A 72,089-nucleotide genomic window follows, 5' to 3' on the forward strand; every position below is an offset into this window, starting at 1 on the left:
CGTAGGATGTTAGTTGTTTATCCCTTTGCTCTTCAGCCCTCGCCCATCGTCGGCTCCCGACCTGCACGACCCGCTCCGGGGCCTCCCCTCCCGCTGCCGCGACCACGACCTCCTTCTGCCTGAGCATCCAGGCTTGCCTATTGCCAGTGGGCTACCAAGCACGACACGGGGCGGCCGCGGAGCCCTTCGACGCCAGCTCCAGCCCCTGTTTGCCTCAGGGAACCGGAAAGCTTTGTTTCAGCTCGGGCCAGACCCGGCCCGGGGCCGATCCCAGGCCGCTCTGGCCCCGGAGGGCGATGCCGGCCGGCGGGCAGAGCGGTGCCGGGTGCGCCGCGGGCGAGGGGCCGTCCCGCAGGCGCCGCAGGCCGCCCGCTCCCCGCGGCTGGCCCCGGCCCCTCGGCCCCCCGCCGCCACCGCGGGGGCGGACCCAGGCCCAGCCCAGCGCGGGGGCCGGGTCGCCGCCGCCGCCGCCGCCGCCGCCGCCGCCCCCTGGCGGAGCCGCCCGCCGCGCCGCGCCGCGCCGCGCCGGGCCGCGCCGGCAGCCGCCGGAGCTGGAACTGGTGCCGGTGTCGGCGCCGCTGCCGCGGCCGCGCCCGCCGCTGCTGGGGGAGGCGGCGCCCGCGCCGCGCCCCCGCGCCCCGCCCGCCCCCGGCAGCAGCAGCGGCGGCGGCGGCAGCGGCAGCCTCAGCACCTCCGCCAGCTCCGCCGGCAGCTCCAGCGGCAGCACCATGGACCTCTCCTTCATGGCCGCGCAGGTAGGGCGCGCCGACGGGACGGGGCGGGGCGGCGCGTCCCCTCTTCTCGTTTTCCGCTCGCGTCCTCCCCGCTCCGAAGTTGCGGCGGCCGACCCGGGCGGCGCCGCGGCGTGGGGAGGGGGCGAGGGCGGAAGGAAGAGGAGAGCCGAGGGAAAGCCGACCCGCTGGAACGGGCGGCGAGGCGGCGGCGGGAGGAGTTGCCGGGCGCGGGTCGGGGCGCAGCACCTGTTGGCGCCGGGCCCCGGGGCGCCAGCCCGGCCGCCGCCCGCTCGCCCCGGCCGCCGCCCGCTCGCCCCGGCTTGCCCGGCTGGCTGTCCGTGCTGCGGTCGCACCGCCTGCGGGCCGGGGGGGGGCCCGCGGGAGGCGACGGCTCCCCTTCCCGCGAAGGCGGGCTGTGAATCGGAGTCGGAGATGTGCTTTTTCGGGTCTTCTCCTCCCCTCCGTACCGCGTGTGTACGCGCAGCTGTGTTTTTGTGAAGTGCGTCTTTGCGCACGGAATCTGGCTCGGCGTAGATGGAAGTACTCTTCCGTTTGCGCGAGCGAATTGTTTAAATTGCAGCCAAGTTCTGGATCTCAGCTCGAGGCATGATCGCGGGTGTCGGTGTTCGGGGTGCTGATGCTGAATGTACTGAGACGTACGGAATGGCTATAAGCCACCCAAAGCCAAAAATCGTCTTGGTGAATCCCGGTGAATTAGGTTTTTAAACAGTCAAACAGTGCTGTGCTTCAGGAAAAAAGTCACGCTTACTGAACATCCACTTCATATTTTCCAGGATAATTTCTTCTATTCCTGCAGATACCTAACTGTATGTATGTAATTGGGTTTTTTCAAGAATGATTTGGATCCGTGTCTGAGCTTTTGCCAGAAAATGTCACCCACTGCTTAGAGGTGGAGTTAAGGGCCAGGGAGGCCCTTCCACACTGTTGCTGCCTGAGCACCGACTTCAGCTGGAGGTGGTTGGTGGAAACCAAGTCTGACCCTTGCTGCATTGTTCTGTTTCATTAATGCAATGGCTGTTTTGTCGTGTTCCCTTCCTAAAGGCTGCCTGTGAGGGGGGGTCAGGCTCTGCCTTTCCAAAGGTGGCAGTGGGATGTCCAAGAATCTCTTCCATTTGGAGGTATTTCTAAGAAGAATTTTTTTTTAAGGAAAACCACAATGGGGAGGAGGAGAGCATCATTTCTACCCATTTGAGGTCTTCCTGGGAACTGGAGTATTCAAAGGAAATTTTGTATGTGTCAAATCATTTTCCTACAGTCCTCAGCACAATCACTGAGCTCCCTGTGACCATCTTTTGCTCCCTAAGCACTGGGCTGAAGTGGGATGCCCCTGTTGCACAGAAGCAGAGATGCAGTTGGTGTGTGCTGAAGCTGGGACTAGTGCTGCCCTTTCCCCTTCTATGCTCTCCCTTATTCTTGCTGTCCCATATTCCACATATCTTCCACCCTAATTCTGTGCACTGGCAGAGTCACTAAGATGGGTGCTTTAGTCCTTTCAGAAAAGTTCCCTGTGCAAATATGTCTTACACTTACTAAGGTTACTAATGCAACAATTGACAGTGAATTACGTGCTTTTCTTCCTGATCCTCTGGGGTTGGTTTATCATTTTCCTTTGTCACAACAAGTGCCAAGGAGTAATTTTTTTCAGTGTTATTTTGGTGAATTTGGGGAATCCGACTTCCTCGGGCAGCATCTTTTTAAGGAAGACAAGTATGTATGTTAAAACCCCGCAGCAGGGAAAGCTACCTGTGGAGTGAGGTTCGCCCTTGCCGACATGGGTGCAGAACTGCTGTCCCTGAGGCAGAAGAGGTAGAAGCCTTCACCGCGTTTCGTCCCCCCGTCCCTCTCTGGACACCATTCAGCAGCATGGGGATAGGGACAAGCTGCAAGAAGACTGGGGTGCAGTTACACACGATCCTTCCTGTGGCCCAGTGCGCCTCGGGAAGAAAGGATGGACTACCTTGGAGCTGTGTCTGCCAGGAAGCCCTTTGGGTGGTGAGGGGAAGGCGGGAGGCACAGTCGGGGCTCCTGGGTGTCTCTCCCAGCAGGGGCAAGGGGCTCACTGGGTCTGCACAGCACCTGTGTCACGGGGAACACGGGGGAGTCCTCCGGGGGGTATTTGTGTAATTAACCTTTTATGAGCTGTAGGAGAGGATTTCTTGGGCTCCTCTTCTACTGAAGGAACTGAATCCAGTTGTTAGGTCACTGTGTACAGCAGATGCTACGCTTACCTCTGTTAGTCCCCTGTCACAGGCGTTTTGTACCTTTCTATCTGAACCAGGCAACCCTTTCCATTCCTGTCACCACAGTGGCATTTAAGCCCCAGAGTGTCACTTCTGTAATTTAGGTATTGCTTTCTTTTCCCTGCTGTACCTTTTTGGCTTTTTTTTTGAATCATCTCTGTGGCATCTCTAGTGGTGTGGTCCATTGAGATGTCTTTCAATAAGGGATATCTGAGAACAGAAGAGAATTATTGACCTGCATTCCCTGCTCATAACTGCTTTTAAAGATGCTCTGCTATCACTCTCATTAACATCCTCGTGACCTACAACGGAGATTGCATTTTACCTGATGAATACCCGGTACATTAATACTTTATATGAAAATAGGTAATGCCTAAACTGAGATGCTTGATGGCATAAAAGCAATGGTTACCTCTCAAGTTAATTTAGTTTCTACAGGGTACTGTAGACTATTTATGTTCCTATAAGTTGTTTTTGTGTATTATTCTTACCACAACTTTGCACCACGCATTGTGGACCGAAGTTGGCTTTGCTCGATGTCTTGTGAGACACCGCAGGTGATCTGTACCTTAGAGCCTCTCTGACGCACACACAGAGACAGAAGGTGTGTGCAAGTTACATTAACACTTTCCACCTCAGTAATACTATAGTGTATTATGGTGGCTTAGAATCTGGCCTCCTCTAAAGTGCACAAGGTGAAAGTGTAAGGCCAGGTAATGCAATAGTTAACAGTGTCTTTGAAGCAGTGTTTTGGTGCCTTTGCTAAAATGTTCAGTGGGTGAGAGTCTGCACACCTGGATAACTGTATTGACACCTGAATATGAGGAACCCTACTTTCTAGAAGCATTGGGTATACAAAACTATACGAGTAAACTGCAGCTTTCATATTCACCACCTCCCCTCCTTTTTAAGATGTCTATGAGATGGTTTGTGCCTTGGAGGCCCTGAAGCCGTTTCACGTGCCAGCAGAAAGATAAATGAAACGCCCCTTTGAATGATATATTTGATGCTATAGAAAGGAGAACAGGAGACTGTCAGGTAGTAATGCTAACAAATCTGTGCAGTGTAGATGCAGCATGAGCATTTAGATGCCCAGCTTAAGCAACCACATCTGAACATCTCAGCTGTAGTACATCGATAGCTATGTTATGAAGAACAGCTTTTGACCATAACAATTAAATCCGTTGTTAAAGTAAACCTTTTTGCATCTGTGTGTTTGTCAGTAGTCAGTCGTGCAGGCTTGGGTGTCCGCTGTTCTGCGGGTGCTCTAATTGATTTTGGTTAAGGTCAGTTTTGCTAATAAGCATTACTTGCACCTAGTCAAAGCCAATTAGCTAGTACCTTTTTTCATTTTAAATCCATATTTTAATTATAGTAATCCTGTACACCTCAAGATGCTATGCCAAAGATGTTCAGCCACTGCTGAGCTGTATGACTGGCTCATTTGTGTGTGTTGTTCAGCGATTTCAGAGTGCTCTTGTAGTCTAGGTAACCTCAGAAATAGCCTCTTATAGCTAGAGACTTTTGCTTCCAGTGTAAAAGCCTGGGTTTGGGGGGTGTGGAGCACTGGGTCCAAGCTAAGAGCACGCGGTGCTTTTCAGCAGGGGTCAGGGGTTTGCAGTCAGCCAGCCAGTGGTGAGCTGCCCCCCTCCCCTCCTCTGACACACTAAAATTAATATCCGTTTAACAACCAGCTAAAGCGTTTCTGATGGAAAAAACTGTAACAATGAAAATTGCATCTGGATTAATGGGAGCAGGGTTGAAACGTGTATTCAACTTGAAAAAATAGAGGCGCATAGTGGGGAAAAACTGGAAGCTAGAGAAGAAAAAAATGATGTCATGGTCTTCAGTATGATACAAATCGATATGAACTGAACAGCACTTGCAGTCAATAATGCCAGTTATGTGTTTTTCAAGATTTATGTTTGCAATTTAACTTTTCCTTAAGTGATTTCTGTAATTTTTGTTTCATATTGAAAATGAGGAATGGATTTCTTTAATTTGCAATATTTTTATGGTCGGGTATATCTCCATACAGTAAAAATACTATTTTAATTGTCAGATAAATGATCTTTTCTTCTTTTACATATAGAACAGGGAAATGCTAGTTAAGAACCTTGGGACCATGGCCATTTCCATGGATTTTTTTTGGTCTCAGTCATATATAGTTTATGTATGAATTATCTGTTGATTCTCCATGTTCAAAAGCTCTTTGTAAACAACTTCTGAGGATTTGAAATACAGTAAGTTGAATTCTTTGTGTTTAGTTTCAATGATTAAAAGTTGTATTTTTGTAATCTTAAGTTTCTATTGTAGTGCTGAGGATTTTTTTTTTAATTAAAAACCCCCCATGACATGCTTCAGGAGCTAGAGAAACGAATGAACAAGATTGGTACAGAAAGTAAAACCATTTAAATAATAAAGATGATTTAAATTTCATTGGTTTTGTGTTCTGTATTACTCTTCCGGGATTTCAGGTCTGATCAGTGATCGTTCAGGTTACTTTGAGCCTTTCATCGCATTGGCAGTAGTAGTTCAGGTCACTTTCCTCAAAGGACGATGGCGGTCTTTGGTGTACCTTGAAAAAAACCCTATAGCTACCTGTAACTGTGTCAGAATAACAAGTCCAAGGCTGCCACGCCTCCACATGAAACATATGTTATTGAGCTATGTAACTTCTGGAAAGCACTGGAATACACAGAGTAAACTGAGTTCATTTAGGACATGTTCAACTTAATACTCATATTTTCGAGAAGACACAGACTGCCCGTGTCTATGCTGCAAAGCTGGTGTGGGCACAAAGGGTGTGCTTGGCATTTTTGGACACCCAGCCACCTTAACAGAGATGCTGCAGTTCCAGAAGTCCCAGACATAGGTGCAGTATCCTTTAATTCCTTTCTAATGAGATTTCTGCATGCTAGAAGATGCACAATTAGGATCCGCTGTACTCTGTTGTATCAGCACAGAGGAGCCAGAGTGCACGATAATCCTGCTTCTGTTTTCCCAGTTTTTGTTTATGTATTCTCCATCTCAGGGGTCAAGAGGGATTCAAAGCCTTTATTAGCTGTATGCTCTTTCTGCAGCAAGCTAATCTGAAGGTATTAGAAACAAGAGGGTTTAGATTTTTGGTTTTGGTAGGTTATTCCCACCAGTTTAAAACAGAATCCAGACTACTTGCTCAATGTGAGCTTGTGTCTGTGCCTGTGTGTACCATATATGTGCCGAGAAAGCTGAATTCACTGCCTGCCTCCAGAGAGAGACAGACTTTTTGGTCATGTTTGTACTTGGAGAATCTATGCATGATAGTGCTGAATGGGGTGGCTGTTTGGAAGCTCTGACATTGCTGGTAAGCTTACAACTGATTTGTTCTACATTTTTTCTTTAAAATTGTGATTGCCAAAAAATAAGCTCTAAAACAAACCACATGGAGAATCAAGATTTAAAGATGCATGAACCTCTCCTTGTCGAAAGCTGCCTTGATTATAATCTAAGACCTAAGACAAAACCTTTTTGATCCATCACATCCAACATTAATAATGTTAGCGAGGAGGATGTAGCCATTCTCTTACATGACCATTTCAGTGCTCACTTACGTACAGCATAACAGGGCACTGTCCATTATTCCACCAGCTTAGCTTTCTTCCAAAGGTTGAAAGTCATTTTCTCCAGCATTCTTTGATTCCTTCAGAACTTCTTGACCTATAATAATTAGAATCAAAGCGTCAGGAAGCTGAAAGAGCATATCTGAATTTAACTGAGGATGTCTCAGATGCTCAAAGTTCAGGATTAAATCCTGATGCCTCGCTGTGGTATGGCACAGCCACAGGGACCAGCTGCATAATCCAGATGTTGCCAAAATCCTGTTCTGTGTGCAGAAATCAGTGGTGTCCTCATCCAGGATGTTGCCAGCAGTTGAGGTGAGAATCATTTTCTGGAGAAGTCTTTCTGCTAGCTGCTTGGCGCAACTGCATTAGATTTTTATTAGGGAGGGGAACACAAGGAATCCCTGCACTTTTCTTACCACTGCAGTAACACTGAGGGCCGCATTTCCAAGTCTTGTATGGCAGAAATTTCTGTTCCAGCAAAGCTTTTGAAAATTCTGCAGAGATTTGGGCATACTGGTTTTATAAAGTGTTGTTACTGCACTTTGGAGGAGGCTGTTGTTCCAGGACTGTGTTTGTAATTGCTGTCAAAGATGCTAAAAGCAGTGATTCCAATCCAGCAAAACACTTCAAGCACTTACTGCATTTGGAGCACATGTATATTGTTGCAGTAACATCAGCAGGACTGTCCACTTGCTTAAAATGAAATATCTCAAAGCCTGGCACAGTTGGGGTGAGAATGCTTTGCAATTCATAGGAAAATGTCCTGGAAGAGCAAGAGGAAACCTACATTGGTCAGATTATTAATCCAGGGAAGGCTGAGACTATGTGTTTTGGAGTGACTGTATTTCCATCAATTAATAGGATCACCAGTTTCTCATAGGAGCTGCTGGATGTTAGAAGAGGAGGATGTGGTAGGAGGGGGGTGGTAGGGAAGGGAGAGTAGGATGTGGCTCATGTGATGCATGTGTTTGTGAAGTCTAGTTATGTGCACCCTTGCACAGGGAAGGTTAGAAGATAGTGGAAATAATTCTTTGTGTCTCATGCTGATTAACTGTGAGACTAATTCTGTGAAGTGCCTTTTTTTTTTTTTTTTTTTTTACTCAATTACGTGATTTTCAGCAGATATAGGCTAAAGAGTTCACAAAGGGACCAGATCACACGTATTTCCATCTTTGTTGAATGTGGAAGGGAGGTTTTTAAGATCACTGCAAATGGACACATTCACATGCTTTACAAAGATAAAGTGGGAGCCTTTCACAACACAGTTGATGGTAGCAACAGCTGTGGTCCTGTTGTACACAGAAAATAGCTACAAATGGAAGGTAAGAGGAATGAAGACTGAAGCAGCACTATATTCATGCCAAACATCTTACTCATTCAGGTGCCTGGTATTTCTTTAGCAGTAAGAGCCCAGGACTGTTGTATACTGAGCAGAAATGGTCTTGGCAGAGTAGATGAGAACTGAGTTGCTGGGTAGCAACTGGATAGCCCAATGGTACTGGGTTGTTTGGGGCTTTTTTAAAGCTTGTTGTTGCCTAATCTGAGCTGATTTTCTCAATTCGTCGATGAGTTGTAAACATGGAGGTGGAGGTCCTGGTTTAAGTTTTGTTTGAAGTGGGATGGATGCTGTCCATTAGGAAGCTAGTTTCACCACTTTCCTAACCTTATTCCCATACCGGGCAAAAGCCAAAAAACTCCAAATGATTCGAAGGGTTGCATGGGACTTAGTAAAGCAGCATGGTGCTTTGGTGACTGTTGGTACACCATCAAATTAAATCCTTGATCAAAGAAAACATTAGAGCATTCAAATGAAGTGCAGTGATGTGGAAAGAAGAAAGTTAGAACAGCAACCCAAGTAAATTCAGCAGTGACCAGCTCTGTTAGCTTGCTACGTCTGTCTGCTGGGACTTACTTTCCTTGAAGGTATTTTCTGTCATGAACTGCACTGTCTGCCTACGCCAGTGAGGTCTGTTGGAGTCCTCTGTCTGTTGTTTTGGCAGGCTTCTTGGTTTGATGAGTGTAGTATCCTAAACGGGATTAATGTTAACCCCTTCACTGTTGACAGGGGGGATGATTTTAAAGGTGTCTTTTGAAATAGTGATGGCTCTCTGTTGTGGTTTTAAGCAATTTTTTCCAGCAGATACATGCTCAAGTGTGAAAGGAAGGTCCTTCAAAATTGGTTGTAACCTGATGATAGTCATGTCACCCATCAGTGGCTTGATCTACTTTTTGTGGATACATTAGGAGTCGCTCCATTTCCATGGAGTAACAGCAGGATAAACGCAGTGGATGCTTTTGGCAGACATGATCCTGACATTGCATATGCAAGTTGTTAGCACTTTGGAACAAAAAGGGTCAAAGTTAAGTGTGTGAACAGCTTGCCATCTATTTTGAAGGTGCTGAGCGGCCAGGGTGTGCTCTCCTGTCCTCTCTGGTGCTGCAGTGAACTATACCTGTCCCTCCATTGAGCACTGAATAGGAGAAAAACCCACGGCCAGCTGCGACGCCAGGACCAGGAGCGCTGGCCACTTGCTGAGTGTACGCTCTGCAGTTTCGGAAGGATTACAGGGAGCAGGGGCAACACAGGGTGGAAGAGCTCTCCCTGCAAATATGACCATGTGGTGTGTACGTGACAGCCAGAACTGATGCCGTTAGCGGTAGTCGCTACCCACCCTTTCTCTCGCTGGCTCGCACACCCACACAATGCTTTCAGGTCTGTCTCACAGCACTGGCTGTTTGAAGTGACACGTAGTCTTCGGCTGAATCTTCAGTCTTTCTGTTCTGAAAGCTGAATTCCACACTCCTTGTAGCTGCCAGAACCAAAACCTGCCAAGCAGCAGCTAATTAGAAAACGTTAATGTTAACAGTCGCCTCAGAAAAGCTCAGCACCTCCTTGCAGCAAGCTGTTGCATAGAGGGCCAATTTCTTTTGTTTTGCAAAGAGATTATCTCCAGTTTGGAAATGTTTTAAAAAATAATTAAAAAGAAAGCTTTTAACCTCAGCTGGTTGTGTTTGTTGTAATTTTGCTTGTAAGCCTTTCAAATGTTAGGAAAAGGGGAACAGTCTAGGAGTGAGCCATGCATGGCTGAGACAAAACCAAACTTCCATCGACTTCCAATGTGGCTTTTTTTTTTCCTGCCAAAACAACCGGATGAGCATTTGCAAGATGTGGGAAGGTGTGCTGGGTTCTGCGACTGATAAAAGCTACCAGCCCCACAGAGTCGCTACATGGAAGGAGAAAGGACAACCACGTTGCTTCAGCTGATGCATGTTGAGGTGTATGTTCAGAGAGAAAAAGTAACAGTCAAACTGATGAGGAAGCAAAAGTATTAAAGGTAAAGTTTTAAAGGACTTCTGAAAGTGCAGCTGAACCCAAGGACTTGGAGCAGCTGATCACACTTAAATTCTCTCAGCCCCCAATTAAGTGTATGCTTAAAGTGTGTGAGTAATCCTCTGAACCAAACCTCTGTTTAAATGAATTCTATCATTAAGTGCCTTGATAGTCTGCAATAAGTGACAAAGCCTTTTGAGGTATCCTAATTCCTTTTCTTTAAAAGTGAGCTCCACTTGAAACAAGTTGGGTTACTGCTTTTGTCTTTCTGCCTTATGCTCCTTGATGCACCATGTAAGTTTTTATGGACTTTTTTCAGTGGTTGTCTCCCCCCAGCTTTTCTCTTGTATGCATGTATAAACTGTTTCCCTTCCAACTCAGGCATGATGTCCTTTTTGGGTATCTTCTTTCTACGTCTCTTGTATCCTTCATCCTTACCTTTTGTAAACTATTTCAGCAGCTATTATTGCACCAGCTCAAGTCCAAATAATACAGAGATTTAAGCTTAGATCTGGAAGAAGGGGGGCAAAGTGCAAACGTTTCTTCTGTTTGGGGACAGGAGATGCAGGTGGAACAGAGCAGCAAACTAAAATGCTACAGTCGCTGAAGGTGTAAGCGGCACAGCAGAAACTTTCAGTTGTCTTACTAAAGACAGAAGCATGTTAGTATGTCTGCATAGTCTTTACTGGGCTGCAGGTTAGTGAAAATTGAGTGGTGCTAGATGTAGAATCTAAACCCCCAGGACTGGAAATGTCACCCTCTCTGCCCAGTTTCGTGTTTTGGTTGTTCTCCAGCTGGAGCAGAGCAGTTTACAACCTCAATCTGAAAGTTCTGCATTCTCTTGTCTAGATGAGGAGCCCAGCAGTCACTTGGGAGAAAAATATTGAAAATGCATTCACAAACACTCCTCTCTCTTTGTCTGTCCCACGATATTCCTCCCCCCCACCCCGCCCCGAGATCTGGAGGAAAACTGTGTCGAATACGTGGTTATTAACGTTAAGGCGTGGCAAATGGTTGTTGTCCTGTAATAGGATCCAGGCTGTGAAATGGTTCATTCCGTGTTGGTCTCTGAGCCATCTGATTGAGCATGCTGTGAAACTGTGCAGATGGGTAAGGCGGTGAAATCCTGCACTAATTTGTTGTCAGGGTGGCAGATGTTTTATTCTCCTGGTGTGTTCTCTGGCATTTCTCACGGACATGAAACAGAAGCAGAAGAAATTGAATTGCTGTGCTCGCTCTCCCTTGTTCTCCAAGGTAGTTTTGCAACTCGTTTCTCCTGTAATCCTATGAAGTGTGAGAAGAGGTATGTACCTCCTGACTTCTCTTACAACTGTGCTTTATGCTTGCACAGGTAACCTTCTTTACTCATTCAGCTGTAGTTTTCAGCATGGGTGGTTTTCATGGTACATCTCTTGCTTATCGCTTTTGTCTACTTAATACCCTTAATGGTGCTTTAAAGATGAGCATTTGGATGAGTAAATAAACAATCCTGCCTCGAAAATATTTGTCTCCTGACCTCTGGTCTGGGCAATACATAACTGGCAGAAAAGGAGGGTATGGAGAAGGCAGAAGACAACATGCTGATGTGAGCTGCTGTCTAGGCTGCCATGATAGCAAGCCCTTGCTGTTCCTTAAAGCCTTTGGGTGCCAGCGTATGCCACAGGGAATGCTAAGGAAGTGAAGGGAAATGGGAGACAGCTAGCAAAGGTAGTTTTGGCCAAACTCTGTCTTCCTTGAGCATGCAGCATGGTATCATTTGAATTGATGTAGTGAATGCTGGCCAGCTCACTGTTTCTAGAACTGCAAAGCCAACAGTTATTAAAAGTCTTAAATTCGGCTCTAGAAGAGGATAAATGGAATTAGGAGGGTGTCTTCTGAAATAAAAGTTGGTCTTGTCTTGCCACCTGATCTTTGCCATTAGAAAACTAACCATATAGTTTATGCTATAAGCTTAGCCTTGCCTAAGCGAGAGTATAAATTCATTGATACAAACAGATTCAATAATTTTTTAGTGTTAGCTTTTCTAAATAAAAAAAAAAGTATTCTGTACCTTGTACAGCACATAGGCTATGAGGGTAATTCAGCTGGACTCTACCACATCCATGGTATCTTTTTTTTTTTTTACAGAAATATGTAACATTTAGGGTATGGGTGCATCTCCATACTTATTCTAGAGATCTCTGGAACCCTGCAGTATAAGCAGTGGCTGGGCGTATACTGTCAATTTGGGTGAGACGTGACCGAGACATCGCACCCAAGCACTGGGATTGTCTGTGGTGCCTGCACTCTGTCCTGCAGGACTGTGGTGTGACCAGGCAGGAGAGGACTGTAGCTGCAAGCTGCTGCGTGTCCAGGCTGGGCCAGCATGGGCGTGCGTGCTTGGGGTGGCAACCAAAGACAGCATGGCTGTGTCTGTCACCTATGGGTGGCTCCAGGCTACTGCTGTATTTCAGTGTTGTTGTCCAACTGCTACATCCAGCAGTGACTTACCACTTACTCAGTTCAACTTCTAATGTGATCTTCATTCTCGTAAACTTCAAAACTACTTATGAATAGTGTAAAGTTTCACCTGCAAATAAAGGATACAGAGAGGGAGGCAGGAATTCCCTGTGATGCCATGGAGGAGATAAGGGTCTTGGTGAGAATTGACTCCCAGTTTGGCGCTTCCCCAGTGGGGAAGGTTAAACTGGCCATGAGTTGCAGAGGCAAATCAGCAAATCCTTCTTACGCTGTGTGTGCGCAGTCAGGTGGCCCAGTGGGTAATATTCGCAGCATCCCTTGAGTTCTTCTGGATATTGATGAAGGGTTTTTTACAGCTTTAAGCTTACAGCCTTGTCTTTTGGTACTGGATTCATTACTATCAAGCTCTAAGATTTTATTTTATTTTCTTAACTATGAGGTCATTTCCTTCAAAATGAATCTAGCAGGTGATCTTATTGAAGTTTGGAAAACTAGGACTGTCAGACTCTGTACCAGGTGGCAGAGTAGGGTGTGCTCTTCTCCAAAAATGAGCAGCATCTCTCTGAGTGCTGATTTTGACAGAAACCCCAGTGTTGGTTTAAGAGTGATACAACTCATGTATAACTCTTTGCCTGAGGATCTTACTATGCTCCTGTCATTCCTAGTGGCCATCTCGTTCCTGCCTGTCTCGCAGGGGGAGCAGAGCAGTGACAACAGAGGAGATGCTGGAGCTGTCACACCTATTTACAGCTTCTCAGTCACTTGAGGTGAGAATAAACAAACACAGTATTCATGCAGTTGCATGGTTAGCAATTTATTTTTAAAATCAGTCACTTGAAAAATATCAAGGCACAAGGAAAACAGCTCTGTCGGCACTTTCTGTGTGGTCTGCGACCTAGTGCTTGACCGGAGGGATTCCCTCTGTTTCTGTAAATTTAATATAAGAGTTAAGGTAAAGGTCACATCCTTACCCAGTGAAAGCATACGTTTCTCCTCTGAGTAAAGTTGTACTGAGATGGGATGTGGCTCTCTAAATGCAGGAACATACTAATTCTTGTCTGCTGCTGCCATTTTATTCCCTGATTTTATTACCTGCTCTGCAGCGATGAGTAATTATCTTGCATGCAAGCGAGTGATATTTACTGTAAAAAAAAGGCTGAGTGAATTCACAGTTGGGCAAATGTTTAAAAAAATAACAATTAGAGATAGCTTTCCTGTTTTGTTTGAAAACACTGGGGGGGGGGGGGGGGATTGAAAATATAAACATTTTCTCTTAGCTAGCCAAGAAACAAATGCTTGAGATCATATCTTCCAGCATTGCATCCCCAGAAATGTGGGCATGAAAGTGATTGTATTTAGTCACTAAATCTTTAATAAAGTCAAATGATAGCTGGCAGTAGACCATTTGTAAACAAAGCAGTAAGTCAGGAAAGTTGACAGGATTAAAATCTGTGGTCTGTTTTTGGGGCTGAAGTGGGACAATCCCAGACAAACAGAAGGAGGATGAGCCCCTAATAACCCACACAGACACAGTATTTGGGGACATGGGTGTTGCATTCTGATTGTCCTTCTATCTCTGCTTTCCTGCTCCTTCAAAGCTACAGAGGGGACTGCACAGAACAAGCATCTCGTGGCTGGAGCTGTAGATGTCTTGGAGATGAGAGCAATCATCCCTTGAGTGTAGCAGATTGGTTACACGGTCAGATCATTGGTAATCAGCCCCTTAGCAGCTGGCTCTTGGAGATGTACTCCAGTACAGTGGCTGCTGCAAAGGCTGTGGTTGGTGTTCCTAACTGGGACTTACTGGTCCCTTAGGATCTCACCTATTGGTCTGTTTCTGAAGTATGTAGGAAACGGTGTGATTGTGTGTACTTACAAACTTAACATGGACAATGTTTTCAGGGACATGACCTCAGAGCTGTAATGAAATGTCTCATGCTTCTTTGCTCTCATTTTGGGAGGCTTCATCTCTGCTGCTGCCACCTTGCTTTAACATGCTGATTAATGCCTAATTCCCGAGTGACAGCAGCACGTGGTAGTGCTCGAATATCTCTGCCACCATTTGACCCTCTATTGTCATGGCTCTGTGTGGTGGTACTGTTCCTTTCCTGCCCGCCTCATCAGCTAGTACCAAATAAGTTGGGTGTTTGTCACTTAGAACTGCTAAGGGATGTATTTATTCAGTAATGTGTCCCATGTAGGATCCTGTGCATGGATGTGGTACTTCCTGTTGTCATTCCCAGTGGTTCATCAATAGCAAGCTCTGCATTTCCCTGGAGGTACCAGATTGTAGCTTCCAACACACAGCATGTTTGGGCTTTTGCTTCTCCCACTCACATTCTACCTCCTGTTTTTCTAAATAATCATAAAGCAGACTTGCTTTTGTGAGTCCAGGCATTGCTGGAACCAGTGCTTCAAGCAGCACAACTCCCATTCATCTTTTGAGTGTGCTACCATTTTTGCTGTAGGAGCATTTATTTCGTATGCAATCTGGGCTACATTTATTTTTGTAGGTCCAAATTCAACTGTGGGCTGTGCTGCCCAAACCCAGCACTGGATTTCTGTTGTGGGAACCATCAGTAAAACCCTGAATCCTCCCGAATGGGATTTTATTAATTTTTTTAATCTATTTCACAGAAGCCACTAGATAGCCTCCAAATCTGTTCTTTGGAAAATGTGACAAATCTGCAAAGAGACAGGTTGATGGGAACAATTGCTGTTAAAAGGCAGGAGGCAAAACGGGGCATATGTGCGTTCACATCACGTAAACCCGATGCCTACCAGTGGGCGCCTGTACACGCTTTCCCTGCCCAGGCAAGCCTGGCAGCGACAGGATGCTGCCTGACCTTATTGCCACGTAAGGACAGGGTTGGCCCTGGCTGTGTTGCCGGAGTGGAGCAGCAGACAGCTCCCCATTTGTGTGTCCCAGGCAGAGCGGTGGCCCCTGAGCCCTGAGGAGCATGTGTGGAAGGAAGAAAGCTGCTAACAGTGGTGGTAAATCCTGTTAGTCCTTCAGTTTCGATGCTCTTGCCTCAGCAGCAACACAAAGGAGCTCTCAAGTCAGTGAAGCCGACAGAAAAGAGTAATTGCTTTGTGGATATCCTTCTTTGCGCAAGCTTTCTTTCGCCAAAGCAGTCTGAGTTCACGTGCTTCTTCGTTCACTTGTCAGGCAGTTCTCATGAGCACCCAAGTCAGCCCTGTGATTGGGAAAGGGCAGCCTGCTTGCAACTGTTCTCAACTGTCTGCTGGTATTCCCCTCCCCTTCTATCAGTGCGGCATTTTGTTTTTATCTCAGTTACAAAATCTCATGCTATTGCATATGCATGTGCTTTCAGATCTGGATTTCAAAAGCATGCATTTAGGTCCAGTTTTCATGCTTTGATACGTTACAAGGACTCCATTTGCATAGTCCATTTCAGGTTGTTAGTCTATGTTTAGATTTTCCACCCTGTCAGTGAAATTACAATTGTCCTTATACATGTATGTCAAGGTGGGCTAAAGATTCCCCCCCCCCCCCCCCCCCCTTTCCAGGCCTTCTCTGATCAAATGATAACTGTTTGTAGCTGTTCTGCACCTCCCCACTCCATCTTTTAAATCAAGTCCTCTCAGCAGCAAGTTCAGGTTAACCAGTAAGAGTTTCTAGCTGGCCGGGTGAAAGCTGAGGTCGTCTGGCATGTTTTCAACGAATGCATAAGTCCTAAGGACCGAAATTGCATGTCTGTGCTGGCTTCATGTCTTTGGAGAGGGTAGAAAAAGCTCACATGTGGGATACAAATGAAGGTGTCTAAAAAGATGTGGTTATTGCCTTGAACTGAAGTCAGTACCTCTATGTTGTGTGTCAGATATGCTTGGAGTGGTTTGGGTCCAGTTAGCATTGGTCTGGTTTAGATTAATTTCTTTTCACTCTCAGTATCTTTATGGCAAAAAGAGGCAGATTTAATTCATCTGAAACCATGATGCAAAATAGCAGTTCATTTTTTATTAAAATTACATTTAATCTTGCTGGTAGCTTGTTTTTCTTCATACCTTTTTCACTTGACAGAACAAGATGGCCAGCAGATATAAAGGCTATCACCTGCAAGAAACTTTCTTAAATGTGCCTTTCATGCTTATTCATTTCTGAGCTCTGAAGACTAGTGCATCGGTGTTGTGTAAGTCAAGCATTTACATTTATACTATGATATAATGCAGCATCATTATGGTCATAAACCTGCTTTGACATGAGAAGTATCCTTTCCTTATCTTATTCAGCACTTTGTGTAAAAACGTTTGATTTTTCACTGAGATGTTGTTAATAGCAACCGAAACATTTATCTTGGTAACATCATGTCTCTTAATCAACAAAAGATCACAGTAACCTTTAGAGAAAGTAGAGTACATCAATATCCCTATAATTCACTCCACCAATGTCAGACTTTCCATGCATAAAATCTTGTTTGCATTTCTGAAAAGGAAAGAAATATGTCATCCTTTAAATTACAGGCTTTAATGAAGGCCTACAATTAAAATAATATGGATCAGATAATATTTTAAGGCTGTCAGCTCATACTTGGTTCGTCTTGTTCTGTCTCTAGATGCCCAAGTACAGTTGGCAGATGCCGATGCTGCATTATCTTGCTTTTTCTAATGTCATAACTAGAGATCAACGGGTCAGCTGTGCACTTTTCAGCCCCAGAATGCCAGGCAGCCTTTGACCAAAATCATTCATGGTCTAAGTGATTGAGATGGATCAAAGGCAGGAGAACAGGTATTAAGTAGAGGAATTGGAAAGATAAGAGGGGAAATAGAGCCGGATGAAAAAAATGAGGGAAAATAGAAGTATAATGAGAGCAGAGAAGGAGAGATGAGCGTGAGATGGGAGAAAGGATGCAAGATGAAATGTGACTGAATGCAGATAATAGAATCATAGAATATCTCAAGTTGGAAGGGACCCATAATGATCATTGAGTCCAATACCCTGCTCCTTGCAGGACTATCTAAAACATATGACTAAAAGCATTGTCCAGATCCTCATTGAACTCTGACAGGCTTGGTGCCGTGACTACTTCCCTGGGGAGCCTGTTCCAGTGACTGACCACCCTCTCAGTGAAGAACCTTTTCCTAATGTCCAATCTGACCTTCCCTGATGCAGCTTCATTCCATTTTCTCATGTTCTGTTGCTGGTCACCAGACGGAGAAACCAAGCGCCAAGACAGAGGAGATCAGCACTGTCCCCTCTGCTCCCCCCCGCCCCGGAGGAAGTCGTAGTCTGCCAAGAGGTCACCCCTCAGCCTTCTCTTCTCTAAACTGAACAAACCAAGTGACCTCAGCTGTTCCTTGTAAGTCTTGCCCTTGAGACCTTTCACCATCTTGGTCATCCTCCTCTGGACATACTCCAGAGGAGTTTGTATACATATATAGTTTGATGTCCTTCTTGTATTGAGGTGCTCAAAACTGCACACAGTTTTTGCTCTGGTTCCTCAGTTTGATGTGTTTCAGCACACCCAACCTGAATAACTTGGGGGATATTAGCTATGTTTGCTGGTCTTCAGTGCTTGATTGTAAGGCTGTTTGCTCTGGCACAACTCTTTTGGGGAACGGCTGTTTTCTTTTTCCTCTAGCTTAACCCTGAGAGAAGACGATGGTGCAAAGAATTGATGTGAGGCAATTACCTTTTGTAATAAGGGCATTTCCCCTGCCATAGCCCAATCATGGTCTTTTCTGAAAAGAAGAATAAGCATGCCCTTGTATTTTAGCCTCTTGTTGAAAAGTGTTCAACATCAGCCTTTAGATGATCTGAAGAAAAAAAATCTGTAGTTATACAGAGTTATTCTCCTAACAGACGTAGGAGAACAGCTTGCTAGACTTTCAGTTTGTTTAGTGTTATGAAGCCACTGGTTCATTAGGGCTGGTGATACAAGCTATAGATGAGAATGATTAAAAATTAACATCAGAATATCGCTAGTCTATTACAGAGCAAGACAGATTTGGAGTTAGAGGTGAGCTGAACACTGGTAATCCTTCAGAGAGTCATCAGCTGGTCTTGTGCTGGACACTGAACAAGTACAGAAAACCCTGAAGAGCTTACAATCAAAACAGACAAGATAAGGAAAGAATGAACTTAACATATGAATCAGAGGGAAGGATTAAGGTCCCTAAAGAAAATTAGTTCCACTTTTCCTTTTTTCCTGCTTCATTTTGCAAATAATCAGATTTGCAACACAGATCTTGTTGTGACACACACAAATCCTAACTGTCTGTTTTTGCTGCTGTCCTCTGCATGTGAGCAGATTCTTGCTCAAAGCCCATCTCATTTGCAGTCTTTACAGGCCAAGATCAATTGGCAGCTGGCGCTTGGTTCCAAGTAATAGATGAGGATTTTTTTGATACAAGATGTACTGTAGTTTTCATTGAAAGGTGCCAGTTCATTCTGAAGGCAGATGTGACCCAATGATATTTCCTCAGTAATGAGTCATACACTCTAATGCTTTCTAGAGATTTTTTTCTCTCTCTTTTTTTTTTTTCCTTCTATCAGGTCGGCAAGACTGGGATGAATTGGTAATGCTCCTTTTTTTTTTTCTTATGGTACAACTGTAAGGAGCTTGAAACACAAAGGATGGGTAGTGGTCAGATTTACAGGGAGTGTGGGTATCTATAGACAAGGGGTACTGGTGGGATTTTCAAAGCAGCTTTTCTGCAGCTCCTCAAAGAGCAAGCACTTTCTCTTTGGGGAAACGCAAGTGGTGCCTGTGTAGCGGGATTATAGAGGGAAATGGGTCCTAATGGAAGGAGAGAAGTGGGAGCTTACTCTTCTGCTATGGCTTGGTTGTTCACTAGTCTGCCCCTTCTGTCTCTGGGGCTGGCATGCAAAATCCAGGCTCTGCTTTCACCTTGGAGATGGTGGCACTGGTTTTGTTGTATCAGTGCTGGGGGTAATTTAGGAGGAAAAATGCTGCTGTGGGCAGAGCTGCAATACACAGACAGGATCCCTGCTTGGTATTTGAAGAACATGTTTAACGTCAGTGACCCTTATGTGTATGTGGGAATTGGCGTGTTAGTCCCTCTTTTCACACTGAGGCTCTGTCCACCCACAGAATTGAAGGAGAGGGACAAAAGTTTTTGCTTCTGTTTCCTCTTCCTTCTCTATTTAAACTGTAAGAGCAAGAAGCTGCTCTTGATAAAATTGGATGAAACAAGATTCCTGACAGCAGTGCTGCATAACTCCTGACTTGAGCTCCATTTTGATGTGTTCTCATCTTAGCTGGGAAGATCCAAGCTTGAGAAACATGGCCTTGGACTGGGGAATGAGTATATTCATTTCCCATCTCATTCTTTGTAGAACTTGCAACAGAACGTTGAAGTTGACCAAGGCCCACTGTAAAATCTTACAGGGCTTGTATCTGAAGTAATTAGAAAGACTCTCTTAAATTTCTGGGGAGGGGGTTTACTCTGGGTCAATGTGAAGTACACAAGGCATATAGGACTTCCCAACAGATTGCCTTCCCCTGCACATGTTTGTGATGTACCTCTTCTTTCTCACCCCCTCCGTATCTGTGTCTGTCTTCTCGTATCACTACCTCCTGTTATCCTTTCAGCAGCATGTGATGATCCAGAAACCCAGACCAGAGAGTGAAGAGGAACAGCACACTGTAGCTTCCCAAGCCACAGGCAGGAGGGCCATTGCTTTTACATGCAGAGGCTGTAACAGGCACCAGCACAGTCTGACAATTATTCCTCTTCCTGAAACGGCGTGGCATAATCTGGTTCTTATCTCCATCACAGTATGTGAATATCCCTGTTGGATGAAGCAGGGTGTTGGATTTTGTGAATATTCTTTAGTTGTGTCTTCTCAGTTTTGCCTGCAAGCATATAAACCCTGCAGCCCTCTGAAATCAGTGACATGATTGTGTATGACAGTCATTAGTGGGTGAAACAGAAATCTGTCTGTGAGCATCTGTTTTGAGGGAGCCAAATATAATTAAAGTTTAACCATGCTGCATTTGCTCTTTTATTTACTTGGACCCAGTCCCCCTTCTTAGGGGTAACGGTCACAATTCTTGGCCTTCTGAGGAGTTTGACTTGCTGCTTCTTGTTGTTGTACACGTGTTTTATCTAAGTGTGTTCTGTATCACAGGCTGGGTCAAACAGGTATGTTCAGAGATTCACTTCAGGATAATGAAACTCTACCAACCTCAATGTCTTCAAGATTTTCCCATGGGGAATCCTTTCTGATTTCAGGTTGTTCTGAATGGGCAGGCACTACACTGCTGTGTTAGCTAACATAGATCAGGTGAAAAAATGACAGGTGTGATTTTTTTTTTTTTGCTTATAATTTCCCCAAACTTATAGTATATTATTGCAGTAAATGTCAATATAAAACTAATGCAAAGAGGAGAACTGGATTCAATGAATTCACTCCTTTGATTTTCTCATGCATAGAGCAGACATGGATATGCCATGCATAGGTAAAGGATATCTGACAGCAGTTGGTCGCTTACACTGTATTGACTCTTGGTATGAAGAGCCACTGATAATTCTGATAACTAGTTATAGTTATAAATTAATTACACTGCAGTTGAAATGCCTAGGCAAGACCGGGACCTCACTGTGGCAGGCTTTGTGTAAATTAAAATTAAGTGACACTACAGGGAAGGTCAACCGTTCTGCCAAAAAAACCCTGAACTTCTGTTCAGAAGAACTTCATGAAGAAGTAAGAACAACAACAAAACAATAATGAAAGAAGGACAGAGAAATGTACATTTCTGAAGGTACTGACTTGGGCAATAGCAAGGATGCAAATAAGAGTTTCTTGATGAGCCTGCTTGCCCATGGTGCCCAATATGTCTCAAACTATTTTTCTCCAGGTGGGTGGCTGTCTACAATCACTAGTGTTTCTGCTTTGAAGCCAGTAAAGCTTTTCCACTGGCTTCTTTCTACAAGCTCTCTAGATTGTACTGTAGTGGAATGTGGTTTGGAATTGGCCTGAAACCACATCGTATTCATCTTTTAAATTTGGGTTGTTTGTTTGACTGACTTAACTTGATTTCATACCAGCAATCTGGAAATAAAAGGTTCAAGAGTGATTCGCGTGTTTCCCATACAAGCCAAGCCTGGAATATTTTTCTAATATTTTATAATTTCCTGCTTCTGTAGGTCACTTGTTACTGAACTGAGCTGGAGCTTATTTTTATGTGGTGAATCTCTAAGCTGGGCAGTTGTCTTGCACTGATATACTGCATTTTGTCAGTTATATTTCCATGATGCTGTTTGAGCAACAGGATGGATTAAATGCATTTTTGTTCTGTAACTAATTCTATGTACTTGCCAATAAACAAATAACGTCTTTCCTTAACTTAGAGGAACTTCAAGTAATGGTAAACCACAGATGAAAGGAATTATGTTCTCCTTTAAGGATGCAATGCAGAGATCGATTTTGTACAGTCTTTCCAGTCAGGGAGTATATTAAGGCATGATTTCCAATTTATTTTCAAGGGAGAACTGGATCAGGTATTGAATGACCTAGGAGGAAAGCACTCAGAGCAGCACCTGTGCTTTTACAGAGTGCAAAGATTTTACTTAGGCCTTGGAGAAACTTTGCATAAAAGATTGTCTTGAGTTCAGAGCTACCAACAGATACGTAGAAAACATTGTTTTATTTGGAAAGTTTTAAACTTTCTAACTTGATCTTATTTTAACTTGAGTGAGCATGGTCATCTGTTTATTATGGTCATCTATTTGTTGTCAGATGTTGCTTTTATCTCTTTGACTATGCTTTCAGCATACAATCGTTCATATTACAAAAGGACTCATGATTTGCAGGGCACTTTCAAAATGACAAAATGCAGAATTGCTTTAAAGAAATGATAATTTCTTTTGAAAAATCCTTCCCTTTTTCTCTGCTATTCCTTGTATTATTAGTGTATTGATTTAGTTACACTTAAGATGGGTCTGTGTAGATAGTTTTAGATGTATGTCTGTCTGTCACTTTTTTTACTGCAAATCTAAGGCCTTGAATGTAATAATGGGAGTAGGAAATATGTTTCTGCCAGCACCTAGCAAGGTAAAAATTTCTCGTATAAGCCTGCAAATGAGCACTCTGTGTACTCTCTCAAGATTAAGTACTTGCATTCCCATATATTGCCAATGGAGAGCAATAAGCGTCTTCCCAAGAGAGATCTTGGTGTGCGGTTTAAATTCCTAAATTTGCCTCCTTTTGACTGGATGGTGAGTTTGAGAATGTTTTTAGGGAGGCTGCTACTGAGGGTGCAAACCAGATGACGTGAACACCTCTGGCTTTTTTGCTGATGCCTTTAATTGTTTCTTGGGGCATCTCTTGCAATCATTTTTCATTGTGACTTTTCTTCCTGAGCACTCAGTACCTTATTGTGTAATGGATTTATTCATGCAAGACACAGAATGGTGGTGTGGGATGCTTAAGTCTTGTGGAGATATTTTTGAAATGAAGATCTTCAAACCAGCATTCCAAAATGTATGTGATTAAAGATGAGGGATGCTTGCATTTTTTGCAAGTACCAGATATTTGCACTGTTGTTACTGAAAGACTCCCATGCTGCTTGTTAATATTCCTGTGTTGAATTTTTGACAAGTCATGCTCAGCTTGAAAAAGGCTTGAGCTGCAATTCTGAAGACTTCAGCATGGCTGGGGTAAGTCCCTCTGTGAGTAGATGGATAGCTATTAGGCTGCTGGGGTGAGGAGGAGCCCTCTTTCTTGCTGGGAAGCAATAACCTCCAGAATGTTTTGAGGTTAGCTCTGATCAAACTTCCTTTGCCTGTTACCTTTCTGTAAGAGGTCTCCCTTATTAGGCAGCCCATCCGAGTTCAAAGGCTGCACTAAATGGTGCAGGGATATCCCAAACCTCCGCTTTTAACTGAGCTGTGCCTGTATCAGAACCAGTGGCTCCTTGGTGAAAATCTTTGACTTCTCCAATTTTTATCTCCTTCATCATTTAATCTTTTTACCGTACAGTCATTGATGCCATGAAAAAATGAGATTATGATATTTAACTTAAATTGGCTTCAGTAGGGTCATAAATAAAACCTCAGCGTGTATAAAAGTATTATAACCTAGATCAGTGAGTTCATTGTCTAAGTACGTAAGCTTTGGACTGAAGAACCCAGCCAGGTCTTTGGTTGCATTGGAAACTGCGCTACCATGCACACCCTAAGGTCTCCTGTAGCCAGGAGTGTTATGCTTCTGACAGGCACTTTTTTTGCAACTGTGTTTGCTCTCCAGGCCAGCAGGCCAGGCCATAATTCAGATTCCACTGAATAAAATGAAGGGGCAAATGCAAATACAATACAATACAAATACTGAATATGAGCCGGCAGTGTGCCCAGGTGCCAAGAAGGCCAACGGCACCCTGGCCTGTATCAGAAATAGTGTGGCCAGCAGGAGCAGGGAGGTGATTGTCCCCCTGTACTGGGCACTGGTGAGGCCGCACCTGGAGTCCTGTGTTCAGTTTTGGGCCCCTCACTACAGGAAAGACATGGAGGTGCTGGAGCGTGTCCAGAGAAGGGCAACCAAGCTGGTGAGGGGCCTGGAGCACAAGTCTTGTGAGGAGCGACTGAGGGAGCTGGGGCTGTTTAGTCTGGAGAAGAGGAAGCTGAGGGGAGACCTTCTCGCTCTCTACAACTACCTGAAAGCAGGTGCTAGTGAGGGGGTGTTGGTCTCTTCTATCAAGTAACTAGTGATAGGACGAGAGGAAATGGCCTCAAGTTGCGCCAGGGGAGGTTTAGGTGGGATATTGGACAGACATTGGAACAGGCTGCTCAGGGAAGTGGTGGAGTCACCATCCCTGGACGTGTTCAAAAAAACGTGTAGATGTGGCACTTCAGGACATGGTTTAGTGGGCATGGTTGACGGTTGGACTCTGATCTTGAAGGTCTTTTCCAAGCTAACTGATTCTATGATTCTATTTTGACTTTATTTTCTTGTTCCCTGCTCAGCCTTCCATAACACAAGAATAACTGAACAAGCTTTCACAGAAATCACTTTTGGATAGGAAAAAAATTCATTCCCAAGGAAAGCTGTTACATATTCATGTCTTTAATTATCCTGTGCAGCCTTAACAACTACAAGAGTTCAAAGCACAAATATCAAATTACAAATAGAAGTATAACAAATTATACATTGATTTGTGCCCATCCTCTGCGTATGTCAGCCACTAAGGAGTGCAATTTGGCCTACACATATATAGACATGTTTATCTAGGGAGAAAGAATCAATGTATGATTTATTATATTTTTCTGTAATGTGCTCTGAACTGTTTGAACAATGTTAAACATAAGCCCACAACACAGATGGCTTGGCTGTTCTGTTTTTGTTTGGCATGATAAAGATATCATCAGCTGCTGTCTAGTTAAGCCACACTTAACCATCCTTTGATGGTCTTGGTACATGAGCAAAGCCTATGTTGTGAGAATCTGGGTTTGTGAGAACATACAGAATATTTGGCTCTGATGATGGCTGTTATCACACTTTCATGAAGGCTTCTGTCCCCCTGAAAGAGCCAGTGAAATGTCCCGTATGGGTGCTCCTCTTTTACTTTAAAGATAAAAAAAAAAAAAACCAAACCCAGGCTTATTTTAAGCCATTCGTGAAATGTGTTCATGTTATGCTTCCTGACTGCACTGAAGTGGATGAGAAACACATGTTACTACTCTTCCTTGAGCTCTGCTGTGGGAACAGTAAATCTAGAAGATGGTTGAAATAGTTGCCTGTTGGCACTGAGTTCTTAAGCACTCAAGATTTACACGTGATCGAGCTTTTAGTCTCTTCATGATATTTAACAAATAGTTACGTTGGAAGAAACTGTCCTTAACATGATGAATACTACTCTTCAAATACTAGAAATTAGGAAACTGTCAACATTTTTTCACCTTCCAATTTTTGTTTTCTGGTGTATTGTGTGATTAGCTCACTCATGAGACAAAAATGCAAGAGAATAGGATTAATTTTTAAGCAAGTTGTGTTTTCTTCAGGTGTAAACCACTACTGAAGCATTACAGAATAAGTTGAAGGAGGATATGCATTCTATAGATTGTTCAAGCCATATGTTGAGCCTGATATGCCTGATGGGATCAAGACGTATGGCAACCTGACAGATGTTGGTATTCTGTCAAGTGAAGTGTATGCAGTAGAGATAACATTTGGCAGTCCTCTTTTCTTCCTAGAAGCTGTTCTGTATGCTTTACTTGACCTTTGTGCCAGCCGCTATCCTTGAGGTCTCCAGACACGAAGAGGGCTAACACTGTCAGCTTTTTCTCCTTTATTTTGTCCACTCCCACTGGAATATATTATTTTGGTTGATTCTCAGGCTTGTTGTGTGTCTTGAACTAGGTGTCAAGCAAGCAAGCAAAAATGTTTGCAAAGATAGCTTTAAATAAGAGATGAGAAATATATGTCAAATATTCTGTCAATATACCTCAGCCCTCCCCGCTTTTTTGTTCCTGAAAATATAATGCAACATGAAAATGAAAGGAAAAAAAAAAAAAGGAAAAAAAACATTGAGTGAAAATGATGCATAGCCAAGATAAAATTGTATACATCGTTACCAGTTTTCTTTCTCCTCTGTTTTTTTCAGGGAGTCTGATAGCATATATAAACTTAAAAATCATTATGGAATAAGCTGAGACTATTAAATTGTTTTGATTTCCCTTCTGAGGCTTTCTGTTGGATGCCTGCAAGTATTTTGCATGGGGGAATTAATCTCTGGAAGTCATCACAGAATAATTTTTTCCCGGTGGGTTTGCATTATGATGGGGGGACTGACCTAACTCTTACGTTATCATATTTGAAGATAGATTCCAGGTAGCTATCTCAAAGGTGCTGAAAATGAGGCATTTATATCGTATCATTAGGTACAGCAGAGCTGCAATGGTAGCAATTACTTTCCTCAATAGGCAAATGTATCCCAACTTGTCTTTGTAGTACAACCATCACTGTGTAAAATACATTAGATGTATAGTTTGAAAGCTTTTGAGTCTGCATGGAATAGTAAGTAATTTCTCTGATGAAATAGAGCTAAGCTATATTATGCCTGTTAGTGTGCTTTAGTTAAACCTCAGCCAATTAATTTTTCATGGGCTGTGTAACAGGGATTGGAGGTAGCATGCAAGATTTTTTTTTATTGCTACTGAGTGTTGGTTTGAACAGTGGTCAGCATATACACCATAGAGGAATTCGTATGTTGTTATTTTTTCTCTAGAGGAATAAGATAATGTCCAAAATGTTGCATCCTTCTAGGTCTAGCCCCTAACACCTGCCCCTTGAAATTCTTTTAGTGTTTGTGAAAAGCATCCCTATTACAGAATACTGAAGGATACAGTGATTTACAAAATCACTGCTTTTGCCCATGCCTGAAGTCTAGTGATTTAAACAATTTTTCATCTGGAACTAGTTCTAGTTTTGAAATTGTGTCACTGCTTCCATTACTGTGAATGGCTGCCAATTCCCATCCTTCCCCCCCAGGAATAACCTAAGCATCTTGTTAGGCTCAGGGAGAGGAAGCAGAAGAAAAATCAAAAGAATACGAATGTCAGCCCCTTTCTCTGCTACCAAGATACCTTGGCCACAACAGTAAATTGATGAGGCATTGACATTTTGTGAGAGATGAACATGGCTGCAAAGATCACGGTGGAGGAAGGGCTTGTGCAGCCCTTTTTCACTTTGAGAAATGGGATTAGGCTTCATGCAGTTTTTTCCTGTACATCCACTCTTGAGCTCTGCTCTGTGGTTTTCCACTTATGCCTCATCATTTGACTTTTCTATTTATGGTGGGAATGCCTTTTCCTCTTGCAGATGTGAAATGCCATTACAGCCAGCTTGCGTTACTCTTTTTTCCTCTTTATCCTCCAGCACATAGAGTGCCACTTAATCTCTGCATAAGAACAACTGAAACTTCCACTGATACCATGTAACTGTGTGCTTGTCTTCAGTCAGTGATACTGCCTTGTGTCTTTAAAGCAAAGCTGTCCCTTGAGACCTTAAAACATTATGCCCTAGGCAGTGTTCCTTTCTTTTCCCCCAGATTGGTTTTTGGGGGGGTTTTTTGGTTGGGTTTTTTTTGGTTTTGGTTTGGTTTTTTTTTGTAAGAGAGGAACTTGACACCGGAATGAAATTGCAAGTGTGGATCAGAGCAGCAGACCACGTAAATCCAGTTAAATCCAGAAGTTTGGTTTTGAAGTTACCAGTTCCAAGAATATCAGAAGATTCTGCAAGAAACTGTCCAATAGGTGGGATAATCAGCACCTCCTTCTTCTCACATATGATTAAAGAGTTTAAACTCAGAAGTTTGGTGTTTGAAGCCCTTCCAGAATCATGTTCAATATTAAACTGGTACAGTTCTGTAGATTGCTCTTAATCTCTAAAGGAATTCCTGTTCTCTCTGAGTTTCCCAGCATGACTACACATGGTGTGAAAAGGTCCTCTGTTTTGCCAGTTTTGGAAATTGTAAACAGATTTGAATAGCTCCTACTCGTGATAACACTGATGGTTAGTTTTATAGCCTCCTACTGAGTTTTTCCATATTGATAAATACTTGCCTTTCTGGCTCCCTCTGTTTGTATTTTTTCTGCTATGTGCGTGTGCTCCTGGAAGCATGAAAGTTATAACTGTGTGTAAATGGGACCCAGGCATCTTCTACTTCCCCAGCATGGTGTCCACAATAGGATGCTAACTTCAGTTGTATTAGTTATGTGGAACGTCAGCTAGTGCTGCTGTTTGAAGGTTGTTCCTGGCACATCCAGGTAGTTTAAAGCATGTCTGCTTGATTGCCCTGCACGCTTCTGTGGTATTCACCACCCCATCGAATTTAGAGTATACAAATTCACAGTTTGGATTATATGTGACTTGGAGTTGCAGCTTCTTCATACAGGTTGTTTGCATTTCTGTTCAACACTGGCAAAGCTTGCTCTTTTCCTTGGTGCAGCATTGCTGGCATTGGCTGGAAAGAGAGGAGGCATTCTTGGGACCAGGGATAGGGTGAGAAACTCCTCTTGTTTCCGTTTGAGGCTTGCCAGCAATAAAAAGGTTTTTGTTTGTTCTCAGCCTTCCACACTTGGAAGGTGAAATCCAACATCAGTTGGTTGAGATTAATAGTTTAAAAGCAGTAGGTTTTTTTAATTTGAAATAATAAAAGCTATTTCAAGGGGGTGCTAGGCAGATGTAAATTGTGGGAATGAAATCACAGCATGTTTATCATTAGGGTATCTTGGATGCTACCTGTGCAGAAATATGAGAGTGAAAAAATCAGGGTGAAAACACTTACCTTTATGCCAGTTATTTACACTGTTTGTTGCAGCTGATTCAGCCAAGTAACTTTCCACAGAGAGGTGCTCCAGTCTGCACAAGGCATGTGCTCCTGTAAGGCTCCTGAGGGGTAGCTGTGCTTAGGGACAAAGATCTAGCTGAGCTCGGTTCCCCATGGGAATACTTTAGTTCAGGGAAACCAGTTTCTACAGCCAAGAGGAAACTCGGAATCAGAGTGTCTGCCGCAGCATCTTGGAACATCTTGGAATGTTCCTTCCTGAATATCTAGCCACCTGTTGGCCACGGCAACTCTTGGTGTGGTTCAACAGCAAGGCTGAAAACCAAATCTCTGGCATCTGAGATACTGCTGATAAGGAACAGCTGTGAACAGTGATCTCGTCAAAAAGGACAAAGACATTACATCTAGCGTAGCATGAATTGGGAAAGCAGCAGAGGAAGTAATACACAGGTCCTAGGAATATCATGAATTAGAAGAAAAGCAGGGCTTTATAGAATTGATAGAATAGAGAGGTTTTAACAGGATTAAAAATAACAGGTGAAATCCTGATGCTTCCAAGTTAGAGTGAAAATTTTCCATTGCCACTGGTAGGGTGAGCATTTTGACAACTATATTTTGAAAATAAGCAGCTGTTTTTCCTAAGCTTGTCAACCTGAGACTGTGATTTCAGGGTGAAGCAGGGATCTGAATTAGTTAAATAAGAATTTGAAGTTAACTGCATAAAGCATTTGCATGGATCCTCCCTCTTCAGAGACCTGTTTAATGAAATTAAAGAGAATTGCCTTAGGTGCCCTTTAATTTTGGTTGTGTGGGGTTTTAATGCATTTAAACTAATCACTTGCAGTGAACATGGAATAACTGTCCTGCTTGTCCCTGTGTACCCAGTCTTCACACTAAGTAGTAGGGTGATATTCTGGCAAGTGGTGGACAGAACTTGGTTCTCTAGATATTACCAGTAAATAAATAGTAGCCAGGGCATCTTCATTTACATAATAGTGCCTGCTTTAGATGAGGAGAATATATACATATGCACGTTTCTGTGAGACACAAGAGAATTAGTGTGGGAAGAATATTGGTCATGTGGGGTATCTCCTTAGTGCAAAACATTTATTTAAAAAGAGCTTAAGAAATAAAATACGGTTATGAAGCTTTTGCAAACCTGTATATTGCTACCATCTTTGGCAACTGCATTAGATTGATTTGCGATTGCAGCTAGAAGGTTTTCAGACACAAATATGCAGTGTAGCAATCACACACTGCCAGGGCAGAAGGAAATAATAATTTCATTTTAGGTGTTCAGAATATGCCATCATGTCAAAATATGCTGTCTAAAATTTAACCAAAAAGAAACACTGAAAAATTAGATATTCTGAAGTAACAACAGGGATTTTACAAAACGATGTCTGAGCTGGGGAGACATTTTGCCTGTCAGCATCCCATCCCCAGAGTGGTGTGTGGTGAGGCCAGGGCCAAGAAACAGCACAGCTGTTAAATCTGCTGCTGAGGTTTCATAATTTCTGGAAAATGGCTACTAGAAGATTCAGCTGTGCTTTCAAATCTCTATCCCAAGCCTGGGTTCCCAGTGAGGTAGCCGGAATTAAGTGTTACACTTCTCTAGCTGACTATGAAAAAAATGATGGACACCTGATTCTCAAAGAAATGGAGCAATGTTATTGTGAAGTAATGGATTTTCTGTGATCCTACTTAAGAAAGGTATCATTTTTAGAGTATTGGTGACTCGTACCTGACATGTTGTTTTTCCTTCATGTGAATCATTCTGGTTTTAAAATAGGATTTTTCTGCTAACTGGAAAGTGTATCACTTAACTGTTCAAGAGCCGCCTTCTCCTGCTCGTGACCCTAAAGCATCCTCTTGGATGTCAGTAGGAGGTATTCAGCGCAGTGGGTGTTCCCATTACCACTTGACATGCTGTTTGGTTTTTCTGCCTGTTGCTATTTAATGATTTGAATTCTTTCTTCGCCAGTCCCAGAAGCCATTTAGCAAGCGACGTACTATTAGTGCTACTTAACAGTATCAACAGAGTCACTAGGAAAAGAGTTTTATTTCCAAGCAGTGCTACAGCATTCCCCCTCGCCATCTGCTCCTGCTATGTCCCTCGCTGTCACATTTCCCAGTTAACCCTTTGCTCTGACCTCCTCGCCCGGTGCTCTTGGGGAGGGTGGCACAGGTTCTGCACAACTTTGAGCTATAAAAACCCTCGGACGCTAAAACAGACTGCAGGTCACTGTAATGGCAGTGACGGGTCAAGTTCTTGGCTGATGTGAATTGGTGTATATTTGCTTTGTAGAGGCACGGACAGACAAATAGAGCGAGCACAGAAAGCACTGCAGGCTGTCTATCCTTAGCCTACTGTTTATCACAGGCACTTTGCAACTCCCATTAGTGTCAGGTCTGGATGTCTCTCAGCCTTTAATGTAATACCTCAAATAAGACTGCAGAGGGAAGATACTGTACCTTTGGGGAGAACAAAGACATCAAGACTGAGGATGAGATTCATCTCACTGAAGTTAATCTACCAAAAAGATAGATTGCCAGTTGATATTAATCATCTGTGCTTCCCTCTCTTCAGTGGAGAGATGGGCATATCTCCCAAGGATGATTTACATGACTCTAATTACTGGGCAACCCTGACTGTTAAGTGGGAGTCAGAGGCCAGACTGAGGAGGATGCTCAGCTTTAGATGAGCTCAGGTGGCAGCTGGACAACTTCATGGTAGCAAAATTCTTTGTAAATTATTAAATCCATAGCAGTAGCATCTGGCTTATGAATTTCCTAAGCCGAACACAGTTGGAGGCTGTGAATTGTTAAGGGGTAGTATCAGATGTGCTTGTCCTCTTGTGCTCTTACTATTTCCTAAGCATCTATTTATGGCCACTGTTGGAACTAACGCACAAGGGCGATGGACTTTCTGTTTGACACCATATGGCCATTCCTGTGCTCTTATGTGAGGCCATTTTAGCAGTGAGAAGGGGGGAATACACACTTAGTAAGGGATGATTTCTGCAAACGGGAAATTGGCAGTAAGGTTTATTTCCAGATCTGCGGTGAAGTGCTACTGACCTACAAACAGAAAAACTGGAAGTCAATTTTACAGAAAGAGCCTGTGCCAGGTGCTGAATGTTAGTGCTTTATATCAGGTCACCGCAAGCCTTTCGGAGATTCAGATGAGCTGTTTCACCATGTGTTCCCCTCAGATGGTGCAAACAGCTTGTCTGAGCCTTAGATGGTACAAGGAGATTCAGATCTGACATCATTTGCCACTAGTGTGGTGTGTAGCTGTGCTGCTACGCGAATGCTCCCTGCTTCTGTGACAGCACCAGGTGGACTAACAGGGTGGAAGCTTGTCACTTCAAATAACTCATTGAGAGCACAGAATGTGTGGCCCAAAACCCAGGTGTCACTCACCAGAACAGTGCTCGTGACCTCCCACTCTCTTGGGCACATGCATGTATATGTGTACCTCTCTATTTTGGATGATTGTTCCAGCTGAAAGATTTTGCAGAATTGACCGTCCTAAATGCTGATAGCCTTAAAATGGTTTGCTAAGGAGGGAAGTGCCTCAGATTGAGCATTTTGCTGCCAGTATGGTAAATGTATGCCTGTCACTTGCTACGAAGATCTTTAACTAATGTCTCCATAGCTGTTAAATGGCAGCATCACTGCATAAATAGACTTTTGTTTGAAGTCAGAATTGCCTTTTGTGGCAATCTCTACATAAAAGAAATCCTGATTAAACTGAGCAATGTTTTCCTTATCAAATCCCAAGACATAAAGGCTGGTGGAATTAGATTCAAAACATCAAGCTGGGCTTGTTGTGAAATGGAAGCTGCTTCTCTCTTTAAAGCACACTCTGTGTTGAAACTGGCAGCAAAAATCCTTGATGCAGGGAGAATGTATCAAACTTGACTCTTGCAATTTCCTGTTTCGTTTCTTGCAAACTGCTTTTGTCTAATCATATTTGATCTCAAAGATAACTTTATTTAATGTGGATTAGGTAGTATGACATATCCATTGTGGTCTTTCATCATTCTCTGTTTCATTTTGAATGTGAAATGATATTTTCTAGTACAGATGAAATTTGTTCAGCAGTCAACTTTGAAAGAGTCTGTCTTTTATAGCTCTGTAAAATGTTATGGATAGCAAGCAAAAAAAGTTACTTTATTCTTAAGCTTCTCAAATTCTTTGCTCTAATTTATAGATTACAGTCACCCCTGTGGAGAGGCGAGGTGGTTTATCCTCAAATACTGTCCTGTTTAGCAGCCTCCCTAGCACAGTTGCACACAGCCAGCAGGGGTGTAGTTTGGTACCAAAGGGAGAGGTTACTGGGAGAGTCAAAATGTGCTGTGGGAGTTGAAGGTCAGGGTGTTAAAAGAGGTTGATTTTTCAGCCCAGTGGGCACGGTAATTTAGGGCTGATGGTTTAGCAGCCTTCTGTGATGTGGCTGAACGAAGGCAAGGCTGGTTCCTCTGTTATTCATAGGCTGTGGTGACTTCAACAGTACCACTGAAATTATAATAGTATGCTACTAGTATAAGAGCAGGAAGGATTTTTATTTTGTTGTTATAGAGCCAGAGGATTTCAGCTGTAGAAGAAAGTCCTATTGAGAAAGGTGAAGAATAGTAATACCAGAAACCCAAAAGTGCTTACAAGTAGGGTGTAAACCAGGACATTGTAATTGTGTCCAAAGATTGGAAAGTGGCAGCAGCAGCAGCATGGAGACCACTGTGGGGAAGGAATGGTTGGTTGGTGTTGCAGCAAGAGTGTTTCTTAAGGAGAACATTCTCAGACTTTTTTCAGCTTTCCTTGAAGCACTGGAGTTCTACCAGATCTGAAAGGAGACTGTAGGTAGGATGCACTGATGTCTAGGTTTTACTCATTGCTCAAGACCAAACCAGTCATCAAGGCCATGATGGAATTTTTCCCTTCTGGTCAGGCTGGCGGAGAGATTTGGACATATGGCTCTGGGTTTTTGGGGTTTTTTTCCCCCACTAAAGCCATGGGTTTGGTCTACCTACCTACTACAGTCCTCCGGGAGTTTTAGTTACTGACTACTGCGGAAACTTGGGGCTTTATGATAATCACACTGCTAGTGCTCTTCCTGCAGTACATAACAGTTGTAGTTCCTGAGGTTGCTGAGCATTTATAGATATGTGAAGCAGATGTTCTGCAGCTTTTTCTGAAACAATGTCCTCTACTTGCATGAGACTGGAGCCTGCACTAGGTGAGCCAGGGGAGACTCTTTCAGATCTGCGTTCCCAAACATACAAGGGACAAGGATGGAAGAAAAAAAAAAAAGCTTTTGTGCGCACCTTTTTTTTTAGTAGTAGATGGTCTTAGTACTGCAGTAGGTACCCTTCTCTTGCCTGAATGAGGAATCCATACGTTTGCAGAAGGATGTAATTTTACACGTCTATGTAGAATGTAAAATAGTTGTTGAATCATGAAGAATGTGTTGTGATCTAGGATGAAGTTGGGAAGACAGTTGGAACCCGTATAAGGACAAGGTTAAATGATTCCTTTTTTCTTTATCTTTTCCATATTCCTGTATTGAATAACTACTATCTTACTGAGAACTTTTCCTGGTACCACTGAGAAATCCACTAACGACACCAAAGAAACTGTGTCCTTCCCTGTAGGAAGGTGGGAGAAGCATTAGAAACCTGCCACTTACTTCATTGCTATGGAGCCTTTTAAAATCCAATTTGAAGTTTTCCATTGTATAGATTTATAAATCCTGAATCGTTGCAATGGTGTGTTTTGCAAGTGAAGTTAGTGCACAGAGTGCACTCCACCTGTTCTTCAGTAACAACTTTTGCAATTCATATGTTTTTGCATGATCTCTACGTAATCAAGGGTTCGCTTCTGAGTGATACATGAAAGGAGAACAGATTCTCTGCATCATGTCCTTGCTGTACATCCTTGCTGTGCTTGCTCGATGCCTTATGGTAGTATGATACCATTGCTGGTAGTCACAAAACAATCATGTTGCTGTAAACTTACATTTTGGTACGTGAGTGCTTTGTGGATAGCTGTATCTCTTCTTTCTAAATGCCTATAATTACTTAGGTTGACTCGGAGCCTGTGTGCTAGCTTTTATGTATAGTCTGTGTGATATACATAGGTTTTCTGCAATAATAATGATTCTAACAGAAATGCAAGAACTATTGTAAAGTAATTTTGCAGGTTTGCTAGTGGTTAGTCTTTTGTAATGACTTTGAGACAAAGCAAATACAGATACTGGCCTTCAATCTAATTTTGCCCTATCTTTCTTCACAGCTTCCTGTTATGGGAGGAGCCTTTATGGACTCACCCAATGAGGACTTCAGTACGGAGTACTCCTTGTTTAACTCATCAGCCAATGTCCATGCAGCTTCTTCCATGCAGAATCCACCAGAAGAGACATCCCGTTCTTCAAATGATGCCATATTGTTATGGATTGCAATAATAGCAACAATTGGAAATATTGTGGTTGTGGGAGTGGTGTATGCCTTCACCTTCTAGGATGACTGTCGCTCCAGACACTGGAAGGGAGGATAACTGCAACAGTATTTGTCATGTGTATGTATGTATGTGTGTATATATACATGTATATCTATATAAATACATATAGGTAGGGACTTTGTTGATTAAGTGCTGCCACAATCATGGAAGTGAAATGCAAGTTACTTATCTTGAATCTTGATAGCAGAAAGTTTGGATGCAATTGCAGATTGTATGGAGGCGAGAGCTTTAATTGAGAACAGAGCCACTACCAGTTTTGTATAGAAATGTAATAAAAGAGAGGCCAACGTGGGTATAGTAAATACAAAGAGAAAGTGAGATTTATATAGAAAGTGCTTATTTTCTACTGTTTAGATTTTTCTAGCAGCTCTTCTGCATTTTGTCAGCTTTTTTGTGCATTTTTTACTGTGCTATAATGTTGTATGAAATTGTTCTATATCATGTTTGCTGAGCATCTTAGTTTTCCAGGTGGACTAAGTGGTTGGCACTGGCTCAGTTCTGATGAAGTAAAAGTTCATCGTGTGTGAGTCTTCAGCATACACTACTAGGCTGTGTTCAAAATTATTAAAGCTATGACAGGCAGATGCATGCTGTCCAACACTTGCCTTCCAGTATCAGTTACTGGATCTGATAATCTATGAATATGAATTGATGCTAAACCTGTCTGCTGTTTGCAGGAGGAGGCACAGCTATTGCAAGGTGTGGCTGCTCTGCAGACCCTCTGCATACCAGAGAAGGACGTGTTATACAGAGCAGCAGCACAAGCTCCCATTTCTGTCTAGAGGTACTGGGTTGCAGTGGTTTGTAGATGTGTCCCTTCCAGGAAACAAAGGCCAAATACCATGCTTTTCAGCTTATTTCACTGTAATCCAGATTTCCCACAGCAGCCATGTACTTTCATAAGCTTATTGGTGGATCAAAAGAATGTGGGGAAATTGCAAAGCCTAATTAACAGTGAATGACATCTATGAAATAAATAGAATTGAAAGAAAGATCTTGCACAAAGGAGTGCAAGAGTCGGGTATGTCTTGGGGTAGAAACAGCACAAAAAAGGCAGTAAGTGACAGAGATGCAAGCGCTTGTATCTCAGTGTTAATATGTCTCCAGGTTCTGATGAGGCTCCTGGAAGTGATTTTTGTATAGCCTGCTTTAGGTAACAACTCTGATTTATCATTTGGAACAACATTTTCACTGCATTGTTCCCACAAGCAGTTCCTTTTCAAGAGCTGTATGTTTTCAAAACAAGCTGTAGCCTTCCTTGCTTCAGAGATGATACAGTCTTGAGGGAAGAAAAAAGAAAATCACCTCTGTTGGAAATCTTCCTCTTCCCCCTTAAAAAATAAACACATGTATGTAAAATGTCTGCACTTTGAGAGCAGCAAATTCTTCCTCTATGTCTACGTGTACTGTATAGGTTTTCTGTCTCATACAGCCACTACCCTAATTCCAGAAAGCCTTGTCTGCAGGCACAGAGACTATTTTTGACACTTGCCTGCCACTGAGCTTGAGGCTGGACTAAGAGCTGCTGAATTTATAGAGAGGTTTGGATTTTCTTCTTTTCTGTTTAAACCCATTTTCCTGCAGGGCTGGTGGACTGTTACTTGAATCAAACCAAATCAGTATTCATAACCATTCAGTAGTCACTGTGTATTTCCCCCCCCCCCCTCTCTCTATTGAACTGGCCTTTAAAGCTGAGAAAGATGCAAACAGAGCTAGGAGGGAGGGAGAAAAGAAACTAAGTTATTTTGAGGATGAGAAAAAAAATGACAACTCACTTGAACGGAGCTTCTGTGTGTGTAGTTATTTCCCTGTTTAGAGGCAAGATTTTTGTGAAGATGGCTGAGGACAGATGAGATCTGTGCTGGGAGAAAGTCCAAGAAGCCTGTTTCTGGAAGATCAACTGGACAGAAAGCAAATTCTGTAGTCTTAAGAATGATACAGAAATGATGGTTCTCACTGTCCTATTCATTCCTTCATAGGCAGATGATAATAAAAAACAGGGGAGCTGTACAAATTGTGTACCTTTTCTGTTCTTACACTCCTCCTTATTCTTGCTGAGCACAAAGCAAGCTGTTAAGTGAGGTTGGAAGGCTGCAGAGAAGTTTCCAGTGCAGAATTGAGCAGGACAGGGTCTGGTGTACAAACATGTAGGACCCGTGGAGATAGTGCTTAGTGAAATGTACTGTCCCCAGCCATTTTCTGATATTCTGTTGCCTTTATAATTGTATCAAGTATTCATGGACTTTTCTTCAGTGTTTCTGTAGGCTTTCCAGTTAGGCCAGATCTTGCAAGCTCTGTTTTTGCATGAAGAGCAAAATGTTTCCACCATCATTAAAACCAGTTTGACACTATGGTACTTGCCCAGTGGGATTATTCTACTGCTTAATGAATTTGCCAGGAGAGTGCTTTGTTTAAATTTCCTAGAATATTAATCTTAGTGCAATTAGCAGTGTTTGCATCTCTCTCCCAAAGCACTGGACTAAATTCTTCACCCAAGAAGAGTGTTGGAGCGGGAACAGCGAAGAACCACCACTCTGCTAATGAAACCGAGTGACACCTTTGTGTTGCTTTTCCCAAAGAAAGTTTCCTACTTTCATGTCAAGTTGATAGTAATACCAGAAGTGTTGGAGAATGAGTTCTGCCTCCAGATCATCGTTGTACATATTTTCATCATTAGAGGCTGAGTTGTCAAGAAGGGCCAGACAAAAACTTTAATTAAAGTAATTGGCTTGACAGGGTGACATGGCAGACTGGGTACAGGCTGCAACTGCAGGCATATCCTGTCTCATAGTTAAGCTGCACACTAACTGTGCAGCTTTTCTGTTGAGAAAAAATAGCTTTAGGATGCAGGTGCAAGGATGCTGTGTGCAAGAGTCTGTACAGAATGTTGTCAGGTATATTAAAGATCCCTAAATCACAGTGGGCAGAGCTGGTTCAAGCTCTGATCTACTTTGATAGTGATAACATGCACAGTATGTTTCTGAGGTTGTGTTCTGGCTTCATCTGCTACAACCACTTCCATCTTCTGGAAGGTTAGGAAAGGTTTAAATCCAACCATTGAAAAAGGGGACTCATCCATCATAAAGTGTGGAGACACCATGGAGGGGGGGGTGAAGAAATGGATGAATGGTGGACATTTCTTAGGTATGGTCCTGTGAAATGTGTTACTGCTCCTTTATGTGGGTATAAGTTATAACCTGAACTGTCAATGCAGTTTGACTTGGAGCACTGTAGCTTCTCCTTTCCTTGGAGCCATGCAGTTGGATAACTGCTGTCACTCACTGAGGGGTGATGAGAAAGTCCAAACACATTCCCCAGAGCCATTCTCTGAAGCTCCTCTGTGAAAGCAGAAGAGGGCTCTGTGCTTTGCTGAGCACTTTTTGTATCAGCGTGAAAGCAGGATTCCACTTACAGATCTGTGCTTTAAATAAAAGCATCTAGCACAGATAAGTTACAAGGTCCTGACTGGAGTTTGCTCTGTAGTAGACAAAGCAAAACACTTTCCATATGCAGTGTTAGACCCCTAGCTATGTTGTAAACATCACTATACAAACACAAGAAGAGATACTGTGTATACTTTGCAAAGTTATTGATTAGCCATGGGAAGCAGGTAGATAAACTGGATGCCCTAACATGTCTCTGTTAGCCATGGCCTCTAGGGATCAATAGCAACATATCAAATAATTGAATTGTCTCTTAAGATTTGTTTTGCTCTAAGCAGCCAGCAGCTTGACACAGCAGCTGTGCAGCCACCACAGCAGAGACTAAAGGCTGAACAGTTATGGAGGTGGGTGCATTAGATAAGAGAATGGGGTAGGGAAACCCACACAGCTACTCCTGTTACAATTTTTATCTGCAGGGCTAGGAGTCTGTGCTTGTCCACAGCATTAATATCCTCCTAAAATAAAATGAGGGAGGAAGCTGTATTTCTGTGTTGACACATGCTTGCAAAACTGAACAACAGATTTTGAAACTGATGCAACAACAGTAGCAGAGAGACTCGCCTCCTACAAATAATGCATTTAGCCCTTTGAGTAGGCAAGTGAGCTGATAAATACCTCAGAAGTAATGAGATTCCCCCCTCCACCATCCTTGTCTGCAATAGGACTTGAGGGCGGTCAGCATCCCACCTAACTGCTGAGCAGCCTGTAATAACAAGTCCCAAATCAAGAGTGAACAGAAGCAGCCAGCCATTATAGTTTTTACCTGTACATTTATTTGAAGATAAAGGGACAATGTCCCTTTGTGTCTGGGACCAAAAGAAAACAGGAGTCCTTAGTCTATAGGTTGTTATGTATTTTGTCTATTATTAGAAGCTTCCATTTTGCTAGACTTGAAACAATTCCAGTTGTTAATATCTTCTTCACATTTCTCTGCAGGCTGCTGAGTTATTAATTTCACTTAGCTCTGTCTGTTTATGTGATGTAATTTTACTGGGTTTTCTGTGGCTAATCACATAGCAGAATCTGGAAAATTATTCTTTTTAAGGATGATTTCCATTATTGAGAGAAATAGGCCAAAAATCAGAATCCCAGATCAAGATGCTTCTCTGCTTTTAGAGCATGCAGAGCTCTGGAGAATCGGATTTCATCTGGTTAATGCACAGAAAGGAAAAGGGCAGTCAGGTCCCTGGTGATAATGTCAGACATCAGGGCTCTGACAGGCAGAGCTGAGCGCTTCATTAACTCCTGCTCTACCCTTCTGAGCCCTGCTGGCTTCCTGGACACACAGCCTGAGCTGAGTTTTAGTGAACTAACCATCAGGTACAGCATATCCCTCCTCATCTTACAGCTTGCTAACCCTCAGGGGAAACAAGTGCATTTGTTCCATTCACAGAAGAAGACCCAGAGATCAATATTCTGCTAGGTATATTGTTATCGGTACATTGGTCCACTGTCCATAAGGTAAAGATAGGGATGATTTAACATGTAGTTGGCCCTTCGCCCCTGGCCTGGGACCATCCTAAACAAATCAAAGCATCCTGAGGCCCTAAGGTCTCCTACTGCCCTTGATCTGACGCTAACTTTTTGTGTTTTCTCATACAACCCCTCTTCGCATTTTCACTTGTCTTTCCAACTCAAAACAGTGAAAATGAAGTCATCACTATGCTATTCTCTGGACATGCAGGGAACTCCTAACAGCTAGGGACCAGCCATGTGCCATTTTAGTTTTTGGCCCTTCAGGCGCAAAGAAGGAGGATAGTGTGCAATTGTCTACCCAGGAGATGTCAGGGAAATACGTGCCTTTGCAGAACAAAATGCATGGCAATTTTATCTCATTCTGGCCTGTACCAGAGTATTTACGCTGAGACAACATGACCAGTCCTACCTTTGCAGTAACCTGCTTTGGGAATTACAGCAACACAGCCAGAAACTGGAAAAGAAAACAACCCTTATAACACAAACCTGTCACTTATCTTATGACCTCGATGACATGCCTCTGAAGGCAGGTTTGCCTGAGTGTCATAGGCAGAGTTGATCCATTGGTACAAAGGCAAATGCCCTTTCGTATGAGTGCAAATGGTGTCTCCATCTTTTCGGGAAGTCTTGGGAGCTTTGTGCCACCATTTTATCTTTCCTATGCAGGCTGCTAGTGAAGATATTTTTCAGTTGTAGAAAATACTTGAAAAGTTTCCCACGTTGGTAGAATACACACAAGACTTACCTTCCAAAGCTCTGCTTAGTCTCCCTGTAAAGCAAAAACCACCTAGGTTTCTTAAGGATGGAATGTTAATGAGTCAAGTATCGTCTGTACCGTAACATCACCTCATTGTAATCTACAGCTTTATGCCAGTAGGTCTCAAAGCGGATCTTACTATTACCTAGACTTTAAGAAGGCTGAGAACAGACACCAGTCACTTCTCAAGAATGTCTCAAAAGTCACTACCTGATCCTTCAGGCTGCATCATTCCTCATCCCTCCTCAAAGTACCCCGAAGTGAACTCGTGTCCATCCCTTTAAACCCCTTGTCACTACCACATGTCTCTGTGCCTTCATTTTATTTCTCCCCTTGTCTTCTCTGTATTCTTTTCATTCCCTGGTATCAGAGCGTGCGAGTGTTTGGAAGTCAGAAATGTTCTTCAGCCCTTCTTAACCACCTCCTTGACTGACCTTCACTGACAGTATGGTCAGTAATATGTAAGGACTTAGCACAGTAAGTGCAAAGATCAGTGATACGAGGTCTCTTCCTGTAGGAAGATCTTAATCATTATCTGCCTTAGCAAACCGCAAAGTGTTTCCCCAAAGCAGAAGAGTAAGATGTGGCCATGAAGCTTGGTAACTGTATTGTCAGTATCCATACAACCCAAAGCTCCTTTTAGAAATGCAGATTTTATACATACACTACACTGTTCTGCAGTCAGCATTTACTGCGCTTTCCTCAACTCAAAGTCCTTTGTTATTCTTAGCAAATCAGAATTGGTGGTAATGCACTTGGGGTAGGGCAAGGGGAGTAGAAGTGCCATGTGAAAGTCCCTTGAAAAGCTCCATGTGATTTATTATGGGGTCAAGGCCATTAACTGCTAGCCTAATTCAGCAAAAAAACCCAACCACAATGTGCCATGCCATGGGTATTTCAAATCTAGTCACACCTGTAGTTCTCAGACGCATGGCCAAGCTGCTACAGCCAGATTGCTTATTTCTAAATCTTGTTGTGACCAAAAGGAGGTGTATTCCTTGGCCAGAACCAAGACTGGCAAACAGCCTCCCTCACAAATCCCTGTTTGTGCTGGTATTGTTTCCGGAGCTTCTTGAGCTGCAGTTACTAAGGTGACGTCGCATTTCCTGTGGAGTTCAGTCCCACTAATGAGTGAATAAGATTAAACTGTTTACAGGTCTAGGCCTAAAACTCTTTTCAGTTACTGCCTTCATAAGGAAGATCCACGTTCCCAAACCTGCAAGCTGCTTTATCCAGAGGGACCTTTGCCTCCACCTGGAGTCAGCTGGATTAATAACACTTCTACACTTCTGACATTCGCTTCAGTGGATCAGCTTGCAGGACTAGCTCTGGGTTGCTGGGGTTTTATTTTGAATATATCTAAAGACATCTGTAAATTCCTAATCGAAAGAAAGCAAGCAGAACGCTGTATTTTTTTAAATGAGAAGGTAATAAAAATCAAGTCTGAATATTTTGATAGGTATGCTGGAAGGGCGTATAATGTAGCAAACAGTTGCACTATTTTTTCTATTGTCTGAGCACCTAGCCCTGAGAAGTATTTATTCTTTCTCTAAGACCTCTTTCAGTTCTGAAGTTACAAAATTTGGAAGGAGTCAAGCGCAAAGCCTCAGTGAAATTTTAAACTAATGTAAATAAATTCAGTAGCTAGCTTTGTGAGGTAGGCTATAACGTTTGGTTTTCAGTTATCTCATCTCAAATATTGCGTAATTGTCGGGGGGGGGGGGGGGGTCCCAAAATAAGCTAAATAGTGACACTTCTGAAAGCATCTGTACCTCACGCAAAATCACAGTCATATGGAAATGACATCCTTCAGCTCATGTAAAACAGCTTTAAAAGAGCCTTTTAGTATGTACTGTTATTTTGCTTAATAATCCTTGACAATTTAATTCTCATGTGCTTTCTCTCTGCTGCCCTGTTTTGTACACCAAGAGATTTGGAGGGCTTCTCTGTATTGTTTTTGTAATATATGGGTTGGTTTAAAGAAAAAACTTTACTCTTGTAATGATTGTTTTTGAAATGTGGATCTCTATCTGTAAAGAGAAAAACTACTTTAAAATTGGCCTCTGTTTTCTCTAAGTTTAGTGTAAGTAGCAAGTTTGGTTAACAGAAATGTATTCTTTTAAGCTCCTGTTATATTCTTTTCCAGTTAGTGACTGCTTTCACTATGTGTGTACTTGGTACTGGTTCATTCTTTTACTATGGTGAAAATGGCAAGTTTTGTTAATATCTGATGGAAGTTGTGTTTTTTGGATAAAGTTCTTCAAACTGATGGCAGCATGTGATTTTTTTATTTTATTCTCAGTTTACCTGAGAGTATTTAGAAGTTTGTAAAAGCTGTTATTTAATTACTACCTCCAGTGATAGACTGTCACTAACAATCTGTTGCAATTTACAAATCTGCATGATTTTTCAGCCTGGGAAGCCATCTCTATTGCATATATGGCACAAACAAAACACTGTGGCTGTTTCTACAGAAATGATTCACCTGTTCTCAAAGTCCAAGAAGTGCCTAAACACATCTTGGAGCCAAAAAAGATGTCTCAACTTCTTCAAACGTAAGCTCAGGAGCCCTATGCCATGAGCCCTTGTGTTATTGCTGTCTCCCAGTTCTCTCCTCAGTTTAGAACGACCGTCATGTCCTACAGTGCAGTGTGGATGGTTTTGTGACTGCGGCCCCAAACTCCTGTCCAAGGGCACCCATTCCAAGGGCTTTTGGGGACTCGACGGGGGGCATCAAACCTCACTGTAGAATGTTCAGAAAGCTTCATAAACGCAAATAGTGGCAAGAGGAAGAAAGGAAGACATTTGGCCCTACCAATGCAATACAGCATGTAGATTATCACATGCCTTGTGATTCTCCAAAAGGGATCCAATAAGGCAAGCGCATTCAGGTCTACTGAAGGAGTAACAAAAGGACGTGCTAAGTGAGCTCTCATGCACCATTTTAAATAAAAATTTGACTTACCTTTGAATGAAGCAAACTCAGATCATCACAAAGATGCATAGGCCAATCCTGATAGCAAGTCTGACAAAAATTCATTAAAAATAAAATTCAAAATCAAAGACATGTTTTCTTCTAGTCCCAATCTTTATCATTATAGCAACATAACATATTCCAGAGGTTACCCATCAGAATGTAAGGCAGTGCAATGGCTGCACTACAGCAACATCTAATTATAATTCACTTTTCCATTGCAGCTATGGAATCATACAGATCTCAATTCTGTTCATTTCTAAATTCTGCACAATAATTAGAAATGAGAATAATTTAGAAATGGAAGAGAATATTCTGTTGAACAGTCAAGGAGGAAGAATATCAGTCATTTAAAGATTTAGCTATGTGTGTTCAGAGTAATAAAACCAGCTCAAATTGTTGACACTATGTTCTTGCACAGCATTATCTACATAAACAAACTGGGTGCTTATGTCTGCTAATGTAAATTGTTTTGTAGTGAGACTAACAAAGAACATCAGCCTTTTAGCCCGGGAGACCCTGTCCACTGTAGCATTTCAACTGACATATTTTGCTTTGTCTAATGCTATGTTACAGTTTTCTTCAGGATAAAGAATAATGAATTCAAATATTTTGGAACGACTGAGTGACTTCACTGCGTTAACTGCTGCATGCACACATCTTATGCTATCCATTTCATTGCCTGCTGTGATAACGGAAACGTTGGAATCAAACAGGAACTTGCTTTTTGCTTTGAATTCTTATGAGATGCTGCTGTGTTTCTGAAAGGCAGCAGGCTAAGAACACCACACTATGAAATTGCCAGCTCACGTGTGGTGCAGGTGCTGGGACTGCCACTCAGCCCCGACCATGGGGATCACGCCAACGCGAGACAATCCAGGTCGCCTGTCCTCCTCCCGCATCTGCCAGCGGGAGTCAATGCTGTTACCTGTAAAGGTTTTATTTTGAGCTAGTTAATGCTGTTTCTTGTAAAGGCTTTATTTTGAGCTAAGCAAATCACCCACAAAGTTTGTATTACAGTTTATAAAGATGCACCTTGTAATTCTGAGTACGTGAGATCAACTGACCCCTGTATGCTCCTTTTATGAAGATTTTTTCCTTGTAATTTCTGTTTTGAATTACAAAGGTTTTATGCCTGCAGATGTTAGTTGGGTACAGAAACAAAGTTTACTGGTCTGTGAATTTCTCCACTGAGTCTTTAAAGGGTAGGTAAAGTGATTTATTACTCCCTGGGCCTCCAGCGTAGCAAACAATTTTAAACAGAGAATTTTATTTTCTCAGCACCTCAGCCATTCTTCCAAGCACCTGGGCCCCCCCTTTTTTTTTAATCTTTCTATACTTTCATTTCTTACTCTGTGCTAATACCCAAATTCTTTTGTTCTCTGGCAATATTTATTACTTGGAAAGACTTTGAGTAAATATCCCTCAAAGTCCTCTGTGATAACAGCTGATGCAAAGAAAGTACTTATAAAGTACTTATTTCTTGCACCTTCTGGTAAATCAAAATACCTATTAATTCCTTTGAAAGCCTCATGCTTTTGGTTTTTTTTAATAGTTTATATGACCACACCAGTTTCTCTTAGCCAAACTAGTTTCTATCCCCTATTCCCTAGTAATTTCTGCTATTTACTGACTTGATTGTTTCAGGTAGGTCCTGTCTTCTGAAGTACATATTGACTGGAATCTCCTACAGTCAAACTCAAACTTTGAACTTGTAAGAATTTTCCTTACCTTCGCATTTCCTTTGTAGTTCAAGGATATGTAGGACCAAATTGTTAAAGTCATTGTCCTAGTTGCCTCACTTTTGATTGTAGGATACTCTAGATGAAACCTTAATTTTTCCATCTTCCAGTTGCAATCAGGAATTCCTATTCTTCAGGCAATTTGGAAAAAAAAAAATCTACTCTAAATGTGAAAAAAACAAACAAGCAAATATAAAACCCACAATATTTTGTCGTGTTCCAAAATAGTTTTGGTTAGCTTCAATTTTACCTGTAAGATGTTGAGACCTACGATATGACAAGAATCGGAGTGGTTTTAGTACAGTACAATGCAACAGTGTAATTATAAACAGCTTTGGACTGTCATACTCTAAAACTTGCAGTATAGTTTTGTCACTGGAGCAACTTCTAAATATATCAACAAGTGAAGAGCATACTGTGTCAAAATCGTCAAACCGATTTTTTTTTATAATCTAGTATCTCTTTTGTGATAAAACCAGTTCATCAGATATGTTTTAATGTGTTTAAGTGCTGGGGTTAAGAATGCTTTCCCGAGTGATGCTGATTTAAGTTAGATGAGAACCACCCTTACTTCATAGCTCGACAACAATCCCCTGCTGCGTTCAGTACTTATGTACTTACTATGCATTAATTCACGCTAAGTGGGGAAGAGCTGTCTCAGAAACCAGCCATGTCAAGAACAAAAGACTTAGGGTTCTAAAAAGCTCTTCTTCAAACCACCTGACTACTTGAACAGCATAGGAAACCATCACGAGTGCTAAAGAAAACCACAGCAGGGCTACTCTGATGAGAAGCTCCTGCGCTTTCCATGGGTTTGTGCGCACCACGGGGCTGGGAATGAGGGCACTGCGCCAGCTTCTGCACGGGGCTGCTCAAGAGCTGCGCCCCTTCAAAGTGAAGCACACACAGCTGACCTTGGAAATTGCTGCAGGCTAACTACTGGTTGTAGGTTACCCCATCGTCTCTCTGCAGATGAAGCCTATCACTCACTACACGGAAATAGAAAGTGCCTCCTTCAAACCTGCACAGTAAGAGACTTCCATTGTAACACATCCATTTTAACAGGAAAGAACCATGGGAAAAGAATAAATGTTAAATCAAGTGGTGAAGCGCTGGTTTATATTTAAAAAAAACAAAACCAACAGAACGAATTTGGCATAGAAGTGAAGACATCTCTCAAATCACTTGAGTATTTCCTCTTATGGTGTAATACAAGCCTGGGAAAATGCCACTACATCAGATTAGCAGAACCAGAGCGCAGGACCATTTCACAACTGGAAATAAAAAAAAAAAAAACCTAACATCACGGGTTTGTTCCTGCACTGCAGATGTCACTTGCCTATTCCATGCACATCCCGCAGACAAAATTGTAGCACAATAGTGAGATTTAAAAAAAACAAAACAAAACCAAAAAACCCACCCCAAACAGTCCCAGAGTGCAGAAAGGCAAATTTTGCCTGGAGGCTTTATACTGACTGACCTCTTGAAGGATAGATTGTGCTTTTTTAGTAGCCTGCTGAAAGGGCAGCTCTGCTGAGTCTCTCGGAGCAATTTGGTGACCGGCACTTCAATGGCAACAGTGACTTGGGTACGACCCATTACTTACACTGTGGACACAGTCAATGGACTTCACTTTGCATTCCTCATGCACCTCCCATATAACGTTGCAAGTTTTTCATGACATCAAACACTGAAAGATAGGACTTTTCTTTTCATAACCAGCTTAGTATCTTGTCAGTGCAGACATTTGTCTTCTACTACTTTATTTAGCCTACCTATAATCACATTAATTTATTCCTAATGCATTTGGCTTACACCAGTGTTAAGATTCCACTGAAAAGCTGCCAGAATTGATATCTCAAGTTTCCACTTTGCTTCGAAGAACGCACAAATTGTATTCAAACCCCTTCTACCTCCCTTGTATTTGCCTTTATTTTCAGTTCAAGCACAGGAATTCATAAACTTCAGTCTACCATTTCTCTGTATAAGGATCCCTGTCCGAGTCCCATCTGAAAGCCCTTCTGGCCGAGCCTTGTTTCCATTGCCTGGCAGAGATGTGTAAAGAGTGCTGGGCTGAGAAACATGTTACACCAGAAGAGTTCTCACCTGTCCAGACTGGGGACCTCACTAGAGCACATCAAGTTACTCTTTAGCTTGCCTGCCAGGGCATTGCTCATTTAGGAAGAGTCTGGTATATGCCCTACTCTTTCTCAACTACTTGGTTAGGAATTCATCCCCTCCACCTTCACCCAAAACAGCAGAAGCACTCAAGGCTGACCAGTGATGTAACCTAAGGACTGATTATTACTTTATCACCTTGAAGTTTTTGCAGGTGAGAGTTTTGATGGCACAAATCCCGAGATTCAGCTAATGATAGGACCCGTGTGGTTAACAGCTCAGGTTAAACAAAAAATGTAGTAATTTCTGCATCAAGTCTTAAAACTTGGTGCCAAGATGAGTCAGCTAAAGAGTTCTACATACCATACCCGGTCTTACTGATTACTGCAGTATCTTTTTGAAGTTTCTCCTCTCCTGATCAACTTGAAAAAGCATAATCACTTGGCTCTGGATATTGGAAGTTAATAATTTTTTTTTGTGCAAAAAGAAGTCTCTTTCTGCATATTTCCGGCTTTGAATCGCACTTCAACTCAGGGAAGGTATTTAAAAGTTAATGTCCACTCCACTTAGTACTGTAGGAAAAATTAGTTAGGAGAAACCATGAAAACCTTTGAATTACTTCAGATGCATATTCTTCAGTTGGAAATCTGCATAGCATTTACTGGGAAACTTGAAAAAATTGCAGTGTTAATAAACTATGGCTGCAAAGCTACATATTGGTGCTTTTTGTCTTCCCTTCTTAAAATATGTAATAGGCGATTGGAGGAGCAATGTAAGACAACTTGAGTGTCCTAACTGCTAAGACACTTTGTATTCACTGTCTCTCATCCAGTTAACCTTTTATTTAGTGCCTGAACACTAAAATGGGAGTATGGCAAATAGTATTCGGTATTCTACAGCTCAGTGAACGCAGCCTTCGTGTCCCCACGTGCAGAAAAGGAACCTGAGCTGCCTTCCTCCACATTTAGGTAAGTGCTCTGACCAATGAACACTGGACATTGTGGGGGAGGAGAAAGAAGGAGAAAGAATGTAGTATCTTAGTATTTCATCATTAATTAGTTCTAGTAGTGCACTGAACCTCTTAGATTAAATTTGTGGTTCATAGAGCATAGGCTGCCTGCTTGTTACCATCAGAAGAGCTATCCTGTGGGTAATGTCCCAAAGCAGACCTTAAGAAGCCACAGATGCTTGGGTAGTTCCCAGGTTAGCTTCCGAGAGAGGTTTAAGAGGGTTTGGGGTTGTTTTTTTATTATTATTATTATTTGTTTGTTTGTTCTTAAGAGGGAAACCCTGATGACAGAATTCAGAAGCTTAACCTTTTTATGGAACTATTCCTAAGTCATTTGGAAGCCTAAGTCTTATCTGTTGATTGATTTATACACTTGAAATTCATTAACAATCAGTACAACTACAGAATTCGTCTGATGGCTGTCACTGTTGGGATATATAGCCTTATAGTTTTTTTCCAGCAAGTTATATTGTTTATAATTGTTGACATGTCTTACCATTTCAGGTTGGAAACCTTTCTAATAATCAGATTCAAGACAATATGGTTTTGGAGTAACAGATTTTACTGTCTGTTCCACAAACCATAGGGTTTGTTTGATTTAGTTGGTTTAGAGCAATCTGTGAGGCTGTCACAGGATGGCATCATGGTTTCTTTGAGTGGAATTTCAAGGAAGTGAAGGAGATTTCTGAAAGGAAGCTGTTCTCATTACAACAAGATTTTTTTAACTGAAGTAATTCTTCTGACTTGTTAGATTGCCATTTACAAAATGCCATTCCATGTAAACCTTGCAGTGTCTTCATCACTTCAGCTCCTTTAAGTCTTAGAAACAGCATTTAGCTTGGACTTGAGGCACTGATATATATCAAGAACTGTTCTTCCTCACTAGGAAATCAGAGGCAAAAGTCTTATCTGTTTGCATGGGAAAACAGCCTATAAGGCTGTTGTCCAGATGTGAGGATCATCGTGTTCCTTTTTTTCCTTGATTTACAAAGTTACTTCAACACATTACAACACCTAAGAATTATTTTTATTCTGTAGTGATTTGCTTCCCTTCCTTTTCTCTCCTATCTGCCTTAAATTATGTCAATGTACACACTACAAGTGCCTTCCATTTTTCAGATTATTTGACATTGGAAAACTACACATGTTTCCCTGGACGGCTGCAAAGTTGAGACACGAGCCTGAAGTATTATTCCTGATGAAAACCATCTAAGATTGTACAATTTAAAATCTAAACTGATATTTTTCCCATTATGGTTGGGAGACCAGTAGCTTTGATATAATCATAAAAGTACTTCCCTCTTTTCCATCAATAACAAATACTGTTTAATGTAATATTATAGCCTTAAGACAGAATTAGAGCTCTCTAGTGGAACGGTACTTTATCAACTATGAACTAATTGTTAGATCATAGTTACAGTGAATCATGAGTCTTTTTCTTTGTAGGTTATGAAAACAAAATAATTTATATCCCATCTGTTCATTGGTATATGAGGAATTCACAGAAGGTACTCCCTGCTCCCCCTCACTGCTTGCTTTATCCTAAGTCACATAGAATACAGTCATGTTAGTTACGTAGAGCTGAATCACAAACTTAAAATAGATACCGAAACAAAAATATAGCCCATTTCTTCTCCTAGATATGTTTTTCAATGACAGGTAGCTTTGAAAAAATACTCTTTCTCAATAAATGGAACTCAGTTACAGAAAGGATTCATAAAATATAAATAAGTGTTGAGAAAGCACCGTTTGGAAATTTGTGGTCTATTTATATACAAGATCAAGTTAAATAATCAAAGTGTCTTTTGGCCTTGAAATCCTTTTAAGAAGCCCTCTTATTAAATATTGTTGAAGGTCTGTAATACAACTTTGAAACTTTCCTATCTTGTGCCATTTAGAAGCACGTAGAAAAGTTATTTGCCATTGCTTCCTATGTATTTTCCTGAGAATCCTTGGAAGCAAAGACATTAGAATTGCATTTTCATTACTTAAAATAGCACCATAATTTATTGATTGGAACAAATTGAGCAATATTTTCAGCAGATCCCCGAAAGGTAATCTTACTCATCTTTTCCACACACATTTTAAATGACTCTGCCTAGTGCAATACTGGCTTCAGTAGGGTCCTTCTTAATTTAGACCACTAACAGTAAGCTCAGGGTCAGATCCTTTATTTCACACATGGCCCAGAAAATGCCCAGTAGGGTGATCGCCAAGTGTGAGACTGGGAGGAAAAGAAAGCAAGGGTTTCTAGTCACCCAAGTTATCATTCTTCAGCAAGCTCAAAAGCCAGGGGAATTTAAAATTCTCCTTTATAGCGTTGCCATGATACCTGTCAATATTTCTATTTTCAGAATGACAACTCAGCTTTCCCTTTTTGAATCACTGTATTAAAAGAGTGAATCTGTTTGTCAGGTCCTACTAGTACTTTTCCTCCTTTGCTACGGGAACCTGAATCCCTGAAGGCAATGGGGGGAAAGTTGTCTGCATAAGGGTGTGAGAACTGCTGCTTGGCTGACATATAAATGCCTATTGTCCTTCAATGGCTCCAGATTTTTAAAAGCAACGCACCCCAAGACCAGTGGACCTTGAAAGAAATTTGGTAATGTTTCCTGTCGCCACTCCTTGACACTGCTTCCCCGGTTTTCAATGAGTGATATCCCATCTCACTAAGGCATGTATTAACAATAAAACGTTTCCTCTTTCCAGTGTTTAACATAAAAAGAAGTAGCACCTTAGTGGACATCCAATCTCTGATCAATTTTTTTCCTTTCTCTAAATTTTTCTTTCTAAACTAAATATGCAGTGCATCTTCTGTGTTGCTACTACATTTGAGGGGTTTTTTTCTTTTGTTGGCTCCTTACATGATGCTTGTTTTTAATTTTGGTCCCTTTCAATCTGTGGGGTTTCGTTCTACAGCTTGGTAGTCACCCTTCAGGAAATCTCAGAACCTCAACTTAATGAGCGGGAGCTCTCATCCTAAATCTTCACCTGGTGAATCATATACTGAACACTGTAGATGTTGAAAGCCACTTTTGTTGTTTTGGTTTTGGTGGGGGTTTTGTTCGTTTGGTTTTTTGTTTGTTTTTGTTTTTTTTTTAATAAAAAGCTACAACAACAACAACTCCTTTAAAATCACGACATACACAGGATTCAGCCAAACTTGCACAAAACCCCAATAGCATTTCTCTGATCTCAGGGATATGTCTATATGATGCAATGCAGCATTAGGCCAAGCCACCTGAAGACACTTTCCTATCTATACCCAGCAGTAAATTCACGTTAGCATAGTGTTCTGCTGGGGTCAGCAAATCCGTTTCTCAGGACGCTCCCTTGCCCAGGAAGGGAGTCTGTCTCACTTGGCTGTACCAAAGACAACTTGCCCATGCATACATCAGTCATCTTGTTGCAAGGCACCACTGCACCCAAAACACATCCTTGTGTTGTCAGGCACTGACAAGTAGCATTGCTGTGCACAGCCAGAACCACCCCCAACCTGACGTGTATCCAGAACATGCAGACCCCTTGTGGGGCTTAATTTCTTGCATCACACCTAAGCGATCTATTCCCTGCCCCCAAAGGCAGCTGTGAACACCACTCTATCCCTTCATGTGCCTGAAAAACTGACATTCTTGACCCTTTTTTCCATTACAGCCTACTATTTGGAGCACTCTGAGGAACAGAGACCAAGCTGAACCTCTGTGGAGTCTACAGTGCCTATAGCTGCCAGACACAGGCACATCTTATCCCAGGACCAGCTCACTCAGATCTAGAAAACCAGTAGAGTTATATTGCAAGAATATCTGTGGTCTGAGGCTTAATTGTACAGGTAGGCATGATCTTGCTTGGCCACCAGTGGCTAGTTGGGACGCCACTCTGAAGCTGTTATTCATCAACTTTTATAGTGGTGTATTGGCAAAACAGCACTAATTTGAAGTTTAATAGAGCCACAATGCTGATCTTGCTAAAAGTGAGTGAGATTACTTAGTAATGCCAAGTAAGTTTTTAAGCAATTCAGTATGAGTGGAAGCTTGTGATTGTTTTGCTTGAGCCACAGCATTTGCCCTCTCCCAAGTATTTAAGTCAGGAACAGAGTAGTTACCTAGCAGTTTTCAAGGTACTTGGATGTGCCCAGAGGAGGCAACAAACACAGTGAAACAGCTGGAAGGAATGTCCCATGAGGAGTGGCTTAGGACTCTGGGTTTGTCTAGTTTGGAGAAAAGGAGGCTGAGGGGCGACTCATTGCTCTCCGCAGCTTCCTGAGGAGGGGAAGCGGAGAGGGAGGTGCTGAGCTCTTCGCCCTGGGATCCAGTGATAGGACACCTGGGAATGGTCCAAAGCTGTGCCAGGAGCAGTTTAGACTGCACATTAGAAAGCATTTCTTTACCAAGAGGGTGGTCAAACATTGGAAGAGGCTTCCTAGAGAGGTGGTCGATGCCCCAAGCCTGTCAGTGTTTAAGAGGCTTTTGGACAATGCCCTTAATAACATGCTCTAACTTTTGGTCAACCCTGAAGTGGTCAGGCAATTGGACTAGAAGATCATTGTAGGTCCCTTCCAACTGAAATATTCTATTCCAGTATTCTGAAAAGGGCAAGAAAACAGTATACTTTGAGATCTATTGTTTATTGGTTTGGTGGGTTTTTTTCATCTTGTACTTTATGTAAATGGTACCTTACAAATTTCAAGCAGTCTGAGATTAAATATGTTGGACATAAAAAAAAAAAAATAAAAAAAAAAATTTCAGACTCAGTGGAAGACTGCAATTTCCACCCTCAGTGAGAAACCTGAGACTTTCTGTATATTCCCAAGTGTGACAAAAGTGGAATGGGAGGCAAGCTTCTTCAGATAGATGTTGACTGTAAGGAACATGACTAAGTGGAAACATCTTGGTAAATGATCATGAAACAGGCAAAACAGTGTTACAGCAACAAAGACACATGCTACAGCTCAGAATTAACTAAAAATAAATTGTGTCCGCAGCACAACAAATTATCAGCAAGACAGATGGCCAAGAGGAAAACCATAATTGTTTCCTCTGGGGTTGGATTTCTGAAAGTAAACACTCAATCTAGTCCTGACTTTGTAACGGAAAATAGAATTCAATAGCATGGAGGAAACCCTGGAGTATCATACAATGGCAATGCAGTATTTAAAAGCCTAGCCATGTGAGGGAAGGGACCAACAATGACAATTGTTGTTCTTTAAGTCAGTGCTTAAAGCAGACTGAGAGGAAGTTTGGTCTGCCAGAGAGGCAACAGTCTGGGTGCTGGGAGACCTTGGCCTCTGCTGGCTCTCCTGTTTACTTATGACCTCGGAACCAGACATTGAATCCCCTTGTTTATTTAGTGCTTCCCAAGCGATACCTCTGTCTGGGAGGGAGAGATGATCAAGGTTTTCATCACACTCTAAACCAGAAGAGAAGAGGCAAACAGTTGTTCAAACACCATCACAAGAAGTCGACACAGCGATGTAATAAATAGCTCCAAGACACCACTCTATGGTGATGGTACAGATCATGGCTATCAAAGAACATGGGACACCTGCTGCTTAATGAATTCTGTAATTTCATTAAAGGCTGCCATTTGTTTTTTCACCAAATTTCCCAGAAAGTCTCTGCTTAAGTTCCCCATGCTTGTACAGTTGACAGTTGACCAGGTTAAATAAGGGTCTGCCCAAATTAAGAGAACATTTTGTTAGCATAGATGAGATGACTGTTCTGGGAAAGTCTCCAGCCCAAGCAATTTTGAGCTTGCCTAATTATTTGGATGGAACTGCCCAAATGATTAGTTAGGTCCCCGCCTAATCTGGAGAAGTTTCTAGGCCTTCCCATGTAGAAACAAGTTCATCTATGAAAGTTGAGATGAACACACGTTTTCTTAGGAACACAGTTTGGACAGCTGTGGATCCCTAATATTCTGATCCCAGAGCTAAAATTCAAATGCATGCTGGTACTTCTCCATTGTTTCCAATGCAAATTTTGCTGTTAATAAAATTCATTTAACTTTGCTGAGTAATCATTTAGTTCCTTAATAAATTGCTTGCCAAAAGAAGGGATTTGGGCAGGCTACCAGCTGATTAAATTGGCCAAGTACTACCTCACAACTGGGGACAAAATCTGCAGGCTCTAAATAGCTCACAAACAGCCACATGCCACAGCATAACCTGGTCTTATGCTCCCTGTTAAACCTGCGCAAGGAAGAAGAAAAGGAGGTGGATACCTCAAATACATATCATCCAGAAAGTCTCCTCTAGCAGGAAAATTCTCAACTGAGCAAATCCAACTATTCCCCAGCATCATCCTTCACAGATAACACAGGGATGAGAAAATACACGGCAATGGGACCATATGCCACAGCCACATTCACAATCACATTTTTTTAGCAACAAGAGAAAGAGTTTCGTCCCATCAGCACCACTAATTACACCAGCATGGTACAGCCACAGCACATGCATCGCAGCCAACTTCAGCCCCAAGATCCATTGCTGACAAGATGGAGAAACAGCCTGGATCAGAGAAGGGGTAAGTGGGGCAGAGCTGCCCAGCCACCGTATCACACAACCAGGAGCAGACGTACTGAACTGCACTGAGAAAAGGTGTGGGTCAGCCCTTGTGTGTAAGCTAAAATGCGCACGAGGATGGTCACTGACAGTACCCGTTGTGTCTGCTTTGTGCAAGTTTCAGACACCTCTGACCCTCAATGGTATAAGCACATAATGAAAATGAAAGATAAATTACTAGCTGCTTGGTTTCTCCATCAGAAATTATACTTAAAGGAATTTATGAAAAAGAACGTCACTGGCAGTGCTATTCACAGCTAAACGTAACTTACTCCAAATACTATAAACAGGAAGTTATGAGGTTAGCGATGCCTTTTTCTCACAGGCAAAGGATAACCTACAACTTGCCTCCTTATGAGGGTGAGGAGGCCGTCCTCTCCCTGGTGTTTTGCTGTCATGTCCAAACTGCTACTGCATAGCATCACCGGCACATGGTCACACTCCTGCATCTGCCCCATCACACTGACCAGCATTATCACCCCACCTGCGTTAGGTCTCATCCCTATGCCTGCCAGAGAGAGTGACAAACACTCCTCTCCTGCTACAATACATCTTTTTCCAAAGGAAGTGCCCTGGGGCCGTGTCAGAATTTGGGGAGATGGGAGGTGGGGTCAGTCGTTTCCTCTGTTCCCCGTGTGGTGCGACTTATAACCAAGTGCCAATATTTCCTGTCAGCATGGAGAGCTCTGGACTGCATTGTGCTAAAAGAAACCTTGAGTGTTCACTTCAGTGATAAATAACATTCAGAATACTTGAAAATATGAGCTGGTGAAATATTAAAACTCATTAAAATACAAGACCACTTTGGGGGAAACAGGTTTTGTACACTTCCTTATAGTTGCCATAAATACCTCAAGGCTCTTCAGATCCTGGACAAGGCGAAGGGAAGCGCATACCTTTCTTACAAATGTACATTCCTTGGTTTACCATGCAATGAAACACCCTTCCTGCCAAGCTGTTTGCAGCAATAGTTGGAATTTATCCTATGCTTTTAATCTGACCATAAACAACTGCATTGCATTTGTCTCTCTCATCTCTGAATGTTGTTTGTACTCATTTGGCAGTAGCGGAGGCTAACTAGTCCACCTGGATTTCTTCCCCTGATGCTTTCCAGGCTGATTAATATACTCTGTCCTGTTTACTGGTACTACTATGCACCCTCAGAAACAGTGAGTTGTGGTGGTTCACATCGGTTGGTTTGAAGTCAGGGATGGAGTGGGGTGGGCGTGGGGGAAATTACCTGCATGCCAGTACTTTCTAAAGAGGTATAAAATGGCAGTGACTACCAAGAGGAGTCAGCACCATTTCTCTGTGAATCAGCAAGGCCAATACAGCAGGAAAATGCTCCCCTAGCATTTAACAATACATAGGAAACTGAAGATAGCTCAGATCACGTCTAGGTGCTTCAGACCAGGTGTTCAAAGCTTTCAGCAATTCTAATAGAAATATTTTCATCTAAATATTTGAAAGGTCTTTGCATCCAGCAAGCTGAGCTGTTGTAAAAGCCTGGCCGCTTGTCTTGGCAGAAGCACACAAGGGCCTTTTCTAATAGGAAGCCTGTATGAATACCTGCATATACGCAAATGCATGTGCCAGGAGTTGCTGCAAACACACAAATTATGATACTTCCGAGCTTTATTTTGATCTTTGTAAATAGAAACAGAAGTCAGAGTACGAATCACTATATTAGGCTAAAAACCTGGTCTCACACGCCAGTGGTTGCTGCAAGGCACGCCTGCCTCTTCTTACTTTTATAGTGAAGCTGTCCTGTGAACTATTTTTGTTGGCTAGAGGCTATGAGGAAATAACTGTAGTTGTCTAAGCAAGAGAAAGCAGGAGGGTGGGCTGGTTACTATCCTAATATCCTAGGAGAAATTCCTAAGCAAAGAGCTCTCTGTCCAGTGTTAGCGAGAATGGCCAGTTTTCTGGGTAATTTTATATGTCAGAAACTAATCCTAGCACAGTTTATACATACTCAAGGACCGTCACAAAGAGTACTGCAGGCTAAATCATCCCAGCAGTCTCTCTAAAAGAGGCTGCCATGATACCCCCTGACCATCCAGTCACACCTCTGCTGCACATTACAGGGATGACAGCAGGCAGAAGCCACTACTGCTTCCAGAAACACCCCTTGAAAACTTATCTACAATAACCCTCAATCTAGTACAACAGCACAGCATTTATCTAATCTGATTATTCTCATCACAGGAACCTGCAAGACCATACGCTGTATGGAGGTATGTGCTTTCCCACCCAGCGTCCACTGGAGAGACTGGATGGAAACCACCCCGATTCCTGGAGAGACCGGCTGGAAACCACCCCGCTTCCTAGGCTAGGCTCTACTAGACCATCAACATCCAGTGGGAGCACACCTGCCCACGTCGTGCCAAAGTCATCTCCAATTGCACAGTTTGACACTCCTTGTTCTATAGCATGAGGGCAAAAGGGGAAGCTTCAGATGGTGATTCAGCGGCCCGCTGGGACGCGATCTGGTTAGCAGTCTGCACTGGGGTCAGCAATGTCTGACTTCACCGCAAGTCCCTTATTTCTCTAGCACCAGTTATGTGTTAACTGTTCTGCAAACAACAGGGGAGGAAAAAAAGCTTTGCACCCAGATATACACATGGCTTCTTGTTCTCATTTGAAATGGAAAATTTAAGCACGGATGTTTAGATATACTCTCCTCTAGCAGCTTCTTGCCTGCTACTCGCTTTCACAAGAGCCGTTTATAATTTAAAACATGCTTGAGGCTTCTGATTACTCAGAAATGCTTTCCATTACAGCTGTCCTCAAGCTCTGTCCCTCTGAATGTTCCCAGTAACCCTAAATGGGCTGTGCTTCTTATCCCTCATGCTCTCCATTACAGGCTTTTCTTCCCTGTCTGACTATATGCTTTGCAGAAATAGTCTTTTGCTTTCCAAAATGCACCATAGTGCAGTACAGGACAAACAAATTGACCAGGAATCTCAAACTAAGCCCCTGAAGTGTGATTTCAGGGTGCTTTCCAGCCCAGGCAGACACCTCTCAACATCATAACGCTCAGCACAAAATATGCACATTGTTTGACAACAAAATAAAAAGGGTAAACACTAAGTGGAATTGCTTTAGATTTGTCCACACAGAAAATAAAATAATTAGCAAAATAAAAAATATTTCTGCTGTAAATACTGATTGCAGGAATTGTAAATAAAAAGAAAAAAACAACCCCAAGCCCTCTAAACAATTCTTAGAAATAAACTCAAGTCAAAAACATTTACATGCCTTGGGTATAATTACTCTCCCCCAGTGTGTATACTATGTACATTTATGAGGACAGATTTATTTAGAGCTATTTAGTAAGATGATACAGCTACAGAGACCAGTTTAGGAAATCCTAAAACTGCTGATGTTGGGAAGAATTATCCACACTTTTACTGTTCTTATTTTTTTTCCTCTAAGTTAACACCATCAGCCACTGCTGTGGACAGAGTGTCTAGATTGACTTTTGCTTTGAAGCTGCACACCACTTCTCATGCTCCTGCGTGCATGCCCTGCTCTGGGTGCTGCTTGGCACTCACAAGCTATGCCAGCTCTGCGGGCACATAGCACCAGCCCCTGCTTCTCAGCTGAATTCAGCAATACAGTCAGGTGCACATACTGCTTCTGGGTGTTGGCAAGACTGCCTTTCACAGCGGTGTGGAAAACGCTAGCTGTATGTAGATACAGTCTAGCAGCTCAGTCAGATGGTTTTACTAGAGACTGTCCTAATGAAGTTGGGCTTATGTCTCAAGGTAGAGCCCTGTTTATTTTTTCTCTAACAGGGCGCTATTATTAAACTCTACACCGTAGGTTCTCCTTGCTTAGAGTAATCTCAGCTGTCCTTTACTTTACACTGAGCTGATCACTGATTGCCTCACTGAAGCGTTCTGGTAGCCAGAGACAGTCAGCCTGAAGGTGCCCTGCCTCAAGTTTTCTTTACTGCACGTAAGTTCCCTGGGTCCAGCCTAAAAGGGCACACCATGCTGAGCAGATCCCATAGGTTTTCTGGGGATTTTTGCCAAATCCGCCAGGGTAGCTGAACCACCTAACCCTTTCTCACAGACACAGAGCAACTTGCATAGGAAGGTATCAAAGTATTTTAAAAAAACTCAAGTATACAGGAGATGGCCAAGAACTGTCTCCAGTTTTTAACAGCATGAGGGAGGAGTGAGCAACTTTCAATTGCAGAATATCAAATCTGCCCTTATGACCAGCCTTATCTGAAGTAAAACAAGATTAAACTGTAAATAAATTTTTATTTCATTCCAACAGCCCTGGGGAAAAGTATTCTGCTTGAATGGAAATGCAAGACACTTCTCTGCCCTGTAGGCTCTGCAGTTGCTCTCAATTAAAAATATTTACTGGGACCCTTCATGAGCAAAATGGATACAGGTCTACACCAAAGAGGACAGCTCAGGTGCAGCACACTATTGGTCAGCCCTCAGTGACACAGCCCAAGAAAAGTAACCTCAGAAGGAGAAATTACTTTTAATAGAAAAACAACTGAAAAGACTAACAGTCACAGATGCAACTAAATACCCAGGATACAATAAAATATCATACCCACTACAAAGTTCTTTACTGATAATCTACAACAAAAAAATAAACTAACACTGTGCGGCAGGACAAAATGATCAAATCAACTTATAAAACTTTAATCTGCTTTTGTACCAGGAAGTATTCTCTTCTAGGATAATCATCCATTTTTGCTTCTCACTTTTGCATGCCTACCTTTTTCCTTGTCACCTTTGCTACCTGGGTTTGCTTGCACACTTGGACTGCATGAAAACACTCTGCTTTTAGACCCTGACCTTGCTGACAGGTAAATGCAAATTCAGCTGCAGCTGTAAACCTGCCCCAGCATTTCAGTGGTGATGGATGCTGAGCATGTGCTGTGGAAGGGGTAGCCCTTCAAGGGAGATGGGAACTTCCACCTGCCTGTTGCTCTGCGGGCACTCGTACTACACTATAAATTCTACCAACGAAACCATGATTGCTGAGCACTGTCAGCAATGCGTGACATAGCGCTATTTCAATCATAGAGATGTTTTTGAAGTGTTAAATTATCTAATATTTTACCATATGGAAGATGCACAAGGAATATGCACCGAGGAAAGCTGTACGCCAAGTTGCTACCAATTACAGATGATGTACATTGTCGGGTTCAAATGTCAGAAAACTGAAAGACATTGGCAATTCTTGCATATTCTTTCTAGAACATGCCAACCCTCCAGGTAATCTAATGTTTCCCTGTAGATATACTATATTTACTTGAAGATAGTCCCCCAAAGTACATACTTAGGATCAGTGCTTATAGAGGAAGTCACAAGTAAGACTGAAATAATCTCACCAAACTCTGAGGGTGTATTTAAACAAGATAGTATGACCAATTCTTCATGGCTGGTGCCAAGATTTGGCCTACATTAGCACAGATGAAACCAAGTCTCATAAATCCAGTTCTTGGAATAGGGAAATTCTGTTATTACAGTGCTGAATTTATGGAAAACACAATGAAGCAACATATACAATGAATGAGTTTGGAAGCTAATGGAGCTACAAGTGCTGGAAATACACGTAATGGATAAAGAATGTTTCTGTTTTAACTTTTGCTGATATGAATAACCATGCCCTGCAGAAAAACTCCCCAGTGCAAGGCACAAAATAATCTTTAGCACTTAATCTGACAATAAATCATTTCATAAACATTCTTCTTGTTCTCATGGGAGATTGTTGCCTGAAAAATCTCTGTCATGCAGACTGCATGTTTGCAAGTTAATACTGAACCTGTGGAAATAATGAGTCACTGCATAGCTAATCTATAGGTTTTATTTTAATAGAAAGCATTGGAAGAAGAGAGCCACAGTTAGTTTTGCAGTTAGCATATGTAACAAGGGCTGCACCAGTCTGGATGAGACTGTTCTGATCTACACTTCATCTTGTTTTCATCACCTTTTTATGCTATACAAAAAACCTGGCACTAAGTGCACAGAAAAAAAAAAAAAAAATCCATTTCATACTCATTAACATTTATGGATTGAGATAATTTTTTCTCACCCGCAGCACTGGGACAGTTTCTGAGCAAAATTATTTGGCAACACCAAAAAGCCAAAGCAAACAAAAACCCTATCCAAAGTCAAGTTGAAGAGAGGATCCATTTTAATTTAAACAAGCAAGGACACAAAATATTTGGAGAAAAGGGGGAAAAAAGAGCTTTGCCCCTGGGAGTAGTGGAAAGAGCTAACAAGACACAAGTTTTAACTGTTTATAACTTTGACTTCTCAGCTGTAACTATTTCAACTATTTTCTGAGATCATGAATTACGCACAAATAGATGTGAATTCTTTGACATTGAAGTGACTGATCCAGATCAGATAGAACATGTAGACAGCAAGTTTCAATTTATATATTGGGGTTATCACACATTCAGATTGTTAAAGACTACCTTAATGACAAAATAAAATTCTCAAATTACAGCTACCCTGAGGCAACATATTTGTAGATAATTAGTTTAACAAATTTTTGTTTGAAACTTAAAATATTCAAAACAATTTCTAATGTAAGTAGTAGTTTGAAACAGGACATTTTAGCATTTTGTAAAATTTCTTTTATATTTTTTCCTCTTCTTTCAAAGCAAGAAATTCCTCAAATATCAGATTCTGATTTGGTTTTATTTCTTGTAATTTTGGTTTGCCTTTAAAAATTTCATGGGAAATGCAACAGTTGAAGTGAAACACTATAAGCCTTCTCTTGGAAAAAACAGGAGCCCATCAGATAACAGCAAGTGACCATTTTAATCTTAAATATAAACTACTCTTCACAGACCAGTAAAGATGCAAGTTTCTGTAATTCAAAGCCATTATTCTCAAGCTGGGAGATATTCTCAAGTGTCATGAGGATCCTTAAGAATGTTTTCCAACACAACTTACTTGAGGAAAGTGTGTGTGTATGGGGGGGCAAGGGGAGGGGGAGGAACAAGAAGTCATTTAACTTCTTTTTATTTACTTTTATTTCGATACCCAAATCTGGAAAAAACCCCAACCTTTTTACATTTTCTTAGGATAACCTTGTTGAACTGCAGTGTTTGAACGTTACTAACACTGCCCACCCCTCCCAAAGCACGTAGACACCCCTGCAACAGGTCATGGCCAAGCGGGTGATGGCCCAGAAATCTGGGTATAGCGGAGTTGAGCTACACTTCAATGCAGTTACAGAAGTGAAGGGGATGGACACAACTATCAGTATGTCACTTGTAGAAAATAAAAGGAGGACATTTCCCTGCACAGTTTCATTTCCTGCCTCCTCAAGCTCCACACAAAGAATTAACCTCTTCAGTAAAAATAATTGTAAATATATTTTTTTTCCATATGTTGTTTTCAAAACTCAAGGAACTTGAGGATACCTTTAAGACCACCAGTAATAAAACTGCACCCTTCTTTCCATGCTCACTGTTTCAGCTGTGCAAGCACTCTTTGGGGTATCCCATGGAGGATCTTCACATCATGTCTTGGAACCAACCGTCCAGCTTCATCCCCATTTTCAGCCCAGACAACGATAGTATGACTGCAAGACAAGATTTCAAGAACAAGTAATTAATTCCTTGTCCTTGCAGTCCACCGACCCAAATTAAGAAAGTCACAACAAAGGTGAATCCAAACTAAAGTGTGCAGCTCTTACCGCTCAGAGAGAATTCAAGTTTGAAACCGAGATCACGGCTCTGGCCTGTTCTTAGCAAGCAACGTTGCATAGGTGTCATGTGTGCACACACATCTGGTTTGGGGGATTTCTCCACATAGTGACACTGAAGCATCCAAGGTCTGCCAACCTGTGAGGCAGAAGGTGGTTAATCTGGCCACAAGCTTCCAGTAAGTGGAAGCAGGCAGTCTCTGCCGTGCCTTGCTATGGTCTCCACCAGGACTTCTGCTGCTACTGGAGTTTCTTGAGCAGATAATTACTAGAGTTTTAATTAAACAAGGGCCTGTCTGTTCCAGTTGAATTCAGGAGAAACTTCTCGTCCAAAGAAGCTCATCTAGGAGGATTTCAAGGATTGATACACCTGCTAAAATGGCAGATCATCAACATGCCTACACAGGCTTTCACTTTTTCAAAATTTATAATTTAATAACATACACTGGTTTTGGCTCAGAAAAGTTATTTGGAAGGAGAGATAGGGGAGTAGAGAGCAAGGAAGGCTTTTGTATCATCTCAGTAAGACAGAAAAAAAATCCATGCCATTAATATCAGCTGATCATTTGGTTTAGCTTTTAACTTCAGAAATACTTTGAACACATATTTACAGATGGAGGACTGGGGAGATTTCTCATGTACTTCAGTTGTAACTTTTTCCTTTAACCATTCACTTTTTGCAACAAAAGCTACAACATGAAGACTCTTTCATTTAACATGAAAACAAAAAGAATAAGACATGTGAAGTCATAAAGCAAATGCAGTCTGACCTCTAATTAAAGAAAAGAAAAAAAAAGAAAAGGAGCACCAGTAATCCTTAGCTTCTTCACAAGTCACTCAGAATTGTCTCTCACTCTCATCTCACTTAAAGCAAAAAAGCCAGCAAACACTACTGAACACAGCAAGAAGCACCGCTGCATCAAAACAGCTGGAAGCTGATTTTCCAGGGTTGAATTTGCACATGGAAGTGCGGTTCTCCTCTCCTCAGCATCCCAGAGGCAGAATCCTGAAATCCAGGTCACATTTCATAAAGAGGTAGACACTTGTTATCCCCAGGTTTGTTAGAAATCAGAACTTTTACACATGACTAAAACTGCCAATATTTTTCTGTTCTCCAGGTTCTGTGAGAATACAGAAACAGATCAATTATAAAGGAAAATCCTTTGGAATTTTAAACTTTTAGACATAAAATCTTTTCTCTTTAATATTTGTTTCCCTCCTTAAATTGGAACTAAATGACATGTTGGGGTTATTGGAGCCTAGAGGAGATACACAAAATGAGAGGAGACTGCCGTCCAATCTCACTGACCTTTAGATCCTGAGCAGGCAGGACAACCCTCACCTCCTTACAGTCACCATTTACCTGCTCCATGTCACTGGGCAGGTAGCACACAAGCCATGAACAGCTCTTCTTCCCCTACCACCATACCCAGTGCTCTGCTTCACAAGTGTTTGTACTTCACGTATATTAGGAGGTTAAAATTATTTGAGGGATGAACAACAAACAAAACCTTATTTTTCTCCCCCACACCAACACACACACACTTGCTTTTTCCTGTGCACACACCTTTCATGAGTATTAGCCATAAATATTTAATATTCACAGGATGCTATAGGAAAGTCTTTTCATGAGGTTGTAACCCATCACCTAAATACCATCGAAGCTCATTTTTAAAAAAAAATTGATTTATTGCTGCGCATTTTCTCAACAACTGTCTTTAACAAGCTTTCACCACCAAAAAGACCTAGTTATTAAAAGTTATTCTCTGCACAAATTATATTTTCTATATAGTATTCAAGAACAGGGATAGGTATAGACTTTCCACTATTCACTGAAAAAGCAACAGTGACTTAAAAGCAAACACACAAAACCTTAATGGAAAATACCCCCAAGTCCTAGTACGCCAGTGGGTTTGAAGGCTTCAGCACTTTCCTTATCACAATTACAAAGACGTCTCAGCCTGCAGCAGAGCAGGGAACTGGGAGCCCGAGATTACTACCCTGACAACTGGACTGGTTTCCCTCCTCCTAAAATGTCTCAGGACACCATACACATCAGCAAAGGCACAAGCAAGACACTCATGGGCAGGATATTTGAGTACTCGGACTGTTTGACCCGTTACATTCTCCCTTCCACACCGGTCACTCGAGCAGCGATGCCCCTGCACGCAGAGGGCGAGATCCTGACCAGTGCAGGGTGAGACTCTCGCCTGCACAGAGCGCCCATGAGCAGAACCAGGGATCACTCCAGAGGCTCTTGTATTCAGGGTTGTGGAAGGCATTTTTACTTGTCCCTAAGTTCAGAAAGACAGAAGCAGCCTTCACGTGCTTAGCTGGCTTCTAAACATCTTTATTACTACAGCTTTTACAGCCAGCTCCCACAATTGCATACTGGCAGGAGGCGGCAGGGAATCAGGGAGGCCCTGTAAGGGGAATCGTGCATCATTGTTTGAAATGCCAGATTTTAAATGCTTCTAATTTTCCTTGTTTGTGCCCTTGCTGGAAGACATCCCCTCCTTGTCCCCCAGCTACAGACCCCTTTAAGCTATTTAAATTATCAAAATAGGTGGTATGGAAGAAGAGACAAAAGGCAAGAGGAGTGGGAGGTAGGAGGAACAGAGTTACAGCAGCAGAGGTATCACAGGAGATAGGATGAAGAAGGGAGCACGGAACTAGAGGACGTGGGATGTGAACAGATTAGAAAAAGAGTGGAGCACAGGCAAGAAACTCAAGGCTGGCAGGAAAAGGAAGGGAAGCAGCCTCTTTGTATTACAAACTTTTATGCGTGGCTTTTTCCCCTTAATTTTTGCACTGAGCATCAAGCAGAACACACAAATAAGCCGGTTAGTAGTTCTGGTTTTGACTGAGTCTCTCTGCTATTATTCTTTTTTTCTTCCCTTTCCTCCCCCAGTGGGCTATGCCGTTAAATGCTGACAAACAATCCTGCCAAGGCCAACTTCATCTTTACATCAGCCTTCTGCTTCATTGCCTTTTAGCCTTCTTATCCCTCCAGAAGTATCACCTCACCAGCTCTTGAAGACTGAAGTTCCCGAGATGTCATCTTTCCTTTGCTCAGCTGACATTCAGTCAAAACCCATCGAGTTGTTACAGTTGATGCTTATTTGGCAAGATATTAGAATAAAAATCCTACCACATGAATAGAGGTTTCTTTGCTGCAGTGACTGATGGTTGTTGCAGCTGCTTAACACTTGCAACGTTTTACAGGCTTCAGGCATTGTAAAGTACACAGAAAACAGGCTGGGTTTGTTTTTCCTTTAGAAATGAACATACGTAATGTTATTTTCTTTTTGGTTTTTGGATGGTGCTGAGAAGGGAAATAAAAGACAAAGCAAGATTCTAGCAGATAAATAGAATGAAGTTTCTCAGCTTGGGACTCTTTTGTAACCAGTGCTACTGCCTGAAACATACGGATATTGAGATCAGTGCACTGTTACAGTAACACTACTTCATAGAATAGTACTACAAACAAGGATACTTTGCTGGGTGAAAAGGACTCCAGCGCTTTCAAAGACCGAAAGAGGTAGTTTCCTCCTTCACCGCTATTAGCACTGTGTGCCTCCCCGCAGCTGTTTTTCAGGAGTACAGATAGAAAAGGGAGACTTATCCTGAAAAATTTCACTCCAAGTTCCGAGAATGACAGAATTTATTATCAAGGTCCTCCTGCCCTCAGGACTCTCCTCAGACCCAGGTCTTCAACCTGAAGAACACCACTCTCCCGTACCCATTCCTCACTGGCAGCTGAGACCACCACAGACGTGATGTTCTGCTTTGTCCATGCTATCCGCAGGGAAGGGAACATCACACTGGGCCAGGTGTCACACGACAGAGTACAAGATTAGCATGAACAATATCATAGATAGAGCTGTAGCATCTACCTGATTCTGTTCGTTGTGATTTGACAAGCAGTCCCACAGGGACAGCAGTATAGTGTCTGACATTAGCTGTGACACTAGCTTTCAACCAACCTGTTACTTCCCCTTGACAAGGCTTCTTTGTCTCTGCCATGCTGTCTTGCAACAGTGGACTAATAATTTTTTTTTTTTTTTTAACCTTGATCCTACATAGGTTCAATGTTCAGAGCTCAGAACACTTCCACAAATGCATCACAGATATTAATGAAAGTTTTATTATAAGTGTGGATTAAGTTTGGCCCTCAACCTTCTTAGCTGCAAAATCTTTTGATTTATTTTGTGACTCTTATAATACACTATTGAAAATCTTCAGGTTGACACGTCTATGCAGCTGTGCTGGAGGTGCAGATGTATGTATGGAAACTTAAAATTTTAATCAAGGTCATCATTCCCCTCCTAAAACAACAGCAAAAAGCCCCAGCAACAAAATTTTAACCTGTGGCCAATGGGGATTTTGAGATGTGCGTCATAAAAAGGAGTATTACTGATTTCAATCTTTTGAGGAAAAGCAGAGACCTGCTTCATAGCAAAATTCAGAATTTCAATTTAATTTCCTGAATTTATTTCCCCATTAAGACAGAGATAATTTTTTATGTACTTTTTTTATGTCAGCTTTTAAAACGTACTTGCAAATATGAAAGAGATACTAGATAGTGTTAAGCTTTTTTCCAGAGCATTCTAGGTGCACTTTCACTGATGATTTGCTGTGGTCAACTGTTACAACAATAAATTGTGTTTAACCTTTAAATTTTATCAGCGTGGAACAGTTTGTTACTGGCATATGCCATCACAGTTTTTCCTCACTAAACATCATCTCTCTCCCTTTCCTTATCTGGTGATTATCTTCAACTGTCTTTAGTGCTAATGAATCATTTTCCAAGCTAGACGGAACACTGTGGACAAACCTTTTACAAAAAATCACTAACTTGGAGGAATCATCTGTGAATCCTCCATGTGCCTTCCGACATGGCCCCTTCCCCTTCTCTTTTGCTAGAAGTGGTTGACTAACTGTTATGCAAGAGCATCACTGCAGTGGGACTTTCCAAGAAAATTTTGCCAAAATTTTTGAGTGACAAAATGATTTGAAGAAAATAATAGTCAGCAACTGGTCCATCCCACATACACATACCCCCTATTTCTTACTCCCATTTGAAGTCTTTCCCACCTTTCTGCAAGTTACTGTATGGCAAAGCTGCAGATATCTTTTCCAACTCCATTCCAGATTTTTCCAAAGATGGAGAAGCACTGGAAAATCAGGAGATTAGGGTAAAAAGGTGGCATGCAACACATTTGATTTCACTGGACTGTACCTCTTCAGGGTTAATGGGCTTCACTGACCTCTGGAAACCATAGCACCATGATGTACAGTGGCAAATGAGCAATCAGGCATGAGCTTTGTATGCCAGTATAATTGCCAAAGACCTCTTAATGTGAAACCACCATTTGAAACAAAGATAAATAAAGGAATGAGAAAAATAGGAAACCAGGCAAAAGGACTGTCAGTCTTTGCCAACAGTCTTACAACAGTAAGCTGGAAAAGTCTCATCAGTTCTGTGCAATAGAAACATGCAAAAGAAGAGAAATAAGTAAGACATATTCTTTATGTTACACAGTGAACTGAAGCCAAATTAATTGTAATGTGGTCTGCTCCTTCATCTCCTAGAACTATGGTGTGCCAAGAAACACAGTCTTTGGGAATAATAATTAAACAATAACACTTCAAAGATTGGTCAATTTGCTCCTTACCAGCTGTTCTTCAATGCAATGGAAAATCTCCATCCCGTATGGAGGGGACTGCAGAATCTGTCATATTGTAGAAATTGAGTTTACCAGCTGCTTTACATTTTTCTCAGGTGCTCTTGATGTTTGTGATGTTTCTCCTAGGACTAGAGTCATACCATCTTTATTGCCACGTAAGCCCGCTGTACTGCTAGGTCAGTCCTCACCTCCTTTTTAGCACCGCTTCTGGTATGAAAAAACTCAAGCCTGACGTACAGGAGGAAAGTGACACATTTCAAAGCAAGTGGAAGGTTTGTCCATCTCTCACAAGGACGCACACAGCCCTCATCTGTACTCACAAATATACAACTGGACGCCAAGTGAAGTTTGAGGCCTTATTTCTGTCGCTCAGAAGAAAGCCCCTCAAAGCATACATTACTGAAGGAGAAACTGGTCTGCAGCATCCCTTCTTGTTCGCCACTGGTCAGACCAAGACCAACTCTATACACAGGCAGAGTAGGCAGTTACCTAAGGCAGGACAGCAGCAATGCCTCTGATGTACATTTGCCTCCAGCTGAATTGCAAAAAGGCTAGATGTTGCTTTTAGCAACTGAAAGCTCCAGGAGTGTAGGGAGAAGGATACTGCTAGCAGACCCAGCTCCACCTGCAAAATCACCGGCTGCCGCCCTCTCCTGCCCCTGCCTAGTCTTTAGCATAGTGAAATTCAGTTCTGCATACGCTGCTGAGACAGTTCTGGGGTCTGGTGTTCTGAGACAGATACTAAGCCGAGGAGGATTATGTCCAAGCATCCAATGACAGGACCTGACCAGCAATGCCTGCTATAAACAGCAGTGTTTGCTGTGGAGCTGAAGAACAGTATCACTAGATAAGAAGTGTAACAAATCCCTGAAACTTCCAGCACTGGGGCATGACTTCTAGTCTTGCTGCAAAAACAACCCAGTAAGAAGAGACGGAATGCAGCTTCAGTTCTGAAAAAGTCTGCTTTAAGAAAAGAAAACAAAACGATAAAACCTGGGGCCGGGGGGGGGGCAGGGAAGGGGAAACAAACCAAACCAAAAACCAGCAGTAAAGTTACTGTTGAATCTCTTTCAACTTGCCTCAGTTACCACCTTCTTTCTGGCTTCTCCGCAATTTGGAGAAGCAGCCCTCCCTGCCCAGGCTTAGAACAGCAGCCAGCTAGGCTGTTAGCATCCGAGGGTGCCAGAGTTTGCAGAGAAACAGAACCCAGAAGGTTTGCAAAAGCTGCTTTCTTCAAATCTGCCCCTTATCATAATTTCTTCATGCATGAGATAGACAGTACTTAACCACCTCACACATAAGTGAGGAGGTTAAATGAAATGTGTATACATAGCTCCCTGGAGTGGAAGGTGAGAGACTGCATACAAATTAAAATATTACATAGCATTTGTTATTATTTCTACACTGTATTAATTCCTTTTATGCATATTGCAAAAACAGTCCCTCAAAGCACACTAAGACAATAAAAGTAATGCTACCTCGTCCTGTCTCACAGTTTCTAGATTCTGCTCTTTGTTGCTATGAGCTTTTTTCCTTCTTTGTTACTGATAATTTTTTTGTTTGGATATTTGCATTAAGTCAAGATGAAGCATTCGGCCACAACTGCTGCTTATTCCTCACTTGCTGCAATCCTCCTTTTTCCCTGGTGGTAGAGGAACCAGTCACATTTTAATACAAGGACAGTGGGAGCAGTGAAAAACAAGCAAAGGCAGACAGGCTCTCTACAGGAAAGATACCACTCATCAGGAATGACAGATGCAGACAGGGCATAGCCAACAGGCTGAAAATTCATTGAATTAAACACTGAGCAGCAGCCCTCAGCCCCTTTTCGCTCTCACACATCAGGCACTCAAGTGTTTTCAGTGCCTGCATCTAGGATCTTACCATGTAGTCACCAGCAGGAACAAATTCTTTCCCCAGCCCCGGATCATCAGCATATTTACAAACCATTGCTCATTTTTCCATGCAGAGAGAAAAGAAGCATTTGTAAAAGGGATATCACAGTCCACAGGGACTCTGATTTGCTTTGCAGCAACTGCATCCCATTGCCTGGGAAGTTGAGCCCTCGGAGTCAATTGCCCCGTACTCAACAGGTACCTGCAAAGCACCCAGTGTAAGAGCTACTCCAACACACCTTCAGTAGTGACTGAAGCGGGTTGCCCTGTAACTCACAGTTCACCCTGTTCAGGACCTTCTGGCCTGACTGATAACCAGTTCCACACTCGTCAAAACCTGATGTGTAAATTTGTCTGGTTTCAATCTCTGATTATCACAGTAAGCTGGACAACCACCAAAGACAGAAATTGATTGTCATCCATGGAAGACGGGTCTGCTTTATATCAATGAAACACCCATTCTTCTCTCAGAAAGAGATATCTTAGGTTAGATGATCTGATGCTGTCCACTGCTGACCTGGTAATCATCTGGGAATCTGGCACGGAGCAGAGCACTCACTAATCCAAAACTGACACAACCACAAGCAGCAAAAGTAGCTCCTGCCCTGAGGTGAGATGCACACAGATCCTGAAGCAGTTCTTTTCCAGCACCCAGCCATGTGCAACTTAGGAGTTAAAAATTGTCAGACATTGCTGTTTCAGTCCTAAGGAGCATGTGGCTAAAACATGACTGCAACAAAAAACTCCAGGTTAGGCAGCTGCCGTTCCTATATGCAAGCAACAAGACATATATGATTAAGAAAAGCTTTGACAAGTGGGAACAGACTGCTTTCTGTGCATGACCTTCACTTTATCACAGCTTTCCTTCCTTTCCTAGTCCTTCAAGTCTTCTAATTCTCCAGTTTCATCCACTTTGCTCCACATGGGAGCAGCACATTCATCAGTTTAAATTGTTTTGAACAAAACTGCCTTGTCCCAACACTAAACACTTAACACAGCACCTCCCAGAATTCTACTAAGATCTGTATGGCTGAAGAGCATTTTTCATCTTCCCATTTTTCGTTCCCTTGGGAACACCTCTCCAAAACCAGATGTAAACATTTCATCAAGCCCTGTTAAAAAGCCTGAAGAAATCCCACATCAAGATTTTCTTCTGAACCACAAATTTGTATTGTTTGTATAGCCATTCGGTGGACCTTTAGAGGAACTGGGACTCTCACCCCTGGTACTCACAATGGACCATCTCCACAGGTCAGCCAATCCTATGGAAGCTCTTCTCTGTGCTATGAATGCTATCAAGTTGATCTTAAAAATCTTGATTAAGCGTGTGTGCATGTGTGTGTACATATGTGCACATACACCCTTGAAGGTCTGGCGGTCTGTGTGTGCGCGCACACATATTGGGGCAGGGGCTGCTGAGCTGGAGGACGGCACAGGCTTCTGGGGTGTGTGCTAGTGATACAAGGCAGAGCATCCGCGCTGCCGTCCCTTGTGCCCGAACCCAGCCTGCTAAGAGGCAAGAGAAGGTGACGACGCAGGTCATG

At 42.3% G+C, this 72,089-nt stretch overlaps 1 protein-coding gene across 1 annotated transcript; it reads left to right on the top strand.

The window, feature by feature from the left end:
- The first annotated feature begins 574 nt into the window (after nucleotides 1–574).
- On the top strand, nucleotides 575–43,126 carry C25H14orf132 (chromosome 25 C14orf132 homolog). The gene is made up of 2 exons (XM_049828817.1): nucleotides 575–755; nucleotides 34,957–43,126. Exons 1-2 carry the CDS (start codon nucleotides 729–731, stop codon nucleotides 35,179–35,181), a joined length of 252 nt encoding a protein of 83 aa, XP_049684774.1. The 5' UTR covers nucleotides 575–728; the 3' UTR covers nucleotides 35,182–43,126.
- The last annotated feature ends 28,963 nt before the right edge of the window (nucleotides 43,127–72,089 follow it).

Source organism: Accipiter gentilis, chromosome 25 (assembly GCF_929443795.1).
Source record: "Accipiter gentilis chromosome 25, bAccGen1.1, whole genome shotgun sequence".
In the NCBI taxonomy this organism is placed as follows: Eukaryota; Metazoa; Chordata; class Aves; order Accipitriformes; family Accipitridae; genus Astur; species Astur gentilis.

Excerpts from the sequence above, each read along its gene's own strand:
- C25H14orf132 (XM_049828817.1), top strand. The coding sequence starts at position 729 with ATGGACCTCTCCTTCATGGCCGCGCAG. Across the intron at positions 756-34,956 it reads TCTCCTTCATGGCCGCGCAG|CTTCCTGTTATGGGAGGAGC; the intron begins GTAGGGCGCGCC and ends CTTTCTTCACAG.